The sequence below is a fragment of the Buteo buteo genome, chromosome 3 (genome assembly GCF_964188355.1).
Source record: "Buteo buteo chromosome 3, bButBut1.hap1.1, whole genome shotgun sequence".
Taxonomy (NCBI): domain Eukaryota; kingdom Metazoa; phylum Chordata; class Aves; order Accipitriformes; family Accipitridae; genus Buteo; species Buteo buteo.
In genome coordinates, this window is record NC_134173.1 from 8,478,253 (window position 1) to 8,534,225 (window position 55,973).

General features: G+C 39.6%; 1 protein-coding gene across 4 annotated transcripts; it reads right to left on the bottom strand.

Moving 5' to 3' along the window:
• Positions 1–1,433: 1,433 nt before the first annotated feature.
• ANKS6 (ankyrin repeat and sterile alpha motif domain containing 6) lies at positions 1,434–48,119 on the bottom strand. 4 transcript variants are annotated; one of them, XR_012649732.1, is made up of 19 exons: positions 47,672–48,119; positions 42,833–43,332; positions 38,660–38,704; positions 34,879–35,083; positions 31,695–31,801; positions 30,081–30,229; positions 24,142–24,352; positions 23,490–23,539; positions 22,249–22,452; positions 20,268–20,433; positions 19,419–19,588; positions 15,725–15,914; positions 14,162–14,278; positions 12,181–12,248; positions 10,746–10,862; positions 9,687–9,783; positions 6,511–6,578; positions 3,046–3,091; positions 2,741–2,822 (listed from the first exon to the last, which is right to left on the bottom strand). XR_012649732.1 is itself a non-coding variant. In XM_075022763.1 (18 exons), the coding sequence occupies exons 1-18, from the start codon at positions 48,025–48,027 to the stop codon at positions 2,708–2,710; spliced, it is 2,913 nt and encodes a 970-aa protein (XP_074878864.1). In that variant the 5' UTR covers positions 48,028–48,118; the 3' UTR covers positions 1,437–2,707. The 4 variants fall into 4 exon arrangements, 1 of the variants encoding a protein (XP_074878864.1); XR_012649733.1 differs by having other exon boundaries at positions 1,434–3,091; positions 6,511–7,001; XR_012649731.1 differs by having other exon boundaries at positions 1,437–3,091.
• Positions 48,120–55,973: the final 7,854 nt, after the last annotated feature.

Consider the following 55,973-nt stretch of genomic DNA (forward strand, 5'->3'; position numbering starts at 1 on the left):
ACAACTGAATCAAGCTTCTGGTCTAGGCTGGTCAGATACTGCCTTTTAGGCCCCAGTGACTGAACTGACCAGACCTCCGCTGCCTACAGTAGAGTTTATACAGCTACTCGTGTCAGCACTTACACAGAAAACATAAACATAGGTGTCAGTCTCAAACTTACCTCCTCTCAGAGCCATAAAGCAACTCATTTTGTTTCTCCACTTATGATGGCAGATAATTCAGGCAAAGGAACACACCAACTTTAAGAAATGCAGAAGAAGATACGAAAGGTTCCCAAACTCTAAAACTGTGTCTTTTTGTTCCTGTGTTAATAAAGCTAACTCTTTAGCTAGTGGGACTTGGTGATAGGACAGCTGGAGGAACCCTTTCTGCCTGTTGTGTAAACACAAAGAGCCTACACTCACACTCTGGTTGGTCTCCTTTGACAGCGTTGCATTCTGTTTAAATCCCTGCTGCTCATTCTTCAATGCACTTTGGGTAACATTTCCAAATTTATAACTTTATTTATCCTCAGTCACTCTGTAGCTTAGGAATTGGTAAACAAATTTATCAACTAGAGGAACTAAAGCCTAACTCTTCCCCATCCTAGCCAAGTGTCTTACGGGCCACACTCCATGAATCTTATTTTCTGCAGGGAGACAGATTCAGCCCGAGGAATGAAGCATGCCCCTACCTCGTCATATAGCCTTGAGGCTCCCACAGTCTTCTGGGCAGTTGTACATATGAATTTGAACCCTCCTAGATTGTAGAAAGAGTACATCTCTCAACCTTGCAAAGTGTTTTTCACACTGAGCTATTGCTCAATGTCTTAATGAAAAGGACCTAAAAAAAAAAAAAAAGAACACCCACATCCTCAATTTATTATAGGCGAGTACTTCTCCTTCCAAAGAATAAGGCCTGCAAGCTCTTGGCAGGAATACCTGAAGCCTTGTCACCCTGAGGTTTCCCTATTAGCAGGCTTGAGGTGACTCTGCAGCATGTATTGGATGTTTGGATTGCCACCTGTTGTGTGAAAAGCATAAAACTATGGGGAAATTGTGCTGCCACAGGGTCCAGAGGCACTAGATAGTAGGCGAGATGTTTCAGCTCATTACCAATCATTTATTCCCAGTTACACTGATAGGGGCTCCAAGGTGCCACTGCATGTTTTTGGCCTAGACGCAGTAACTGTTTCCTAGTCTTAATAAGAAGCTGTAATTATTTCTCTGCTGCATTTCAAAGCGTTTTAACCAAAACTGTCTGCATGTTTCTTCAGGAAAGGACAAGGCCATTAGCTTAATACTATATGGTTTGCACACAACATTTCTGTAGATCTGTCCTGCTCTGTCATCTTTAGTGACAGCTCTGAAAAACTGTGAAAGCAGAAATTACGTATTTTCACCCTAAAGCTGAAATTAATCCTGAAGCACAATTCTGCATAAGGAGTGATTTTCTTGGGCATAAGACATGTCATAAACATAAAATCCCATGCTGAATGTTGATAGTGTTATAAGTTTGTTGACATACATGCACTGAAAAAGAAAAATGGAACAAAAATTATTTTGCACATGGCTATACTATTAACACCCAAAACGTTAACAGCATGACCACCAAGGACCTCAGGGTACTAACAGGCTCTGATTGCCCTTATCAGCTCATAACCATCTTTCTTCTGCAATACACCCCTGTAACCTCTTCTCTTCCTCCTAGGGACTTAGCTACCTGTGTTCAAGGTCAGCTCTGATATAGCACAGCTGCATAACCTGGTGCGGCTCAGCTGCCCTGCTGTTTGCCATCAGCAACTTGGAGCAGTACCTCAGATGGCCAAACTCATGAAGCCGTCACAGAACCAGCTCACACAACCAGATGCACAGCAGGGGCATCGTGGCTTTCACTAGTGCTGTTATCTCTATCACTACATCCACTTCTATTGCTATTTTTGCTAAACTCCACTAAAACCAGTACAGCGAGAAGGGTGGAAAAATGTAAAGTCTTTAGTTCTGTACAAAAGTAATTACTTGAGATCACTCCTCTGCATTGGAGCTCCAAGAGCTTCTTGACTTTACCAACATTAGTACTCCTGGATGCACTGAATTTAGCCAGTGGTAAAGTTATGTATTTGTGAGTCTTCAGAAAGATAGATATAGTGTCAGAGGCTTCTGCTGACTTGTATTTTAATTGCTCAACAAAAATTCATATTTACTAAGCAGAAAATTATTTCCACTCATAATTACTATAACTAGTCTTTTCAAAATTATTACACAAATCAAGTTATAAAAATGTGGTTTAAGGATCTGCTAGTGTTACTGTTCAAAACAACCCAGCCAGTATCAGTTAAATGGTTTTATTCTCAAAACAACCAATTGGCAATATAAAATATTTTAACACTATTTCTGTTTAAATATTGGTGACAGATTACGCATTTCCTTAAATAAAGTGCTATTTTTACAAATAAGTATTTCATATTTACTTTTACTGCTGTTCTAACCTCTTAATATTGAATAGATAAAGTGTATTTTGGTTAATGAAGAATGCAGCATTACTTTTCCTTTATATTCCTTCTCATGAAACCATTACATTTTCAATTTGGACTCTTTTTATCTGTATCCAGTCAAGAGAGGCATAGTCAGGTTATGTATTTCTCCATGTAGAAGCTCTCATAATTCATGGTGTTTTTCATGCCTTCTTCTATGCTTTTGTGTTCTTGACTGTGCTCATATAAGCCTCCTATAGGTTCTTCATCCACGGGCAAGAGTAGAATGAAAATATGATTCTTCTTATATGGTCACTCATTCTTCCAGCTCTTCTGACTTTGTTCTTCTCAAATCCAGACCGCTGATGCCTTGAACAATTCAACACTTAGGCTGAACTATAAAAGCAATCTCTTTATTATTTTCTTGATTCTTTGTGGGATTCAAATTTTTAGCACATTATTGGAGAAAGTCCTATACAGGTGTAGTTAGGACTAACTTTTCAAATTTTCATTTGTATACTTGGATTCACTCAGACAGATGCCAAACTTCACCATAAGAAAAAAAAAGAAATCTTTTTTTTCCAGTAGCTACCTTTTAGGAGAAACAGCTTCTTGTGGTTTTATAGAGCAGCCAGGTGCTGTAAAAGAAAAAAAGAAAAAGTGAAAACTGCAATCAGCAAGACTCACAGCTTTAAAGAAGACAGAGTAATTCCACAACTACTAGAAACAGGCCCACATCTCCCAGTATCATTGTTATACCAGACTCTAACAATTTGACCCTGTAACTAATTTTACTCATCTTAAGCCCTCTCCTGTATGGAGAAGGTATGAAAAGTCAAAGTCACATGTGAAAATGTCATCTACTGCCACAAACCTTTCCAGTATCTCTTTTCTCAAAGTGTACCTTTAGTGACTACCTGAATTCTGTATGATTTTTATTTGCAAGTCTATATTGGTTTTGCTCCTATTTTTACTTCTTACTCTACAATCTCTCTAACACCTCTTCTGGATAATTTCCATTTGATATTTTTTAGTCTGAATCCAAAAGTGGAAAATAATAAATACACGAACAACTCCCCACTCTCTTCCACTTTATTCTGTCACATCTTTTAAAATACCTATATATATATATCTGCAGATACATATGTGTAAGTATGTATCAATATGCAACATACTATCATACCTAAAGAGAAACTGGAAGACCAGAATTTCTGCAAAGAATTATATATTGAATGGCATCATACTATTTTTTCATCATAGGCACAGTTACTCTTCATTTAACTTGTATCTGGAGAATACTCAGTTTATCCTTTTGATATCTAAATCCTCCCTTTGTTCAGTGCCCCTGCTAGATGTTGGAGTGTTCTATTTCTTCTCACCTTTTATAAGAGAAGTGTTATGTTTAGGTGGGGGAGAGCAGCTGGATATCTATACCAAGGGATGAGGCTCATCATTTTCTTTCGAGCATTTTAATAAACTTGATATTAGAAGGTAAACGAAGCTAACTGGCAGTTAGCTTTACCTCCAACAAATCTCTGTTAATTTTTTTTTTTCACAATAAGGTTAAGAAATGCCCTAGGAGAAAAAGAAGATTGCATCCTTCAGACCATAAACCTTGGATGCTCTCTTGCTTTTTTCATGTCATTTTTGTAGAAATGGCAAATGCTGTTACAAACCCCAGACCTGGCCAAGGGAACTCCATGAACTGCTTCTATTTTTTATCACAGATCTAAAATGTACACTTCTTTACATATGTATTATCTAGCATATGGGATTTTATTTATTTCTACTCTTCTGAAAGAAAGAATTCCAGTTGGCTTGCTCCTTTTTATTCCCACAGAATTCCACAGAATCCACATCAACTTTTTTCAGCTTTGCGTTTCTGATTTGGCAAGTCTGTGTTGAGATGGAGCTCTCTCCTTCGGTGTCATTTCTTTCAATTAACCTGCACACCAATGTCAGATCTGTTCAACTCCTTAATTATCCACTTGATGACTGCAAGAATCTTGACACCCACCCACCCTCCCTGCAAAGAGCCCAACCTTAAACAATTAGTCCTGGCAATTAGGCATTCAAAAAGTCTGACTTTCTTTTTTACCAGAATCATGTACGCAAAAAGGTCACCTCAAACTACAAGCATAAACATTTCCTGGGGTGATACAATTTCTTAAATCCAGTTTCCTCAGAAATCTGGACTTCATGCTGCCACTTGCTGTTTCATTGGAGTCCAGACAAAGGAGGAGCGTTTTGCTCCTCAGAGCAGTCATCTTGCTTCATGCCTCCATGGACTGGTCATCTGCTCTAAATTTAAATGGTGAAGCAGCAAGCTAATTTTGTGTTTGTTTGACACAGTTCACTGGGGTATAAAGAAGTGGTATCTTCCTAGTAGTTTCTCTTACCAAGGACAGGGTGATTGGCATGCATTCGCAATTTTCCGAGCCATAATTTTTTCCCTTGAAAACTACCAAGGTGTCAAAAACCCCTGTAACATTCACTCCAGGAATGAATTAATTTTGGTAGAATTTTCTGGAGGTCACCAGTTCATTTCCATTAAAAAAAAGAGACAGAGGCAACACTCTCCATGCAAGTACTGTTTGCCTCTTCAGACCAGGGACAAGAACTACGGGTGCCCCCAAACCTAATGGCTTACGGGTCCAGTAACCACTGAATTATTTATACTACAGTTAGGGCAGTCATCTGCCTTATGCAGTTCAGGCAAAGACTGGAATATGGAGCTCCCACAGCCTAACCTAGTATCACTGGTGTGGGGTGGGGAAGAAGTGGTCTCAGTACCCTTCTGACAGAAAACAAATGTATGTCAAAGCCTGTTGTTTTCCACAAAGTGGAATCATCTCACTTGCAGCCCCAGGGATGACAGCAACTGACATACAAAGGAATCTTTCTCCCAACAGTGAGCTTTACTATAATTGAAATAGCTCATCTGACAAAACCCAATAAATACTCAACAACTTTTCTATGAGTTCTTGTAGTATCACAGTGAGTTCAGAAGCAATGACCTCAGCAGGAGGTGCTCAGCCAGAAGCTAGCCGAGGATACAGCAAGCCAGCAATTGATTTTGAACTGCCAAAAAAAATCAAGAAGAAACAGCACTATCTTCCCTCAACAGGCCTGTTGTGTGAAATTAGTAATAACATCAGTCCTCTACTTCTGATGGTCTTGCTTTTACTTTTTCTGCCTCTCGTTGTTTTCCTTCTAGTGCATTCCTTGAAAGTGTAAGTGTAGCTAATCACTGCAGTTCTCTTTTCCATTCTAGAAAGACTCATCTAGATGCTTTTCTATTTCTGTTGCCTGCCATCTCATGCCAGGTTTGACAAGCAGCAACAGCTCCTGACCCAGTGGCAGCAGGAGAGAGACTGAGCCTGGGCAGTGTGGATTAGGGCATCTTGGGGGGAACTGAAGCTAAGTGAGCACTAGAGCTGTGGATGGAGAGGGTGAAGAAGCTGTAGACATTCGGAGGCTTGGTGATGGCAGCCTACAGACCTCCCACAATTACAAGCTACGTTTCCAGAAAGAGAGGATTTAGTTTCTTTTCCCCTGCTTTTTCATTTCTGAGTCTTACAGGTATATTCAGATTATATTTCATTATCACCTTTACACCCCTACAGGCTGGAAACTTCATAAAAGCAGAGCTACACTGGCAGTCACTCCATTTTAGGTACCGAGCTTTTAAAATTACTCAAATCACTCAAAATATTGAGGAAATCACAGTGACAGGTCAATCACAGTCACAGAAAACAGTGATACTGACACATCTGGAAGAGCAGGATGTTTTTATCATCCTGTGAGCTACATCTAGCTTTCTAAAAGGTCAAATCATGAAGTGGCTTTCTTACTAATGGTGTCCAGACAGGCTCCTAGGAAGAGCTGTAGAGAAACCAGTGGTTGTGGACCATGCAAAAAGCATAAAAGTTCCACATATCACTTTTCAAACACATCACAGGAGGCAGCCAGTTACAGATGCCATGACGCCAATCAATGATTAGACTCTAACAAGCTAGGGAAGTAAGTTCACATCAGAAAAACTAAATGTATTCACCATGGAAAAGCTTGGGAAGGTTCCCATTTCAGAAGCCTTCTTTATGTGGGAGTCCAAGGTATCTTAACCTGAATTATTGGTAAAAAAGGTTATGAAAAAAATACACAAAGCAAATAATAACAAATTGCTAAGCCAGATGTTCTAGAAGACCACAAGGATTAAGCAACTGAACTGCTGAGTACAAAGCACAGGTTCTTAGTTAAATTGACACATAAGTGGGAAGTGATAAAAACGATGCTAATTTTTTTTATGGTTCAAGAGGAGATCCAGAGAAACACAGACCAGTGAGATGGCCGGTAGCAACAGGCAGATTAGCATAAACTATAACAAAGACTCTGAAATTTTGTGAAAAACAATCAAAAAGGGATTTGCAAAGCCTTGCCTCACCAACCTACTGGAATTGCTTGAAGGTGCCAACAGTCTTGTAGATAAAAGTAGTCCACTTGATGCCTGGATTTTTACAAGGCATTTCACAAGGTTGAAGTCTGGCTCTTAAGACAATAAGGAACCCACAGGGTGAGAAGAAAATTTCTTGTGTGGATAAATAATCAGTTAGGAAGGCAGAGGACAGAAGGTGGGAGTAAACAGTGATTTTTTCCATAGTAGAGATTCACCACGAGCATTTCATAGGGATCTGCATGAAGGCTCAGGATACTCAATATATGATTTCAAAAGGGCATATAGAGTGAAGTGACAAACTCTCCTAAGTTATCCATGTAAATAAAAAGAAAGGTAAACAGAAGACTGGCAAAAGGACTTTATGAGACATCAGTGCCCAAACAGTAAGAGGGCAGAAAAAATTTGATGAAGATAAACATTAAGTATTATGAAGGCAGGCGTATGAAAAAAGTGATGTATGAGTGGTTATAAAAAATGATAGGCTCTGAGCTTGAACTCAGTAGACAAGCTGGATTATAAGAGGTAGTTCCAATTAATACCAATTTGGTCTTCAGTTATAGCCAAAAAAGCAGAGTACTAGAAATAAGTAGGAAAGGGCAAGAGAACTGAAAATAGAGAACACAACTAAAAACCAAACATCATTCTGTTGTCTAAGTCCATGGTATGCTTACATCTTGAAAATTGTATGCTAGGCTGGTATGTCCAAGTCTGAAAGGATATAGTAGAAAAGGAAAAGAGATCAGAAAAACTATGGTATAGGGAATGATTAAGCAGCTTATAAGTCTTCCGTCTGGGAAAAACAAGACTGAGGAAGAGTATCACAGGTATCTGTAAAATCATCAGTGGCATGGAGGCAGTGAAAAGGGAACAATTGTCCACTCTATCTTCTGATCCAGTAGGATGAAGCAAAAGAAGTCAGGACATGGCAAGTTCACAGCAAATGAAAGCAAGCAGCTCTTCACACCAACGTCACATAAGACCAGATGAAAAAGCTGAACACAACTGTATGGACCTTGGATCTGACTTGGTACAGCTGCTCTTATGCTCTAAAATATTACACATTCCTGGAAAGTACTTCAAGTTCCAGAGACTGCATGGGGTCCCACTGCTACTTTTTACAATAAAAAGCAGCTTACCTGGTGCAGAAACTTCTTTTATCTACATGTTCTCTTCCTCTTCCTTCTCTGTTAGTGCTTCTGTTCCTGTTTCAAAGCCAAATCTATTTCATGGAGCTCTCACACACAAGACCCCAAAAGCTGGATCTGATGGCAGCCTCCTTGCAGCACCTCCTCAACTGGTCAGCAGGAGCAACTGTTGCCTCCATCCTTACAAAAGGATGTTCTCCCTAACTCTGTGCCACCATTACCCTCTTTTGCTGTCTTCAAGACACTTTTAAGCTCAGTGGTTAGGCTCAGCACGTTGCTTGGAGACACATTACATTTGTACGCTTCTTCAGTTCTTGAGTAATTCCAGTTCATTGCACCATGTTATCAAATCCCAAAGAGCAGCTTCTGCTCCCCTAGTAGCACCTACAGAAGAGGCTTTTCAAGCCTGTGATGTTATCAAGAGACATCCAGAAGTTCCCACACATGCTGCCTACTCTGAGAATGGGAAGTAAGCTGCACAATGCATACAGTGACACCTGATAGTGGTTTTCAGCCAAGCAGACTATACAGAATACAGAAAGTAGCCCACACTAACTACCCCAGCAACATCAAGTCTTCCCCAAGGCAGCAGTAGGACTACAGTTAGCACCTGTTTTCACATATCTAATGATATTCAGCTGACTGAGATTGGAACAACTGGGACTTGCTCATTATTAAGGCCTCCTAAAGCATACAATACCTGAAACATTATTTAACATAACCACTAAACAAGTGCAATTATTTTATGAGTGGATGCAAGCAGCAAAACAAACAACTGAAGGAGAGTAAGAGGCACTTTAACATGGTGAATTTCTCAAGGCCATTCAATGGCTTTCATGTTCCTCCTAAAACATGCATCCAGAAATACACATATTAATAGGTTTTGCCCCATTCCTTAACCTTGAGTAACAGATGCATAACTGCCTTTGGCTCAGGTAGCTGTCAGGACAGAGAATTACAACTTTTGTATCTAGGGGTGACTGTAGTAAATATATTCATTTGTTACAGGTCAGCAACACCTTTCTGTACATTTTGATTATAGATAGAACATTTTAAAAGGCAGTTCGTCCAGCAATGGCTAGCAGTTAACACTGGTGGTAGGAAAAGCTGTATTCCAAAAACCCCGACTATAGACAATCGTATAAAAGTATTAGCTATACAAAATAACTAAATGCATACATACTTAAATATATAATTAACATACCTATCTCAGCCCGTATACTAAATTGTAAACCTTGAATATATTTAATCAACTTGATCACACTAAAGAAAATTGTCTCCTATAAAGCGTATGCAAAACTAAATTACATGTCATACAGAAACACACCTCCCACTGCTGTTATATGTATACATACACACTATACACAGTATAACATCCATTTTCTGTGTTTAGTAACACATAACAAAAGTCTTATGCTTATTTCACATAGTATTGAAGTGTGATAAAAATCTTACAGGTATCGCTACCTTTTTACCTTGAAATCTTCTCTACAGTCTCAGCAAAAGACACAGACACGCATCAATCATTAACCCAGAAAGCAGTTAAGTGGCTTGTTTGACACATTCTGTCTTCTATCCAGTATTAATTGAAAGTATCCATACATTTTTCAATTAATTTCAGCTGCTACTTACACTGGGAATGACCTGGAGGTCGTGTGTTGCTAACACTACTCTCAAACGAAGAGTGGAAGTTGTGTATAGTTTCTTGTAAAATCTGTCTCTCTCGTCCCTGTAAAAGCACAATAAAATAAAATAAGGTTTTCTTAAATTTCCATTTAAAAAATGAATTTTATAGTAAGAGTTCACCAAAAAATGTGTAAATACATGTGTCTATGCCCAGAGAGTCACAGTGTACTATTAGGAATAATAACAAATCCTTACCTCCCAGGTACACAGAAAACCTTGTAGTAATCTTTTCCTGAAACTACCAAATAACAATAGAAACATTTTCATTATTTTCTTCATAACTTTACAGCATGGAGCATCATCCATCTCCCCTAATTTTTAGCCTCATCACTTGCTGCTGTTGATCCTAACTTGGGGAAATTATCTTTATGTTTTGTTTATCCAAGTTTCCAGTATCAGAGAGAGAATGGACCTCAAAACTAAAAAAGGAGCTGAGAAGTGTCAGCCGGCCTAATTAAAGAAATGCTCCAGTCCATAATACCTTTGACAAGAACATTGCTTACTGCATATCATCCTTAGCAAATTTGTCTATGTCAATATAAATTTAAAAGGCAATAAAAGTGTAAGGAATGAGAGAAGTGCTATTTACCTATCACAGAGAAATCAAAAACTGCTAGGCAAAACAAAGCAGACCTTTCCTTTTACATTATGTTCTCTAGCTGGACTATAGTGGCCAGATGATTCTTTTTAGCATCACTGAAATCAATATTCAGTAACTGCAATATCACCAATGTTTATGTTACCAGTAGCTTCTGATATAATTTCCAATACTCTGTAAAAGAACTGTACAGTCACTGAACTAGGAAAGAGTTAATGAAAGAGAACAGGGAGTACCACAAAGGAAGGTATTTTTCACTAATTAAATACATTAAATACTTTGTTTGGAAAAAACATTCTTTCGGCTTTTCTAAGTAACATCCTCAACTGAGTTTTGAAATATATGTTGAATTAATAATATAAGCAAACCTTGAATTAATTTACTAAGTACAGTACTTCATAATATACCTTTCCTGCATTCAGTTCAGAAATAGCTGCCAAAATTTGCTGCCTTGATCCATCGGTTTTAATACCCAGCTCTTTCAGATCACCATCAGTAAGTGTAAGGAAGGCTTCCATATCCACCTGCGGAGGGGTGGGGGGGTGAAAGACAAGACAAATTTACCTAGGCAAAGATTCACTATTACAGGTTAAAAGCATTTCGGGTTTGGGTTTTTTTTTTTAATTGTATGGACTTACTGTAAATATTGTACACACACAAAAAAATTTTTAATGAATTACCACCACTGAATGGCACCTACTTTACCACTCTGTTGTCAGGTTTTAAAACTCCTGTTAATAATTCAATTAATTATGATAGTATATTTAAAATATAATGGATTTTTCTTTTTTTTTTTCAGACAAGCTCTATCAATACAAAAATATATACTCTCCACAAAAATTCCTCTACTTGCACTGGTAGCTAGTTGAATAAGCCTAAGATTTCTCTTTTCTTTTCTTCTCCCTCCCCCCCCAAAGTATTTTTGGAATTTAAGAATATTGTGTGTACTTTTCCAGTGCCTCCTGAAGAAAACCTAGGGTTTGTTCATATATCAGTTTTTATTACATCATCACATCTATAAGGCTGTGGTAAAAACAAACATCTAAAAGTTCTCATACTGATATAACCTTCACACACAGAGCATATTCATTTCTACAAAATCCTCCCTTCCCTATCATGTAGGGGAACAATGATAAGCCCAGTGTATTGTGATGGAGCTAAATAATCTGTGTTTGTTGTGCTGAATCCTGAACTCTGCAGCAATGTCAATTTATTTTATGTCCATTCACTACCCTCTGCCTTTGGCCAAACAAATGCACAATTATTGTTCACATCTGATACTGTCTTAAACATTGTAATGAATTATTTTTACTTATTTTCAGCAATGTTTCCTTTCATTGCATCCTTCAGGCAAGTCATTGTCACAGGTCTCATCTACAATGATGCTCAGGTTCCCCAATTTAATTGTCCTGTTGCTTATTTATAGCAGATAAAGAAAAGAAAGCAGCCATCTCGGTGACTCACACTCTGCTGTTCTCCATCTGCAAATGAGGTTCCAGCTGTGATTCCAGGGATGATACAGTATGTCCTATAAGCTGTTCAGTCACATTGGATATACACGTATATAGAAAAAGCAGAGTGTAAAAACAGAGAGGGCAAAAAAAACGTCTGAAGCACCTATCTGTATCAAAATTGTAGGTTCAGTGTAAAAAGCACTGATATTTGCAGTATCCTGGAGAATGCCACAAATACTGCCTGGTCCGTGTTTCAAGGTCCTCTCTGCAACCAGAAATGGTTCTAAAACTTCAAATTCGAGATTCTGGATCACAATTCTGATGCAATGTGTGTTGCGCCCTACTTTTTTAAAAAATTTGTGTTTTACTGTTTTAGAAAAAGACATACCTCTTGTTCCTCAAAAATAGGCTGATATTTCTCAAGTGACAATTTTTTAAGGATGCCAGTCAGCTCATCTGTAATAATAGAAAAGAAAAACAAAAAAACCCCCTTGGATCAGGAAATATTTTAGCAACCTCTGCACTGTTAACAGCTGAAAATGTATATTAAAACATATATTCCACACAGTGATATATGATAACAAAAAACCAACCGCATTTACTCTGCATCAGAAATTAGAACATTGGCTTATTGGGTTCTCACCTATTTCTGTACACTGTAATTCTATCTTACCTTGCTAGGATAAGATCCTTCTGTTGTATTGCCCTTTCTTCCTCATTAAAAGGATCTTAAAAACCAAACCACTAAGTACAACTTAGGCACTTCAATGCCTAAAACACAGGTGCTTGGCCCCAGATGGCTGACCCAGATCATGCAGGTTAGACAGCAAAACTCCTCAAGCAGGCAATGAACTGAATGGCATATTTCCATGTCACGATCCAGGAAGACAAAGTGTAGAGCAAGCAACCACTCAGTTGCTCATTCAAAACACTGCTGCAACAAGGGTATATCTGAACCCCTTCTCCTTAAGTGCCTGACATCCAGGCATCTTGAACACAGACAGCTGAAGTTCAGCTAAGATGAAATCTGGGCAGAATTTAAGTTTCGTAAGCTTACCTTCCAAGACTAAGGGCACTGGATATTGGGTTTCTTCTCAAAGTCTAAGGAAATTAAAAGTTGGAGGACGCAATAGTGACTCTTCCCACACATTTAAAATACGATTAGCCAGTTAAAAAGCGTAAGTTCAGTTTTAGAATAACCCGCCATTACCTCTCAATTACACTACCTCTCTCAACTACAGGTTCTGTTTATTTCTATTGCTTTGCTGTCACAAGTAACTGATTTATTTTTTTTTTCCCCCCAGAAATACCGAAGTGGTCAGTTAAACTAAGGAGTCAAAGTCAAAATGAAGAATATGAATGATTTACAGTACACAAGCAAACTATATTTAATATTCCCCATATAAACTCACTTTCATTGTAAATACATCACCATTCTATTCTCAAATATACTTTGGTTTTATTTCACTTTTTCTTTTGACGATCACTTTTCTTTCATCATCAGTAGAAACATGAAAAAGAACCTCACTCTCTAAGCTTCTCAGAAAACATCAAGGATCTTGAGATGGACACACTTTTCTGTGCACCATTCTGGAAGCCTCCTTCTTTACATAGAAGAGTCCACAGAAAACTCAAGTGAAAAAATCTAGTTGAGTCTTATTTTCTGCTAGGGTTTTGGTTGTTTACCTCAAAGCCAACTAATTCGGTATGCTTAACGTGATTTGTGAAGGTTGGCATGGTTTCAAGCTAAAAGCTTTAGTACCCTAACTGAGGTTAATCCATGGAAAAAGGTAACCAACCGGCTTTAAAAACATAGCACTAGAACGTCTCCATGTAGTTTGATGAAAAATATCATCTTACAGAAAGAAAATAGAAGTTTCATTAGAAGCCCTTAGATATATTATTAACCTTTTTTTCTTTTAGGTTGTTAGTTATTTTTCATGACATGGGTGTCCTTAAATGATAGGTTGTGATATGGGAAGAAACTTTCAAGGTCTTGTGAGCTTAGAGCCTTGCTGTCAGAAACAACTATAGCATCTAACACTTCTCACACACAGAGACAATGCTTTCAGCTGTAGGCCTTTCATGTTGTCTTTTCCTCTTTCCCTCTTCCAGTTCCCCTATTATACTTTAAGTTTGAACAAAACCTGAAACCTCTCAGTTTTACAACTCTTGCATGTTGTAATGCAAAACTAATACATGATTTCTCCTTTGCTTTTTCACCAAGTCCTTCTTTTGCTCTACTCGTTATCTTGTCTCCTTACCTACATCCCTAGAGAAAGCCAAGGTTCCCGGAGCTCTTACTCCTCCTACATTAATCCTATTTAGCACCTCTTTTGTACTACTCTGTAGTAGCAGGGTAAGATTACCTTTCTCCAAGTTTTCAGAGCCTCCTTTTACTCTCACATGGTTTCGTCTTTCATGATTCTCTACATCACTGGTTCTCATAATAGGGACAAGCTGTTGATGGTCCACCACGGGGTTGCCTAAAAAGAAACCATGCACACCTCTGAACCCTGCTGTGTACTATTCCTTCACAGTAACATTCAATGCAAATCAATTTTCTAATTCATTTAAGTTTACTTGAACGAAAAAGAAAAGTTAACGTTGCAGGCCTTCTGTACTTACTCTTCTGATTACTGCTGGGCCTATGAGCATTTGTACTGTTGCTGCTGAATCAAAGCACAGTAAGAGAAGCCCTTGAATTAAAGGGCCACTTAACTATGAAAGCTTACAAGCACGATGAACCCAGAACTACTTAGGCTTCTGACAACCTATCCCTCTGCTACAGAGGAAACTCACTGTATCATGGTACTAGTGGTGCAGTCACAAAGCCCAGCTTCACCAGGTGAGATTACAACAGCTGATAGCTTGGGCAATTCTCCTTGTTATCCAACTTTGAGTTCTCTTCCCTTTATGTATTTCTAAACCGGTAACTCTTATGTTATTCAAGCCATCATTATAAAATGGCATTAACTAAAATGTGAAAGGATTTTCTCCAGCAATCAGTAAAACACGTTACAGCTAAGCCATGATAAGAAGACAGAAAGCGGGTCAAATATCACCTCTCTTTAGTGTCAAATGGAAGTACAGCGTCAATAGACAGCGTTAGCATAAATGAAAACAAAACAAAATTAATATGGACACTTTCAAAAAAACCAAAAATAGTATAAAGTGCCTCTTGCAGAAACCAGATATAAGGTACATCCATCTCTTATTTAAAAGATTCTGAGTTGTTATTTTTTCCACTTTTTTTTTTTGAGATGCTTGCAGAAGAAAACAAAGTAGTTGATATCCTGTTTCCAATGCAGTAACATAACTTTCTAAAATAAAGTGTTGCAATTTAGACCTAAAAATTGAACTTAAAAGGTAATCTTATTGGAAAAGTAGTAACATTATTATCCTTTCTTATGACCTAAAGTTAAAAATGAAGTCAAAATACGGCTATTTTTTCAAATTAAAAAAATAAATGCAATACAGCTCTTAAAAATTAATTGCATGTAGCTATGACTTGCTATGAATCAAAATTGTATTTCTGTAGTGATGTGCTTCACTGTATTCATTGAAAAAAAAAAAATATTTTGAATGTGGAGAAAGTGTATTTTCCACCCTCAGCAAAGGGTGAAAAACAGGATTTAAGCCAGAAAGAAGGGAAGGAAGGAGGCCACGTAAGAGCAACCTACCTACACGCTCTATGCTAGCTTTGAGATGGTACCAATATCCCTCTAAATGGAAGGGATCACAGCTTTTGGGAGAAACAGTCTTTTACTGCAGTAATACCAATCTCGCAGTAAGAAACACCAAAATATTTTTTTTAGAAAGAAAAAAGTTCTCACTTTCATGCAGATATGCACTAATCCAGTACAATTATAGCTTAAAACACTTTGTGCTCATGATAAATCAATCTCCTATAATTACAGTGACCAACTCACCATCTTCTGTAATAGTACCACTGCTGGAACCATTGCTCTTGGCCTGTCTGTGAGAAGAAGAGAGAGAGGACTCTGCATTGTGAACCTTAGGAGACGGGGAAGGTGATGGGGAAGGTGTGAGAGTTGGTGATGTGCTTTTAGACGTAGATGAAGTCCCAGATGGAGGTCTTTTATTCATCTCCAGTTTTTGCTGCAGTTAAGGATACAATCATTTCAGTTAAAAAAAAAAGTGTTTACCTATATATGACGCTTCAGTATTACTCAAATTGCATATCACTTCTGCAGAGCATGTAGTCACAACTAGAAGCTTCTGCTTGATTCACACTGAAATAATTGGAGCAATACTGATTTATCCCAGGTGAGAGTCTGTCTCCTCAAATTCATCAAGAAAAATACATTTATTAAGGCTGTAATTTTGGAATAAGAAAATGATTTCTTATGAAGCAATACTATATACAAGCACTACAATTATTCTTTTTATAAAAGCTGAAAATACTTTGACTCTGAAAACAGGTCTTTTTCATTCAGAGATGTAATTAGATAAATAAAGCCTCAATTACAGCTTTTCAAAGTGTATCAGACGCTAATTTAAAGTAGCACTTCCTGCTGGATTAACCAGAAATATGCAGCAAGCATAGACTAAGTTTCTGGTGCATTTAAAGCCCTTGCTGCACTGGAATGAAAGTTTCCAGTCAACCCTTAAACTTGTTATTACCTAACATTAGTCAAATGGTTTAAATTTATTAATTATTTTGCAAATATTTAACACATTTGGAGGCATAGAAAACAGGAAGATAGACGAATTAAAATGAGAAATAATATATATGTATGTGTATCAGTCTTTTCCAAAACAAGTTAATGTACCTCATCTCCCAAATTCCTCAATCTACGTATCACTTCACACATATCGATGTTTGCATTATATGACCTAAAAAGAAGTCTTAGGTGATTTTCTCCTGGATTCCTGAATTCAGAGTTTAATTTAAAACACCTTTTTTTCAGTCAGGCTGCTACAAGAAAAACATAAGAAAAAAGTCGAGCTGGGTAACAAAGCAAGAAGGAAGAATGACAGCAGTTCCTGCCTCTCTACAATTTTGCTTCTGTGCTATGGCATAAATCAACTTTTCTAGTTAATGAAAAAGATGCAGATTAAAAACATAAAATTTATTTGAGTGGTAACGTTCTTCCTTTACTCTATCCTATGCCAGAATGTACTACCTCCTTAGCCCTGCATTGAATTGACTAGAAGTAACGTAGCACGATACAAATTTGAGAGGTCTCCAAAAAGCATTGTGAACTCATTTCAATTTTTTGTCCCAAATTTCCCTGTATTCTGTTACTGGCCATTTGTGTTTCAGAATGGTCCTCCCTCTCTAGCGCATTGTCTGCATTTATTTAAATTACATCACCCTGTAAATTGTTATTCAGTTTTTCTTTTCCTTTCTTTAAGGCTTGTACAATCCCATCCCTCATAGATAACTTCTGCAAAACTGATCAGTGTAGCATTGTTGCATTTTTCCATCAGCTATTTCCAAGTTTAGACAGCATGATCCTCATGGGAAGGCACAAGCATTTCCACAATGGATATAGACATTAAATTTTCAGCATTTATGTTGTTGAATACAACAAAAAAGTAGGCTGTTTAAGCTTTTGCAGCCAGTGTGGATCCATATGTGACTGTGTACTCACAACAGACACTGATGTCCCAAAAACCACCTCAGACGTATGACCACCTCAGACATATGATGCATGAACACCTACAGAGAGATCCACATGGATTACATGTTTTCTTATTGGCGGATAGACTGAAATTCACCTAAACATCTAAGCAAAGAGCAATGAAAGGGCTATTGCCTTTCCAACATACTGGCATGATTTTTTTTTTTTTTTTTAATCTTTTCAACAGTATGATGAACTGCCTTCCCAGAAGATGATCTGCAGGGCATTGCACCTCTCTACTTCTTTGTCTCCTAATGTCTTTCACTGTGAGTGGGAATAACTTAAATAACTTAGTGGTAGCATTGTTGTAACAACAGGCCCCAAGATCTGCAGCCCAAAGCTTACAGGCACAGGTATTCTCTCCTAAGAGGCTAACTAATATAACTGGAGAAAAATAAGATTTTTGGGGGGCACACAAGCAGCTCATCTGAAATTATTTCCAAGACAAAAACAAGCTGAGAGGAACTGCTGAGACTTCAATTAGAAATATATTGGTCGGACCACCTCTGAAAGAAAAAACATTTGGTAGCTGTTCAGTAGAGAAGACTTTCATGAGGGAACAGGATAATAAAGTGGCTTCATCTACAGGAAAGAAAGAGACAGATCATTTATAACCCCAGGAGCAGTTATGTGGGATAGAAAGGGAGAAAAGATTATCATGTGCCAAAGAATCAGTATGAGTCCATAGCTTTTGGGACTCCAGCAGAGTTATAAATTTTAGCTCCCAATCTCATCTTTGAAAAGCAACCAATAGTCCCTTCAGAATCAGGACTAATTGACAAAGTGACTATTCCTGAAAACTGTTTTGGCATTGGTAGTTGACCACTTTTCTTCTGATTTTTGTCCTCTAGAAATTGCAATTAAATCACTGAACAACTTTGTAACTTCATTTATCATTGATATTTACTGATTAAATACACATATTGCTTCCTGTTGCCATATAAGACATCACAGAACAAGATAGAAAATGTAATAATTTTATACTCTGGCCATTTTTGTTTCTTTGGGCAAAACTTCAAGAATAATCTCATTAAAAGATGCAAAGAAAATAAAACAAAACAAAATGAGCTGTTTGGAGATTACACAAGGAAAAAGTTGAGAAATTTTACTCTTGGTCATGTATTCTAAAGTTTTCAGAATACCAGACATTAGAACTAAAACCCCAAATTATGTGCTTGCTTTCTCTTGTTCTCTGAAGTGTAATGTTTCCCTGTATGAATAAACCCATACATTTCACAATAGTGTATCCCACGTTCTGTTATGATGGTGCTTTCTAACTTATGTCTCTGCAGATTTTGAAGATTTAAAATCTTAATCCTTAAAAAGTTTGTACAAAGCAGTTGTTAGCTTCAAAGTACATGCACAAAAATGGGCAGGTCATGAGGGTAAAGCTATTCCAGGAAATGGACAGGTAAGTCAGTGCAGCTAATACGGCCTGCACTCAGGAGCAAAACCTGACTTTGGTGATGACAGCTTAATGTTCGTACTGTTTAAAACCCTTGTGGAGCAGACTCCATACAGGCATATTGTTGTGGTCAGCAGATCCTGGTACAAATTTTCTCATATTCTGCACTCAGGTTGTACCTTTGAAGGGAAACTAGCTATGGCACTTCAGAGTAAAGCCCAGGCACTGCTAACATAAAACACTGGAATCAATCAGGGCCATAGAAAGAAATGAGAAACCAAAATAACAGTGCAGATCTACCCTAACATCAAGTATTACATTTCCTGTTTTTAAAATAGAATTAAAGTAATAATAAAGCAAAATCATGTTTTACTATTAGGTCTGATCTTTTGTAGACTTATAATTAAAAGGAAGGGTTTTGGAGCTGAAAAGTTTCCACTACTGTAACAGGTGTTCATTCATTTACACTGTGGGATGTCAGGCGGTTATATTTATCAACCCTCCACGACTGAGACATAACCTATTCAAATTAGCCAATTTGGAATTACAAAAATTTATATTTCTCTGTACCTTTACAACATGTCCATTGCCAACAATTTGAGCACATTGCAAATCAGACAGAGTGGATGAAGGAGTTGACTGGACTGGACTATGTTGTTGGCTGGGCTTCTGTTCAGGTAAGCCTGCTGCTTTTCTTCTTTGGGCTGCTATCTGAGACAAAACATTATCTGCACTGCCACCTAAGAAAAAAAATAAAATAGAGTCAAGGAACCCATCATTTTAAAATATTTGTTAATTCTCAATTCACCTCTCTCCACCACTCACTTTCTTTTAAAAACTGACTGGATGAAGTAAGAGAGAATTGTAAAGTTCAGACCTGTGCAGCAGCTTTCAGGAAGGGAACAAAAATCAACTGCAGGAGAAGAGAGAAGCCAGCCTTCTCTATATACACACAGAGCTGACTTTCATAATCTTGGATATAGGTTTCATAAGGTGCTTCACCATATTGTCTTTACAGTTGCCAGATACAACACTTGCAGCTTTGTTTTTAATTGAAACTGAATTTTTATTTTAAACATAAAGCAAGTAACAAGGGTAAGAGCCAGCTCTACGAAATATATGTTGCAACAAACAAGCATCCACCTGATCCACTGTGGGTGGACTCAAATAAAATCAACATGTTTCTTCTGAGACAGGGGTTAACCTATGAGATTTCTGTAACAGATAAGGAAATAAAAATGTCACATGTGGGTGTCCGAAGTCCAATTCCTGTTCCAATAAAATTTATGAAAGTTTTGCTTCTACAGCAGAAGCCCTCAGAAAAGGTTTAGTATCTTCTACCATCATCACAAACACTAATTTTTTTAGCTGAACCAGATATAAATTACTTTCTGATTAAAAATAAAAGCAGCATGGTACCTGATCTATTATGCAGTTCTCCTCCATGCCTGCTAATTCCTGCAATGTTATTGGACCCACCAGAAGAATGGGGGGAATGGTTGAAGCTGTTGGAATTTGAAGGAGATGCAGGTCTTCTTGCAAATGTTGGTAATTTGACTGGTCTAGTACCTTTGCTAACAGATGTCTGGAAAACAAAAAGAAAAATAATATTAATTTTTCTTGTTTGAGCAAAACAAAGATAAGCTTCCACTACTGTTTTATTTATTATAAGTTCTGAAACTTCCACTGAACAAAAGGGATATCAGAAAAAAAAAAAAAATCTTCTTTACATATAGAAATATATTGAATATATATTTATATAAATATATATACATTGAATATATATATTCAACAAAAGAAGTAACACAATAAAGGCATTAATTCTCCTTAAACTTTGTCCAACACAAAATGAGCATATACGATGCACCTAAGGTATGATATACATGATATTATGAGCAGAGGTGGGAGGGAGCAGAAATTATCATGTGAAATTTCCATGCAGAATCCTGGTTTTGTGTCTCCCATCTTACAAAACAGCTACCATCTACTTCTCATCCATCACATCCCTGTTTCTTACTAAGATGCAACAAGTGACAAGAACTTTCTCTCCTCCAGTTGCATTTTCATATCCCCTTCAATCTAAACATCTACCTGCACCATTTTATTGACTTGTTAACTGAGGCATTAATGATCTAGCTATATGCTAGCCAAATCCTCAGCCACATCCACATGCTCCTTTAATTCTTTTGCTTTCACACCACTGGCCACTGCCAACAATCTGACATATGGCTCTTGCAGCTCAGCTTTTTCATGTTTCTTATCCTGTTGCTCAAATCACTTCTTCCAAATCTGACTTACTAGGTTTCTCTCCTTCTCCCTATTACCTTAGCAAAGCCCTTCTTTGCCCACAGAAGGATCAATGGCTAGTCCTCCCCTACTTCCCCTTCGCCTCACTTTACATACGTGTGCCAATTATCCACTTATGTTATTACAATCAACTTTTTTAGAATGAGGAACATTTACCTTCCTGTGATCTACCACTTCTCTTTTAATACTCCACCTTATTCCACCTAAATCACCTCTACTGGTATTAAACTAACTTTCACTTAAAAAAGGAAGGCAGAAAAACATTCACCCTAAAATGTCTTCATTGTCCCATTTCTAGAACTGACATGAAATACAGTTCTGGACTAGTAAAATAAACTCTTCTCTACACTTGGCTATTAGAGTCTAAAGCCAGGCGAGTAAGGACTTCTCCTTTTTCTCCTACTAACTACAAAAGCAAAGGTTGTCAGGGTTGTTTTGCTTCCTGTCTCAAGATAAATGAGCTATTTTCCTTTTGGTTTGTGTTTTCACGAAAAACATTGTGGAATCAGGCAAGCTTCTTCTATAAAAAACAGAATTTATTCAGGCTTTTTGCCTTTTTACAGTACTTGCACTTTAAGGCCGTATGCCTTCAAGCCCACTTGATCACTAATTGCTACAATTTTATCCATTACTAACCTTTCAGAATGTTATGTCTGTATATTTATGTCTCACTGATATTTCTTCCCTCCCTACCCAGTTCCTAAAAATTAAGAAACTTTCATTCTTTTCTTCTTCCCCCAGTCTTCTTCCAAAACAGAGCAATTTCGACCACACTTCAATTACCGTACCTACTTTGGCAACTAAGATACATAGGTGGAACCAGCAGCCACTTTAGCAGTTGGCAGCAAATTCCTTAGGGCTTGATTTTATTCTGGTTAACAGCAAACAAATCATTTCATTTCATACAAAACTTTTGTTGCATTTATATTCCTTCCACAGGGATGTCTATTCTTCCTAAACAGCAGAGCTTAAAAGGACAAGCCGTTACTGAGACAGTGGGTTTAAAGTAATTTCTAATCAGAAACACAGTGTGGCTCACCAGTCACCATGGCTAGGACATAACAGTATATTCGTACACATTTTGTTTGCTTACTATATCAGAGTTCCCACTGCTGTTAAAATCGTGCTTGATTGCTCTCTGTGGCCAGGCAGTTCTCATCTGTTCAGCTTTGCCATCTTTGCCGAGTCGTGTTCGGTCAGAATTCCAAAGCTCAAAACTTGAGGGTGGTAAGAAAGGCGGTATCACTGCTTTCAGTTTATCGCTGGGCAGCCTGGTAAACGGAGCACTACTTCTCAACTGAGAGAGAGAGAAACAAAGAAAGGGAAAAAGAGCCTCTTCTTAAGAAAGAATACTGAAAGCTGATGATGTAGTGTCAAAATTTTAAGTTAAATAAAAAGATGGAGACAAACGCATTTTTAAACAAAATAAAATGGAAGTGAGACACAAAAGTAGTATTTGTAAAGATGTACGACACAACAACAGAGAGAATCCAATGGACATTCTGGCACCCATCAGTATGCTCATTCATTTAATACAATGAATATAGTTCATTAAGTGGCAGAAACCACCTCTTCCTTCATTGGGCTGAATCTTGCTTCAAACTGATTTTAACAGCAATGTTAACAATTAAATTTCCAAATCAAATAATTTCCAAAAAAATAACAAGATAGTCCTCTCTGTATTCCTGGACAGGACACTTGGAAACAGTGAATAACTGCCTGTTCCTGCTGTATGTGTTCTCCAGAAAGAGAAAACCAACACAACTGATTTGGCTCCCTGGAGTTCTCTCAATCAGTCACATCAAAAGCTACTCAGTCTCCTTAAAAAAGAACATGAAGGATAACCAGCCAAATTTAATGACATCTCCAGGGAGTAAGCTGTAGGGGAATTTAAAGCTACAGCATAACAAAAGAAGAAATAGAATAATACAAATAAACATCCTAAACTGAATATTTCATGGTTGCCTTTACTAGTAACTTCTCACTTTCACATTGTACCATGTTCCATCCATATTTTCCTTACAGCATACCGTTTGTCGGCAACTAATCAGCTGTTCTGTCTATTTTACTAATTTATTGCTGATCATACAAAGGTGTGGGTAACTCTTGAAAAAAGTCAGTACTTGTCAACAGCTTCCATACCATACTAGTTGTAGTACATCCTAGTGTAAGAACTACTGATGTATCACAGCCTGTCAGTTCCTGTCTAGTGACTATCAACATGATAGCCCTCTTTCTAATGGTGACTTGGATAGGAGGTAAAAAAAAAAAAAAAAACAGGAGCTGCATGAGCTTCTGAATTGGACTGAACACACCTAGAACACTGTGACATACCATGGTTGTCAATAATTCATCATCCTTTCCTCCTTTTGCAGTGTTCACACCTGAAAAATACATAAATGTTTTGTTATTTACATGGTTCTACTTTTGTTCTCAAGGATAGCTTATTGTTTTCAAACATTCAACAGCTTTATGCTCAGTAAGCACACAGAACCAAAATTTCCAGTGACACTGCCATGTACCTGAATTAAAATTAAGCCAATAGTCTTATTTCACTTCCCAAACTGTGGGGGTTTTGCATGGAGAGCAGTACAACTTCAGTAGATGTGCTTTATTATTTGGGCTTTTCCAATCTTCTCATAGTTATTTCTTTGTTTAAATAAATTGGTTTTCATTACATAAATTAGTTTACCAAAGATATTAACAACTTTTGAGTGACCTGTCTCTACTGTCCAATTTAATGGTGCTTGCTACAGAACAGTAACATGGTTATATTAACATTTTCCTGCTTAAATTATGCTGCACTCAGCATTCAGCATGATCAACAGTCAGGAGTACAGACATCTCTCTTCCTATATACTACAAATACATTAAGTGTCTTCTCAGTTATATTAAGCTAAATAAAAACTAAATCAATAAATTAGAAATAGTATCATCTTGACTATCCCACAAGAGCTCGCTTCCCACAAGGTAACTCTGGCTTTACCACTAGCTTTGTTATTTGTGATCCAAGCTGTAGCAACATCAAGGTTTCCAGGGGTGTCTGTATCACTCTGTGAAACTGCTTTTATGGTGGAACTTAATGATGGTTCAGGCTCATCGGGAAAAGGCACAAACTGATTGGAAGGAAATCCATGGCGCAATGTCTGAGTCAGCTTCAGCTTGCGGAATCGATTGGACATTCTGCTCCACCAGGACTAGATTGATAAGAAGACACAACAATTTAGTTCCAACTAGAAGAAAAAAAGAGGGAAAAAAATGTGCAATTAAGTAAGCCTTACAGCAGTGATAAATATGTCAAGGAGTTTTTGATATAAACTACAAAAGCAATGTCAAAGTGGCTTGCAATTATCAACAGAATCCTTCACCATAATTTGTATGTATAAGGTTAATCTCCTTCCTTATTTTTCATCTGGCAAATGCCTTACAATATTTTTCCACACTATCGGGAAAGGCAAGGTAGATAAAAGGATTAGGGCAATTTCAACAGGAAATTTTTACAGCTACATCGCAAATATTTAATCCTCCCTTTAACTTCCAATTTCACCATCCATTCTTACACTCTTTGGCATCAACGAACTGGCACGTATATTTTCTGCTTTTTAGAGGTGTGCATAGAAGTTTATCTGACCTGCATGAAAGCTTCTCCTTAAGACTTTCAAAATCAATGGCAAACTGGAAGAGTTCTGATAGTATTCCTGTCGAACTAAAGATGCACAACCCATACAGTGCTGCTATACAGATAACTTAAACCCTGCCAGACTGGAAAGACTATAAACTGAAGAAGAGCAAAGCAAGCAAATATCAGATGTGGAAACACCACAAACCTTAGGACTACTGCACCTAACAATCTCTATCCACAGAGGTACGACATATGTGGAAACTGTTACATGAAAGAACCACCTTTGCTCAAAATACAATTTATCCAAATATTTACAGACTTACACATTTTTACAGGCAGACAGTGGAAGATGCTTCAAGTATTTCACAGGACATTTCTCTAGACTATACAAGACCTAGGCTATATTAAGATGACCTATACAATCTGTATTAAAGATTATGTGGCTTGTAGGTAAATGAGATTACAAATATCTTCTGATTATTTCTTAGCAAAGCTGCTTCTTCCCTTTCTGGAACAGTTTAAAAAAAAAAGTCAATTAAAAGTGATGATACTTCATCAAGGCAGCGTTATATGATATCCGATCCAGATAACACACTTTCCTAGTTTATTCTTAGCCATTCCTTCTCATCATACATATTCCCCTCTCTCCTTGGCATTTAACGTTTTTCAACTACTTACTGATATATGTCTTCCCAACTGTCATACAGTAGAAGTAAGTAATATAAACTGTAAACTTATTCCCCGTAAATCAATCCTTCTAGCAGATAATCATTAAAGAGATTTTAAATCTGCACAAAGCATTAGTAATGGATAGAGTTCTCAGACCTTTGTATCTCTTTGGAGCCATAACTAATAAAGATTTACATTACTTTCAGCTACAAAGACCTGATGGAAAAAGGCAAGAGAGACAAATAGTTCCAAGAAAGCAATAAAAACCACACAGTTCAGCATTTATTCACCCTTCAAAAGGAACTGAAAGGGCAAAAAAATCCATCTAGTTTTAACACAGAATATCATGAGCTTACAAAAGAGACTGCTTGCACAATGTGGTTTGTTTTTGATCCCTGAAGCTAGCTTGCTTCTGTAACAAAGATCACTTCTAAGTTCCTATCATCTTTGTCACTCTTCTTCACGGTGCTTCTGCTTTGTTAACATATGTTCACACCACAAACTAACCTGAAATGGCGTAAGTACAGCCACTATGTTACCATATAAAAAACTACCGCTCTCCTGCAAGAAAGGAATGATAGGGGAGAGGTTCATCTTGTCCTCTCGTGTTTAGAGTACAGTGGTCTGCGCTCTGGAATTTCCAGTCCGCTGCTGCAGAAGGTTGTGGCCTCTCCATATACCCTACCACATCAAACACGTACAGAAGCTGGAATAAAGGGCTTTAGACTGAAGCAGCCAAGTAACAAAAATGTGTTTGTGGTTAAAAATTTGTGGTCAAAAGGCTGAAATCTAGTAGCAGTGGGAGAAGGCAATACTATAAAAGAAAAATGGTGTTGTCACTAGAGAAATAACTTAGACATTCGTAACAATATTAGGAACGAAAGAATAAGGGGAAGAACTGGAAATCTCTGCCCTCAAACAACTTTAATCTAAAAAAGAAACTGAGTGTGATAATTCACGCTGCTCTAATACTGACATTGGGAGTATAACCTGCTGAAGAAGCACAGGCAGGAAGAAAAGAGAGGAAATAAGATTTTTGTGTATTGAAAAGGCACAACTTTGTTTTCAAGTCCACAAAATGGTGCAAAACAAAAGACTTAACAGTTCCTGCATGAAAGGGGGTAAAGAATGAGATCATGGTTATCCACTACATAATCAGTACGTAAAGGAACAAGGGCCTGTATTACACATAAACTACAAATAAAAGAAACACACAACAAAAGTCTACTAGTTAATGACAAAAAAGATCAAACAGAAGACACTGAAAAGGGTTGGGTTTCTTTTGAACTTCAAAAGCAGCCTACTTGTGATCAGATATTTTAGTATGAATACTATTACCAGGAGGAACGTAGGAATATAAGTGCATTTGCTTAACAGAGTAAGGATATTTAAATAAGCTTACAGGAATTAAAACCAGACAAGACTGATTAAAATTACCCTAGAGTAATTACAGACAACACGACCTTTGAACAAATATTGATTATCTTCAAGATAAGTTAAGAGGATGGAAGAAGTTACAGAAATCAGGCAAAATGCAAATACATAAGCACTCTTACCCCAAAGAGCAAAATCTGAAAATTTACTGATAGAAAAGCTTAACTTGAAAGGACACCGCTGAAAAAGCTTTGTACGTCATCACAGCTCATAAGAGACAGCTGGCAGGGGTTTGTTGGGAATGAATCCTACCACATCAATCTCTCTGACAGAATAACTGGTCAAGTGGGCAGAAGGGAGGAAAAGCTGTAACATAGCTTGACTGCAAGAAAGCTTTTATTGCTATTCCATGTAACGTTCATCGAATGACTGAGGAAAGTATGGTTCAAGTAAAATTAATACAAGGTAAGCACCATAGCCAAAAAAACTATTAAGAAACAAATTACCAACAATTTGATCTCAAATTGGGAGGACATATTTCGTGGAGTGAAACAGGAGTTTGGAAACGTTCATTAACAACAGCAACAATGAAATGTAACGTATTTTGCAGAGTCTATGGAAGACATCTATCTGGACAGTTTTGTGAGCACCTTAGATATTCTAAATTTAAACACTGACAAATTGACATTATTCAGTAGGGGTCAAGCTGACATGTAAGAAGAAGAAATCAAGTGTACAAATACAGAAAAGGAAGTAAGTAGCAAAGCAGCTGTCTGTACTAAAATAAAAAAGAAAATCAGAGTCATTAACATATCACAAGCTAAGTACAGATGCACAGTGTCTTACTGCTGAAAAAAAAAAAGGTACATTTCACTGGTAACAGCATGAAGCACACAACTGTGCAAGAGTTTTTGTACGCCACTATGTGATACTGAGACCCTAGCTGGAATCTCATTACTTGTTTTGGATCCCTCACCTTGATATAGACAAATTAGAAATAGTAAGTTTAGGAAACATAACGTGCAAACAAGTAAATTTGAATGAACTATTTTTATTTAGTCTAGAATAAAAAAACCTGACAAAAATATGAGAGTTCTTTCAGTATTTATGTAGGTCTTATAAAAATGAAGGTGGCCTCTGAATGAGAATCAATGAACTTAATACACAGCAAAAGAGATATAGATTAGATCAGTGGAGAAGAATTCTGACCGCAAGAAGAGTCAAGCAGTGGAACTGGGTGCTGACAGAGACCATGGGACCAAGGGATCCCTTCACCACAATAAAAGAAGAGAGAACAGAAACTTCAGTCAAGGATGTTCTTGGCATGTTCATTCTGTCTCCTTACATAGAGGTAGATGAGTCTCTTGAATTCCCTCTCATTTTTACATTTCCATGATTGTGTAGACCCCACATTCCATCATTTGCAGTGATATAGACAGAAAATTTATGTACTGGCTGAGTCACCATAAATATCTTTTGTTTACAGTCCTGGCTCAGCACAGAGCAGTTGTCCACGTGGAAGCACTGTTGCTACAAAACCCAGGAGAGGTCCCTCACTTCAGCACTCTCTTCCCATGATGGTGAACATTTGTAAGGAGAGTAAGATATGTAACATACTTGTGGTCAGACAGAATGGTTAATAAACCATTAAGCAGTGATGGAAGAGGGGGTTATATTGGTTTTCAGGTTATATATGTATATTATCAGAGAACTATACAGAATACAATTTCTGCTGAAAAAGTGCTTAACACTTAACTTGTAAACACTGTAATATATTGTAGTTTTGAGACCAAATACTTAAACATTCCACACATCAAAATATTAAATTTGTGTCAGTACTCATGAGTACATCTTTATTATTAACAAATCTTGTAATATTTTTTCATTTCACTTCATAATCTTTTACGACCCTAATCCAAACTTTTGTGTCATAATACTGCAAGAATTGCAATCGGACCTGTTGTTGATCTGTATTCCACAACACCAAAAGCTGTTCTGACAAGCTCCCATTTAAGTAACTGCATTCTTAAATAGGTCTATCTAAATTGATACTGAAGTTGTATCATATCGAATAATAGAATAAACATATGAAAATAGCCACTTGTTGCTTCTTAGTTAAAACAGATTTGAGCTGAAGTAGAACTTTAAATGGTTCATGTCAACCATTCATGTCAACAATAGCCTGGAAATTACCATGTGTGTTTCCAAGACCCTGATAGAATTTATCCTAAAAATGTGAGATCACGGACTCAAGGAAATTCTGAGGTATACCACAATCAAAAATTATTCACCTAAATAAAAACCAACAGCAACAACAACAACAAAACAAACTAATACTTTTTCCTGCTCTTTTGCAAACAGACAATCCAAGTTGCAATATCTTTGTTTAAGTGGCATTCACTTGTTCTGACTCTATGTTGTTTCCTATTGGACTACTGCCAATTTCAAGTTAAAAATACAGCATGCCAGAGGACATGTAAGCCTCAACAGCACACTCTTCATATTAAAATCTCTGCTATGATCTTCTTAATTTTCAAAGTCAAAAGCCTGTTTCCATTTATGGTTGAAACGAAGCCTACCATCTGTCCTAGAGGCAGACAAGATGTGTAGCCTCTAAGTGTCTTGGGCTGTCCCACACAGAGTCCCAGGAGTATTTTCAAGTACATTACCAGAGCTTTAGTTTCCTTCCTACATCATCCTTCCTTCTTCTAGGGTCTACTAAATACCATAAAAGTAAAATACAAGAACTACTGCTGCAATTCCTCCATAGAACATACATACAAATAGGCAGTTTCTCAGTATGTTAGGAGATACTAGCCAAATCCCCATAACATATCCACTGCAATTTAAAAAAAAAAAAGTTAGCAATGAGTATAAAGAATCTAGTAAAACTGGAGTACATTTGCATTTTAAAGGCAGACTTATAATTAAGATCATAATGGAGTCAGTTCCAAACTTATGAACATGATAGCTTCCACTACTTAATTATGAGATCTGTTTCTAGGCACTGAAATGCTTTGATGCAAACTCTTCCTTAAAAGTCTTCCCTTTGCCTTGCCATCTGACAAAAAGAAAGCTAAACACATGCTGCATTTCATAAAACAAGGAAGTGCTATGAACGAGGAATTCAGAACACCCCTACCCTGCAAAAAAACCCAGTTACTTATTAGATCCAACGTACTTCTTAGCAATGACTTTCTCTGCTTCATAAATTATAGGAAACAATGCACTGGTTATTTATTAAGAGTGAATGTATTTACCTTTAGACCTCCTTTGTCATCTGGCAACATTGGGACATTTAAGGATTGCCTACTTCTGGAACAGGGCAAAGATGATCTGTTGTTCAGTTTATTCTTGTCTTTGTCTACTTGCATGCATGCCGATGCCAGTAACCGTACAAGCTCTGTGTCTAAAAGAAAACAAATTAAGATAATGTTTAGTCTGTTTTGCTTTCCCAAATTATGACTGATAAACTGACACTTTCCCTATAAATCCCACGTAAGTAGTAATTGCTCTACCTCTCAAAGACAAAGCAGATGAATCCCCAAAACGCTCTTTCTTGACCCAAGTTTCCCACACCTTCTCCCCACACAATGAGCTGTAGTCTTACCATCACCTCTCTAAAGGTATTTATCAATATAAATAAGCATGCTATTCAGTTGGAATCAGTCATGTCTGACCAAGTGAACTGCCTCCTCTTGCACTTTTAGAAGTTAAGAACCATATTGTGATGCTCCCTTTTCTCACCTGACACAGAAGAGAGTAGAGAAAAATGAATATTCCTTCTTCAAGCGTAGGTTGCAGAAAAGAAGCTTGAAATTAAATCCCAAAGAGAAAGGAGATGTTCAGCCTGGATACTGAAGGGACTGAAAAGACATGGTAAGAAAAAAGCTGGACAACAAAAATTAAGAAAAAAAGCAAGGAAGAGGAAGAAAAAAGAACAAGCATGAAATGAGGACAGGAAAGCAAAAAATACTCTGTAAATCTGTATTTTACACAGAAATCAGGGAAGACTTTCAGAAGGGCACACAGAACTGACCTACACATATATAGAGAGAAAGACAGGCAAGAAGACAAACTACTCTGTCCTACAAGAAGTTAGTTACAAAATAATTCACTGTATGTGTTTTCTGAAATTTCATACTATTAGAGATCTACTTTTGACAAAGGAAAGGTATCTGCTAGTGACCAAAACCACCATAATGAGTAAATACAGAGAAAATAAAACATTAATTCCATCAGCAGTAGTGTTTTTTGGCTTCAGATAAAGCAATCCAGCTACCAGGCAAGCTTAGCAGTGACAAATTATATAGGCTAAACAAACTACAACAAAAACTAAATGTGTTTCATTGAAGTCTCCTCAAAACACGCTGCCTATTTCTAAAGTACTCCCATAAAAACAACCTGAAGTGTGACTTATTTTCAGCCTTTACAGACCTAGTGGGAGGTTCAGCCAGGAGTTCACTAGTTTTGTTCTGACTGCACTTTCTTTGCCCTGCCCCTTTACTGCTCTTCACTGAGTGGAAACTTCTAGCTCTAGTTCACAGCTCTGTGCTAGTGACACTACAGAGTACCTGGGCCACCACAGTCAAATGCCACTGAAGTGGCTCTGGTGGTGCCACGAACACCATATTTTGGAGCATCTTCAAAAACACAGGAAGAGGAATGCACAGAATATTTTATCCCATAAATGTATACACTTATCTAACCAATTAACTCAAAACTCACCAATTTCAGGCAGTATCCTTTCTTGGTCCAGTCCAGCCCAGACTTCAGAGGATACTTCCTAGCAACTTTAATGTATTTTCTAGATTGGAAGGGATGTTTATCCATTTATGTTGTACATTCCCTCACTGTTCTTTGGAATAACATACCTGGATCATTCAGCAGCATTATTAGGTCAAAAGCTGTATATCCATTTTTTGCACGGAGATTGACATCAGCTCCTTGATTTAACAAATACTTTACAACATCTTTGTTTCTTTAAGGGAAGAAAAAAAAAGGCATTGTTCATGTTAAAAAAACAAAACAAACCAAAACCCAAAAAACTCCCCTCAAAACCTAATACTCTATTTTCATCCTTTTATACCATTGCTCCTCAATTAGAGATCAGACTTTTTCCTTCTGTATAGCTAACCAAGGCTAAAATTTGTTCACAAACTATTCAGAAGCTCCCATAATTCCTTTGTCAGTCACTGTTTACTTGCTATGATTTACACTAATCAACATGCAGAAAGTCAGCCTAAAAAAAAATAATTGAAACAGTCAGTTTCTTAAGCTGACCCTTTGGAACTGACTCTAGAATTTGTTGCCAAACACCTTCCCAATGAAAGGCCATTAATGCCTAGGACAAAAAAGCAGATGGAAAGACAAAGGTCAGTCCAGTAGTCATCATATGCCATCAGTAATACTTCAACACAACTTCATATTCAGAACAGGTAAGAAATTGCATACAGAAAAACCAAAGTGACTGAAGATAATTTATGAACTCCAAACAGTACTTCACTTAATTAGAGAGATATATTATATAATTGAGAAAGCACATTACCACTTCCTTCAAATGTTTAACATGCAAACCCAATCAGCATTAAATGATAACCAACACAAACACCTTCCAGCAAAAGCTCATAAAAGCTAGTTGCATAAAAGCAACTATCCCATTCCCTTTAGTCCCTCTCATATACCTGAATAAATAAGCAGGACTTGCCTTGTGGGTTAAAAACAATACCATAATTCAGCCTACAAAATAAGTGAACAGACAACAAAGCAAGGGAAATCTCCTTTTGAGCAGGGACTGACCTTGTATAAAGCCAAACTCTGACATGCATAAGCAACACAGAGGAAAAATGTTCTTAAGCAGCAATAGGTGACTGCAAACTCTAATACTGAAGCTGACAAACAGATCTCAACCTCTCCACTTCAGAGCATTAACTTCTTAACATATAGATGAAGCTTTCATTTCTGAACTCACTCCAGATCAAATAAATCTAAAATGGGAGGAGGAATGTTCCTCCACTCTTCTAACAAAAATTCTGCTTATCCTCACTACAGCTCCTTTGCATGCTTCCCATTACTTTTCTTCTCTTCCTCAAAACTGTGTCATCCCTCATACCTCATCCTGCTTTCCAGTCCTGCACCTTGAGGGCACACAGAGACACAATCCTGCTCCTGGCTCACACAGACCTTGCCCACTCTCTCCTTCAAACCAGAGACCTTCCACACCACTGTTGCTCCTGAGAGAGAGTAAGCTGAGGCTCTGTGGAGGCTAAAGATTTCTAGTTGTTCTGAAAATTCGCAACTGGCCCATGCCGACTAAGGAGAAAGGCTAGGACGCAAAGTACAGAATTACAAGCTTAAACATTTATTCACGCACGAGGTGTCCCAGCCAAATTGGGGCACCCCAAATGTGGTTTTACACAGGGTTCTGGTACACTTTGAGCATTTAGATACAACATGATTTGACTAATCACCACCACCCACACTACCGATTTACTAAACATAGTAAAACTTTGCAAAGCAACTATATTTCTGCAGTATTCTTGCTGCTCATCTATTGATCCAGATGTCCCTGGAGTCGGTCATGCTATTGTTACTTATCTATGATGCCAGACAACACTGGGAAGGCCTCAAAGATGTCTTAGAGGGTCTACGATGCTGGCATTATCCTTGTTGACTAGGGGTATCTTTCATCCTTCATGGACAGCTCTAAGTCTCCAAGAAGCCAAGTCCTTATTTCCAGGGCTGGGACATCCTTCTGGTCCTTCCACTGAGCCACTGTCCTTTAGTTTGTTATACTTAAGCATGAACAATACCAAAGTCTCCAGTAAAATTTCACTACTTTAAACATTAAGTGTACTGACAAAGTTAATACAATTTCATGCTATAAAGACTGACTGATATAATAGGGAAGGGAATTTTCCTAACAGTCCTCCAGGAAAGGGAAAGGGCAGTATCTGAACACACGCAACACTCAGCTGTGCTCTGTGCCTCCACAGACAAGAGGAGTGCCTGAGTACCAGCATGGGGACATGCCAGCAGCCCTGCACATCACTTTCTGCTGGCTGGAGTAGAGATTCCAGCTGTGTGTTGGGGTGGCTGCTGCTAGCAGAACGGCTGCACCAGAAAAACTAATCTACAGGCAAATGCCCATCGCTACTATCAGTACTGCGTTGGTGAGGAAGCAGAGAATCTCATCTTATGTAGGTCCCAGGAACTACTTCAGGATATTTCACAAAGCAATGACAACTTGACCTCCTATTCTCCCCCTCTGTTGCACTTTCACAGTCCAGTGAGATTTGCTGACTAAAAATAAAAGCTGGTGCAGAATACCTGCATTTGTACAATTAATGTGAGCACTACCAGGCAGTGAGGTGAATCTTCACCTTGCTGAGGGCCTCGTCTACAACAATGGAGAAAAGTTCACCTTCCTAAACTGAATATCCTGTATTCAGACAATGCCAAGTATATGACAGATCACATGTGAAGTATCAGGCCAATTTCTGGGGTTTGACTCTTAAGTGGCTACCTGCATTCATAAAGTAGCTTTAGAGAAAATGACAATCCGTTCTCCAGTGGGCGCATTTCAGAAAGCTCCATGAAAACTAAAGGCTAAATAGAGGAACATAAGTATGGTTTTAAGACTGGAAAAGATGGTGCATAGAAGGGTGGTTGCCTTGAAGTTTCACAACTTGACTTAGGCCTACAACCCTGGCAGGGAGCGATACTATCTTACAAAACACTAAAAAACATCAAAGGATGGAAGTTGAAATCTGCACCAAAGCTCCTAATGCCTGCCTGGAGCACTATGTTCACAGCACTTACTGAGCAAGATTCAAGTTCCCAAACGTGCCACTCATTCTGAAATCCAAATGGCATTCAGGTCTGCTCTGAAAAGCAGAGGACAGTGCAAGAGTCATGGAAACTGAGGTCACAAGTCTCTCAGTTTCTTCTAGGATGCCTCTGCTTCCAGAGTCAGTATCAAAAAGATTTTTTTTATATTGGCACGTAAGAAGAATGAAACTTCTTTACTGCTAGACCCAAATACAGCACACGTCTTACCCGTGGTATGTGGCCTGCATTAGTGCTGTCCAGCCATGAACATTATCCTGTTTGTCAGTATCGGCATTTTTCTCAACAAGGAGCTGAACAAGGGGCAGCTGACCAGTTACAGCTGCAATCATTAATGGAGACGCACCATCAACGTTGGTAATATTGACCTGGCTTGGGTCTTCATCAATGATCTCTTTAACCAGCTGAAAGTTTCCTGCAAAACAGTGATAAAACATAATCTACGTGAGCAAAAGAGAACTGCTTAGCCACTGAATTAGTATGTATTTTGATTTGCTGACATTGGTCTACATTTAGTGGCATTAAACCAGAAAAATATAGTAGAGCAACTGCAACACTAAAGCTAAGTATTTGTACTCATCATTGGTCTTTTAGTTAATCAGTACGTTTTCCCAGGCTACATGAATTGTGGCATAGGCACAAGGCACTGTTTTCCCTCATTTTCCCCTACCTGTACACTTACAGCACAATCCCATTACAAGAATAATTTTCTGAAATTAACAACTAAGCTATAAAGGCTATATAAACTGCAGTGCATTCCACATACGAAGACACAAGTAGGGAATATTTCTATTAAATTGTCATAAGATGATGTCATGCAAGGAAAACCGATGATGCTGAGACACCATGATTTGTCCTTCAGCAGGGTGAATGAAGATCCCTGTTCCATTTCCATAGGCTGAAATCCCAGAAAGCAACAACTTTATAATCAAAGAGAGTGGATAAAAAGGCACTCTGAAAGGTGGTAGAGGCCATCCCTTGCCTTAAGCAGGTAGAACAATGCCATATGTCATACTGACACATAACTCCTCTTACAAAGGTGGTTCACTGATTCCAAACCCCTCTATTGATAAAATTCCACAACCTCTCAAGGAATTAATCTATTCCAGTGCTCAACTTTCTTATAGTCAGAAAGATTTTTTTTAATTCTGCCTCCAATATTTAAACTAAATCTCCAATGCAAAAATTCCCTACTCCTTGCTCAAGAGTAAGGTGTTATTCCTGTCATCTTTCTAGTTCTTTAAAAGTGAACCTAATGTTCAAGCTTCCACATAAAGAGGCTGGTAGTAACTGAGTTCTTGTCTAGATTACAAAAAGCAGTATAAAATATGCTACTGAACGTATTTTAACCAGGTAGTGCGTTTTTTTCTAAATCTTAATAAAAGTAGGAGCAAGCACTTTTTAAAAACATATGAGGTAGTCAGGATTATCTTAAGCAGAGAGCTTAAGCTCACCCACCTCCCTTACTTTTTTTAATGACATATGGCAGGCAAAAGCAGGGAAGAAGTTAAGAGGAAAAAAAGATCTGTGACTGAATATGTACCACCATAGGAACAGAGGCAAGAAGCAGCAAATCATCAACTGCCATGCAAATGGAAAAATTCCACCTTTAAAAAAACCTTCAGATGGTAAACTGCTTCATGACATGGGCTGCCTTCAACTCAATCACAGGCATGAACATTTACCTTGGAAAGCCAGTCAGAATCCCAGACAAACCCTGCAGGCACTTAAATGCATGCACTGAAACTAACACCCACCCATGCCACTCAGCTAATTTCTTGGAACGGGAAAGACACAAAAGCACAGAACTACTTTTTTTATGTCCCAGTTTAGGAGAAGACAGCAGGTAACTTTTTGAACACAGACCCGCATCACAGACTTTGTTAAACAGAAACCCTGGAACCTACAGTGACTCCAGAATTGACTTTGAACTCTAGCCTGGACACTTCTTAACTTAGTGAGCTTTTTTTTTTTTTTTTTAACAGTGCTGCCATCCATAGCCAAGTATTTCAGAAAAAAACCAAAAGGAGTATGCTGACCAGTATTGATTTGGCTCCCCGCCCTAAGACTCCTTCCAGCCCAGCACTAACGTTTTTCAACCTCAAACTAAAAGTCACAGGGGTACAATAAAGGCAGCTGAACTCTCTAAAATCTAACAGACCTGAGGCTTTTCCAAGAAGAGGTTTTGGTAGCTTACATGTGAAGAGTTGACATTTAAGAGAAAGATTAAATGGCTACCTGTCACCTCTTTCTTCTCCACTATTATGTCTGCCCATTTCCAGTTCTGGTAGCCTGAAAAGCCATAAACTTCCTGAGAGAGTGACTTACAATGGTTAATTGAAAAGCAACTGTTAAACTGTTGTACCAAACCCAGGATGAGATCTGAAAGCTAAGGCCAGGCTTCACCATTTAAAAAACACTTCTAACTTTTCAATATGAATGCAGCAACAATAAAACTTGGAAAATAACTGTTGATTTAAAGATGCATTGCTGAAATCCATTTGGACAGATATTCAGAAAAAATGGCATTTTCCTTCACAAAAATCACTCACAAATAATAATAATAATAATAATAATAAAAAAAGATCTAAAAATCCGTAAGAAATCCTGAAAGTTGCTAACTCAGAGCTCTCTTCAGGTTGCAGCTCCCTGTCAAAAAAAAGCAAGAAGGTGAACCATACCAAAGGCTTCATGATTATGTTACAGTCAGGAGCGGGTACATGGACAAAAAAGCTGGAATGAGAGGTAGGTATGCTCAACTCTAAAGCTTACTTGTTCTGTATGCACATATCACAATCAGGAGGGGTAAAGCCGGCTTTCAGTATGCTATGATCAGATTTTCTATACCACAGATGTAAAAAGCACAGCACCATTAAGGATTATTAGGTCCACTGCACACGCAAGGCTGTATTACCAGTGTTTCTTCATTGTCTGGAGCATCTTGGTCCCAAGTAAGGGCAGGCTGACTGGAGAAGAGACCCTTCTTAGGTCTCATGGGACACCTCTCATGACTTCACTGCACATAAGATTTAATCTCACATGGGAATGACATCTTCCAATACTTGAAGAAAAATATTAAACAGATCTATTAGTAACTTTTCGGGTTTTTTTCTGACTGTCTATAAACCTAGGACTGCTGGCAATAGGCTAAATGTGCTATCAAATAGCTGAAAACATTTAAATGGCAAAATACCATCTATAAGAGCAGGAATGAGGTAAGGTTCAAATACTGAATCTCTCTAACCTGTCAAAGAGATTGCAAACAGCACAGAGTATTCTGACCTGCGACGTTATCGGGAACCTCAGCCGAAAGTTAACAGTCTTTTTTCCCATGCCAAAGCCATCAGATAGCAAGCCTCAGGCCAAACCCTTCATCTCAGCACTTTTTCCTATGCTGGAAGATCCAGGAAAATAGGTAAGCAGAAAGTAGCTTGCCATCCACCAGGCGTGCAACCTATCAGAGCCTGGATCAAATTTAAATCAACAGGATAGCACTGGCTCTTTCCACAGAACTGTTTTATCAGTTGTGTGCTCATGAAAGTCACTCTTGCTCATGAGAGAACAGGCAACATGTGAGACACACATTCTTTTCTTGAAGCAACTTTAACGAGCAATTACAATGCCCGTATGGAGTAGAGGCCAGCATGTTTTTTACACCAATTAGCACTTTCGTTTTCATACTTCAAGTTTATGAGAAAGGAAAAAATTCACATTAAAGGTAGCACGGTCTTGGAATAACTGGAACTATCTCACACCATTTTGGCATGAAAGCCACAACCAGGAGTTCATAAAGATTTTCTCATATTGGAAAGTGAAGAAAAACAAATATAAACTACAGAAATAAATGTATTTTTAAGATGAAAAGAAAAATAAGGAAAAAACCAAAGTCGCATGTAAAAACAGAACATGTCTTGGTTTCCCAAGTTAGCAAACAAAGACGGTCTGAAGTTACAAGAGCCAGACATGGTGGAAGAATCCTGTCAGCACTTACCCAATTTCAAAGCATGAAAGACATCAGGTTGCCTCTTTTCTGTATCTGGAAGAAATATAAATATTTCTGTTAGCAATCACTAAAAAAGCAAGAATTTCTAGTAAAATTTTTATAGCAAAAACTATTAAAAAATTTACGTAAAGGTACTATAAAACATGTGTTTAGACATACATTTAATAAGAAGAAAGCAAGCACTCATAACCTTTTTACTCCCTTTGGGAAGAATGACTCACCTGTATGGTTCTCTGTGCAAAGCTAAAGCTACAAACTATACTAAAGCACCAGTACAGGCTTTTGCCTTTCAATTTCCATTCTCCATCAGGAAATTGTATTTGGAAACTTCTGTGTTTCCTGCCTGGAAGACTAAAATATCAATTAAAGAACCACAGCATGGTTCTGTGGTCTGGTGTAATCCTCTGTACAACAGCAAACACTCAAATAGTACAGGATTATTTTGAAAGGTGACTCAAAAGGAGTTTTACAAGCTATCCCATTTTTATTTCCTCTTGAGTATTGCCAGGTTAATTTGTGAAGGTCACAAAAATAATAGCGATGATTTAACTACACAGCTTGCTATTTGTGCATTAATAGATACTCTTCAGCTCCTAGATCACCATCACCATAATAAGAACTGTAATTATTACAAATTTTAATATTTTGAGTGAAGGGTCATTCCTTCAACATGCCTTCAAAGAGCTTTGACACTGCTGACACTAGGTATCATGAGGAAAAAATAGTGACATATTTTGCACCTTCCACTGAAGTCAGAAAAATTTATCCCCCTCCATCTTCCAAAGCATTACTGACACTACAGAATCAATGGGGTAAAAAGATTTTAAGGAAAACAATGAGTCATTGAGAGATTTCCTGAGCCCAATTCTACCATTTTTATGGTAATACGGAAAAGGTTAATGTTCATAGCTTGACTCCAAAGGAAGTAATTCGAAAATGCTGAACAAAAGCAATTGCTGGGAAGCTCAAAAATACATGATAAACTCTTATTTTAAGACCAGGAAAGAGAGTGGTGGGTCCTACATTTTCTCCTGGTTCAGAAACAGCTTTTATAGAAAGAACTGTGTATGAGCTCACCATTGGAAAACAAATTTCAAAAGACTAGTTTAGGAAAGGACCAGACTCCGTACTTGGCATGCAAAAAGCCTGGAAGAGAGGCAACCTCAGGGACAGGAGACCACAAAGAGATGCCAGAAGTAAGGACTGCCATCTGGGTAAGCTGAAGCAAGGACAGGGACAGAACACAGGCAACATGCAGGCCATTTCAGGTAGTTCTGAATTTGCTACTGAAAACAGCCTTGAAAAGTGAGTTGCTTTCTTTTCAGAGGCAATTCGCCCTATGTATGGCAATAGATCAGAAGACAAGTTCCTTTTCTGCTGCCTTCTGTATGAAAGGATGTTGTTTCTTCCCAGGATATACAAGACTCAGTGCGAGGAGGAGACTGAAGCTGTGGTTAAAAACCAATGTAGAAATCTGTGTGGAAGCTTAACATTTTTACCCCCCTCTCTGCCCCAATTAGTTACTACCCTTCTGCTGATGGGAACTCCCCCTCAGCAGAGGTGACAGAAACACTTGTGCTTTAAAGCAAGTCCACTCTCCCAGCTTAAACAGACTTCTTCAATACTTTAAGTCATATGACTACAGAAGACTTTCAAGACTTACGAGGCCAACTCTGCCTGGACGTACGTTCTGTATGTGCAAATGTACAGGCTAAGTATAAAGCGCTGCACTAGTGAATCCCACAGATGTCTGAGTCTCTGTGTACTGTAACCAACTGATGTCTACTCCTAGGAGACTGGTCATGAGCAAATGTCTACAATCAGCCAGTTCTGTCTGGTAGCACGGCTGTATGAAAGCCCTAGCTCCAACTTAACCTATGAGTCAACATCTGACTAAGTTAACACCTTCTCTGAAGCAGAAACAAATGTCAGATTTTTGTCCTTGCTTCTTAAAGTACAAGGGAAGCTTGACCTGCAGAAATGACACTAAATGTAAATAAAAATTAACAATTTGGGGGACTGCAGACACATCCACATGGCAGTGTAATACAGACGTAATTAGGTAAGATTTAAATAAGCCTATCTGGGTATCACAAGTGGCACAGAGCTTAAAGTGGACTATCCTACCCTACAGGCTTTCTGCCACTATGGCTGGTAGCACCTAGAAAAAGTTATTTCTAGGGCTAGCCACATCCTTAGCTTTCATAGCAAGTACTCCAAAGCTGAAAAATCCAGATGCAACTCTTCCAAACCCTCTTGCTGAGCACCACCCAGCACTGGTCTGCATCATAAAGCACAAACACCTTGACAAGTGTCCCCAAACAACCACATATAGAGTAAGGTCTCAATCTCTAAAATGACTTATTGACATTCAAAAGTCCAACACAATGTCCAAACCAAACTGTCTGATTTCAGGAACAGATTTAATGCATTTCTGTTAGCATAAACAAACTTCTGGAGAAGGAAAGAGCAGCAAATCCACAGTACTTTAACAAAACTAACATAAGACATTCACATTTTTTTATAGAACCAGCTAGAAAGAAAAGCTAACTTGGAAAGATATCGGGGAGAGATATCCACAGTAAGTAAAAAATTTTTAAAAACTAAATTCATTAACAAACTGACAGATGACAACAAGCAGGTTTTAACCTTTATCTTCAATAAAAGCAAAAATCCTAGGAAATCACATATAAAAAAACCTGCCAAGAGAATACAAATTTGCTTAGTAATTAAAAAAACAACTCGGAAAATTACTGGTAAAGACACATAACATACCTTTTTGTCCTTTCAGTTGAGTATATGGTACTGGCTACACTGGTTAATACTGAAGGAAAAACGTTTTAGTCTAAGTTTGCTCACAGCTTCCCAAGCCTTCAGATCCCCAAGTAATAAGACACTAGCTCTCTCTACAAAATCCTGGATTTCGTATATCCTTCCACGCCCATGGCTAAAGCTACATGACCACCGCACATTCTTTAATTACACGGTCACAAAATGTTTCTTTACCAGTTCTTGTCTCATTCAGCACACATGACAAATGCAGTAGTGGGCAAAATGAAAAACCGTAAAAGCAGCATTTCTTAACTTAATTTTAATTGAGATTTGCATTCAAATAATGTTATTTTAATCTAGTTTTGTACACACACAAGCAGTGTGTGTGCACACAAGCAGGCATATTCATGTCTGAAGGGAGGAGGTTGCTTATGAGGTCCTGAAGTTAATTCAGTATTCCCTTCTCCTTCAAGAAACAGAAAAGTAGGGGACATGCCAACTTGTTATTCATCCACATTAATAATTGGTTTTCTTAGAATATACAGCCCACTTCCAAAGGACACTGAGGAGGTTTCATATATTCAGACAGTGGTAGAAGAAACCGTTACGTTAACCTCATCTGGTTTTCTGCACGTCACAGGCCTTGTATGTGACACCCAGTGAAGACAATTTGATGATGAGTTTTAGAAAGGCATTTAACCTTGATTGCAACTGTTATGAGATTGCACACCTCTACTAAGTCTCTCCAAGTCTAAGCTTCACTGCAAAACATAGTGTCTTATTTCCCATTCAAATTCTTCCAACTTTAAACTCACAGGTTTTTTTCTTTGGCTGCCATATAAAAAGGGCCTCCAGTATTGGACTTCCTGCCCTTAATGTGGACACTTTATTAATCACACCTCTTAACCACCTCCTCATGCAAATAGACAGATTGAACTTCTTCACTCTCTCCTTACAAGGCAGGTTTTCCAGATTTTAACTCTTTTAGGTTTTCTTTGAGTCTGCAATATCCGTTCTTTGATATCCTATTCTGCTTTTTATGTTCCTTCTTCAGTGCCATTTCAAGTAGGCCTTTGTGATTTTCTTCCTAAATGAGCACCTGGATCGTGTTTTAAAAGCAAAAAATATTTAAAATATTAAAACATTTCAAAATGTTTCACATGATTGTTATTGCAGGACAGGAATCTCATCATGCTAACGCAGAGGTAATCTGCTGAAGTTGGGTATTCCTGCCTCACCCGAGGTAGGTCTTACCTACTCCAACATTTTCAAAAGAGTCTAGGTACAAATCATAAAGAACATCATGCACATACAAAATAACCCCTTCAATTTGTACATATGCATCAAAACTTCAAGAACGCAAAACAAAAAAAAAATAACACTCCATACCTGCCTGGGGTCTGATTGTTGTGAGAGATTCCAGGTAGTCCTTCATGTCTTTGTGTTTGAAGCCAACAGAGATTTCAAAAGGTGTTTTATGTAGCACATTCAGGTGATCGGGATTGGCACCTTTCTCCATGAGCTGCTGTGCCAAGCTCACCTTTCCACTAACAGCTGCCAGCATTAAAGGACTCCAGCCCATAGTCTTCACAGTGTAATTACAATCAGCTCCCCAGTCTAATAACAGATGTACCACTGCCTCATGTCCATGCTGAGCAGCTGCCATTAGTGGAGTGATATCGGGAAGGTCGTCTCTGCTGCTGTTGAGCATACTTGTGCTAAAATGGTCATAATTGTCTACAAAAGCTCCAGATTCCAGCAACAATTTCACCATGCTGACGTGGCCGCCTCTGGAGGCCATTGTGAGGACACTGGCTCCTAATTTATTCTGTGCATTGAGATCAGCACCATTCTCCAGCAAGATGTGAGCCACACTTAGATGTCCAAACCTTGAGAAAAAGAGATAAGGAAGAGAATTTACACCTTGGATGGCAGAAGCTTCTCAAAGAAAACCGACATACTCTGATGTGGTGGGTTGACCCTGGCTGGATGCCAGGTGCCCACCAAAGCCATTCTATCACTCCCCCCCCTCCATAGCTGGACAGGGGAGAGAAAATATAACAAAGGGATCATGGGTCGAGATAAGGACAGGAGAGATCACTCACCAATTACCATCATGGGCAAAACAGACTCAGCTTGGGGAAAATTAACTCAATTTATTACCAATCAACAAGAGTAGGGTCATGAGAAATAAAACCAAATCTCAAAACACCTTCTCTCCACCCCTCCCTTCTTCCCAGGCACAATTTCACTCCTGGATTCTCTACCAACCCCCCCCCAGCGGCACAGGGGGACAGGGAATGGGGTTTACGATCAGTTCATCACATGTTATCTCTGCCACTTCATCCTCCTCAGGGGGAGGACTCCTCACTCGTCCCCTGCTCCACCACGGGGTCCCTCCCACGGCAGACAGTCCTCCACGAACTTCTCCAACCTGGGTCCTTCCCACAGGCTGCAGCTCTTCAAACTGCTCCAGCATGGGTCCCTTCCACGGCATGCAGTCCTTCAGGAGCACACTGCTCCAGCGTGGGTCCCCCACGGGGTCACAAGTCCTGCCAGAAAACCTGCTCCAGAGTGGGCTCCTCTCTCCACAGATCCCCACAGGTCCTGCCAGGAGACTGCTCCAGCGCAGGCTTCCCATGGGGTCGCCCACCTGCTCCAGCATGGGGTCCTCCCCGGGGCTGCAGGTGGATATCTACTCCACCATGGACCTCCCTGGGCTGCAGGGAGACAACCTGCCTCACCATGGTCTTCCCCACAGGCTGCAGGGGAATCTCTGCTCCAGCACCTGGAGCATCTCCTCCCTCTCCTTCTTCACTGACCTTGGTGTCTGCAGGGTTGTTTCTCTCACATGTTCTCGCTCCTCTCTCCGGCTGCCATTTCTGTGTGTCCCAGCAACTTTTTTCCCTTCTTAAAAATGTTATCACAGAGGCATTACCACTATCGCTGATTGGCTCAGCCTTGGCCGGCAGCAGGTCCATCTTAGAGCCGGCTGGCATTGGCTCTCTCGAACACAGGGGAAGCTTCTAGCAGCTTCTCACAGAAGTCACCTGTAAATCCCCCCCCCCCCCCCCCCAAACCTTGCCACACAAAGCCAAGACATCTGAACACAGAACACTTTGTTACTAAATTGGCCTATTGACTAATACACTGTGTGGGATCATGCACACATCACTGAATGTGACAGTGATCACCTTACTGGAGGGCAGCAATCAACAGCTGAGGACTGTAAACTAAACCATTCCACATGTAGCAGTGACGACGCTCATAAACCAGGCACCTCTTTAAGAGGATGTTCTGGTCAAAGCAGCAACATTAGCCTCATTTTCAGCTGCATGACATCAACATGTACCTTCCATAAACCAGAGAGTCACTTTCATCCTCTTATTTCCAGGTCTGTATCACATTCAAGAATGAAATCCAGTTTGTTTGCAGAGATCTTAATTAAGTAACCTCATTACTATTGAGCAAGTAGAGTAAAAACTGCAAAGAGTCAATGCTTAACACCCCCCCCCCCAAAAAAAAAAACCAAACCACCCAAAACCTTTTTATGAACTGGACAGCCAATCTTCTGTATTTGCATCATCTCTGGCTTTCCAGTTGTGAATGATCAATCAACCCCGAACCCCCACAACGGAAGAAGGTTCAGGGAAGACAGGCATGTGCCCATGAAGCTCAGAGAAGAACACAGCCAGTGGCCACAGCTGTTTTAAAGTATGCTAAACTTCTCTCAACACAAAGGGGACCAGAGGGTGGCCTTTGTTTTAGAGAAATGGCTCTATCAGCAGAGCAGGACAACTGGCTGCATGAATGGTCTTCCCTAAAACAATCAATAGAAAGTACTATCCTCCTGAGACAGCCAGACCATCATGGGGGAAGCTCAGCCCAAAACAAAGTACCAAAACTGAGCAATCAATGAGAAACAAATTTTGAAGAGAGCAAGGGGCTTGAGCTGGCTCCCAGCCACATATTCCTCCCAGGCAACTGGGGACGCCCAGCATCCTGACAGCGAGCATGCAGGGACTGGTAATGGGCATGCTGCTTGTCTTGTGGTTCAATTGTGCATTGCAGCTGCTACGTTAGGCTTGTGTTATGATTTCAGGAGATTGCTGTATCACTAGGCTAAATTAGAATCCTGTGTAACATCAAATATCTTCCAGCAAGGAAACTTGGTATTAAAGCATTAAACCCCCCTTGGGTGGAACATCGAAAAGAACTTTGTCAGACTACTGAACTCTGACACCAGTTTCACCAGTAACCCAGCTTTGATACCACTTGACTATCAGAGGCTCTGGTAGTTTGTCAGTAAGCAAAGGACAATCACGCAAGCCGTACACCCAACCAGCTAGCTAACCGTGAGAAAATGGAAACCCTTTACCGTTCCTCAGCTGAGTAATCCCACATTTTAATAAACACAGTACATTGACAAGACGTGTACTCTGTGCTCTTGTTGCAGATATCATGCATTACTACATGCTTGTGCAGCGTTTAACACAATCAAACTTTGATCCTGAAAGCAGCCTTTGTACACTGCAGCAAAGCAAGTGTTAGTTGAGGAAATCCCAAAGAATGCTACTAACCACCAACAGCAGATACGAGACCAAAACTCCCTATGTTCCCTTCAGAAAGTACATAATTGCAGAAGGAAGCCTCCAGGGCCTGTCTAGTCCCTAGGTCTATCCTGGTAGCCTTCACAGTGTCACTTCAGTAGGGACCGCAAACCCTATACACATGATTAATTTTACGCATATATGCTATCCCCTGTCCAATTTCAACAGGACTAACCACAGCCAAAAAATGAAACATGTACATAGTTCAAACCTACGTTTGTACAAACACTGCTTCCTTTTTGGTTATCCATTAAAAAGAAAAAAAGGAAAATCATCTTCCACTTTATGCTTTCTCCACAGGTTTCAAAGATATCTACAGTGCTTTTCAAATGGCAACAAGTCATTTCTTTAAAACAGTGAGAGGGTTATAGTGATTTGAGTTTACTGTTTTTAGAGAATGAGCGTACGGTTTTCATTAAGGGGAAAAAAAAAATAAAATGTTTCTGCAACTTTTCTCCTTTTTTTTTTAACCTTCATAAAATAAAAAAAATTGTTGAACCTTGTCTTCCTTGTTCTTGCTGGGAAACCAGCTGTGTGACTCATTCTTTGGGAACTTTCTATGGGCTTTAACTGAAAAGAGAAATGTTGACTTTGAAACAGACTCGACTCTTCCAAGCATTTTTAATCTGTTATGAAACGAAAAATAAAAAACCAAAACATTTCTCAATTAAGCACTCCATGACTATGGGAAAGCACTAGCCTCCAACCTCGCAAAACGCATCTGTAAACCCACGGGGTACCTGTATACATCAAGATAAACACCAGCATTAGCAATACGGGGACCTCCCACAACCCAGCAGCGGGTTACATGAAGCACGGAATCAAACCAGAAAACAATCCAGTTTTGTCATTAAAACCCTCAGCAATGATTTTCCACATCCTCCAGTGAGCCACTTAGGAAAAAAAAAAAGGAAAAGGCAAGTGAAATTAAATATTTCTGTTTGCCTCGGTATGTTTTATGTCAGAGGTGAGTTTTCCAACAGGTAGGTAGACACAGACACCCCCCCAAAAAAGTGACAGAACACGAAACAGGGGTGTGCACGTATCTTATTTCCACAGAAGGAAAGAGGAGAGCAGCGTTTTCGCACTCAGGTTACCTCCCGGATTCTGCACCGGCTTCACCCAAGAAACAGCATGCACGGCTTCAATCACCTCATCCTTAACACGGATAAGGGAAAACCTAACTCCCCGGTGTAATATTTATGCAAATCTAAAAGCCCCTCCTCACCCACCACCGGGGACGCTAGCAGGTGACCGCCGGCATCCCGCTCCCCGGGATAACCGGGGGCGAGCGGCCGCGGCCTACAACATGGCGCCTCCCCGCTCGCGCTCTCTCCCTCACACACACTCGCTGACCCGCCCGGAACACCCCCGGCGCTCCCGGGCGCCCTCCCCCGGCCCGGGGAGCGGGATTTTGAGGGCGAAGGGGCCGAGCGCCGGCGGCAGCCCCGGGGCGGGGAAGGGAGGGCCGCCGAGGCTGCGCCTCGGCGGCCCTCCCTTCCCCGCCCCGGGGCTGCCGCCGGCGCCCGGCCGCTGACTAGGCCGGTGCCCCGCGGCGAAGCGGGATGGCGGCCGGAGACTCCCCTCTCTCTCTCTCTCTCCCCGATCCCTCCCCTACCTGGCCGCCTGCATGAGGGGGCTCCATCCGTAGTGGTTCGTGCTCTGTACCGAAGCTCCCTTCCGCAGCAGGAACCGCACCAGCTGCTCGTGTCCCCCCGCCGCGGCGAACTGCAGCCCCGTGTTGCCGGCCTCGTCGGTGCAATCCACGGCTACGGCGGCGGCGGCGGCAGCCGGCGGGGCGGACGCTTCCCCGCGGGGCTCCGCCGCCTCCTCGGTACCGCAGGAGGAGGGAACCGCCGGGTCGGCCGTGGTGCCGCCGGGTAGCCCCAAAAGGCGGCGGGCCGTTTCGCAGTCGCCCTGCTCGCAGGCGCGGAGAAAAAGCTGGACCTGGGGGGGTACCCCGCACTCCCCCATGGGCAGAGCCGGCGAGGACCCGAGCGGCTCGGCCGCCCGCCCGCCACCGCCGGGAAGGCGGCGGGGAGGAGGGGACTCGGCTTGGCGGGAGGAGGCCGGCCGAGGGCGGCCGCAGCGCTCCGGCCGTTCTCTCGCATCGGCGGGGAGGGGCAGCCGGGCTGGGCCGCGCTCCTTCGGAGCCGGCAAGGGGCTTCCCGACCCGGGGCTTCGGAGCCGGGTCCCCGCCGAGCCGCTCCGTCCTGCCCTAGGCCCAGGCATTGCCCGGGTCACCGCGGCTCCTGCGGCTTTCCCCAGGTGTTTTCTGTCATCCGCTCGCACCTGGGCCGCGGCCGTTTTGCACAACCCGTTCCCACTACCTTACAAAGAAAGGTCTCCTCCGCCTTATGGGTGTTTCGGCCTGCGGTCATCGCAGCAAGCCTTCGCTGGGGGGCTTGTTCGCTCTCACCCGACAGAACAACCCCTTTCTCCTGCTTCCTAACACTTCTTCTACAGCCAGGCACGGTCCCTCTCTGTCAGCCCCGCTCCGCTTACGGGATGCTTCAGCCTTTACTTGCACCTTCCTACTTCGTTTTCCCTTCAGCTCAAACCAGTCTCTTCCTTCACTGAAATACAGGATTCACAGTCGAGCCATTCCCCAAAGAAACAAATTTCCCACCCTCTGATAGCACCAATCCGTCAGGCTTGCGGTTTAAAGAGTTTGAGCATAAAATTGTGATTTCTTGTGGCGTTTCTAAGTATCTTCTCACTAGCTTGAGCCACCCACGTAACCTGACATTTTTTCCAGGTTATATTGATTTAGAAAGTGAGGGGGGGGAAAAAAGACACCGATGAAATAACTCTTGAACTGCAGTTGACCAGTCAATTAAGGATATTGTGTTGTGTCTCTGTAAGTTTGAGCAGGTCGTTCTTTATTAAAATTGGTGATTTCAATGTCAGAACATGGCACTTATTACAGCAGTAGAGGGCTTGGGAATGAGAGGACTAGGAGGTTATGGGGAGTGTAGTGAAACCACCAAATGCCCTAAAATGAAGCCACCCCCAATTTTAGGCAGTGGCTTCCATATCCTCCAAGTTATATGGCTTCCTACCTTTGATCCACTTGCAAATCCAGATTGCCAGACCATCATGGCAAAGGGCCAAACAAGTTACACTTGGAGAAAGACTCCAGCAAACGAGTACTAGCTGTGTTTATGGCCACTTGAACCAGGGCTCTGGTAAACTACCCTTCACAGCGAAGAAAAAAAAAAATTACTTGCACCTTTGCAAATTTATCATTACAGAAGGAATAGGACAAACTACTAGACAGGGTAAATATTCAGCAATGCTTCCTCCACTATAGATACCATGTGTTAACTCATGTAAAATATGTAAATATTTAACATATACACTTACGATAAATAATTTCCTTAAGCATAAAGGTGCTTATAGTGGCCATCATCAGAGGCAAAATACATGGCTAGGTAGACTTTTGGTCTAGCCAGTACAACCATTCTTAAGTTACAACAGGATGAGGAGCTTGCCACTATCAATAAAGCTGGACTGGACTGTGCAAGATTTCAGAGCTTGGAAGATGGGAATGGCAAAAGTGATTAATGCAATATATTATTCATGATTAAAGAAAACTGGGTCATACTTACCACATCAAAGTGCATGCACGGATCTAGTCAGATTAGTGACAGGATCACTCCAGTTTATCTTTGAGATAAGCTACTGAAAATGCTGATTGTACAAATTTATGTCATGTAGCTGATGATTACGGTATCAAATTCTACTAAAGGTTTGAAACTCCAGACAAAGATATTATGAATGTAATTAGGAACGTAACAGCAAAAGATGCAACTCTTATTTTAAGACACTCCTAAGTAAGCAAGAGGAAATATTTGCTGGGGTTTAAAAAATGAGAGAGGAAATTATTTGTGCTAAATTCCGCTGCTGTCATCTGATGGTCATTGCTATCTTCAGTCAGCATCCTAGGCATTTATACAGATACAATCACTCAGTGATTTCTGCCACTGATTGAGAATCAAAATATCATGAGGCAAGGGAAAAATAATCAGATCTCTTCTGAAACGAATAAAGTGCTATAGAATATTCTCACGGTGATGCAGTACCAAGCTCCCTGGAAAATACAGGACTTGATTTCTTCACCAAGGAAAGAACAACCTAAGCCTTTCAAACTGTTCATTAGGGTAAGATGATGGAGAAAGCTTAGGCTGGAAGGTAATATAAGAGAAAACAAAATCAAGATTCTCAAGTGCAGATTGTGAGTTAGTCGTTCAGAAGGTTTGTCCAAGCTGCATCTGGTTTGTCCAGTCAGTGAAAAATGCCTTGCTTTCGATGAGAAATTCCTTCACGTCACCAATGTGCTAATTTGTATAGGTCAGTGTTGGATTGCTCTGAGGTTAAAATAACTTAAAATGACAGAGAAAAACCTGATGAATGAAAAAAATGACTTTAGACTAAAGGAGACGAGAAAAGTGCAAGGAACACAACAGGCTCACCAAAAAAAAAGAACAGGTAAGGCAAGAGTAAACGTGAGGTCAACATTTGTGAAACTTTTCTAACTGAAGTCTCCACTGCAAATGATACCAAAACACCAGCAGGGAGATAAATGGGCCAATGTAAGCTTTAGAAAAGCTACTCATAACACAAGGCAACATAAAGGAGATAGACTTAGAGCCATCATTCTGCAAGAGACAGAACTCATCATTTGCAAAACAAAGGCTAGGAAACCATTAGGGTATGTAATGTACCTGTGGAGCAAGTAAAATAAGTACAATATGGCAAATGTGCAGTGATGTAGACCTACAAATGGGCCAGGTAACACGACAAAAAATTCTGTTGCTTCTACAGTAGTAACAAGATGTAACACATTTGGACATATCCTTATACCATGACACACGAGCACACTTCTACCTCATAGAATTCAGAATCACATAATATGGAAGACTAAAATTACCATCATAATCAAAGGCATCTCAGGAAGGGAAAAACGCAAGTAGTCAAGCAATCTGTTCCAAAAAAAAAATCCAGGAAACTAGAGATGGCTTACTCAGTCATAATCTTCATTATGAAGGTCTGGGGATGATGGCATCTCTAATCCCCAAATATGATGGCATTATTTTCATGGCAATTCAAGGAGTAGAAGGCTTATTTTCTACTGTAAAAGCTTAGTGATGTGAATCACAAGGAAGTTGTACTTCTGAGAAAAAGAAAACTGAAAATTTTAGCATGTGTTTTGTGTGAAGACTCGTATCTCTGCCTTAATGAAAAGGCAGACACATACATTAGAAATACCATCATAGAAAAGCAGATGCTTTTCCAGTATCATTAGACTCGATGTATGTTAACTTTGGTCCTTTCAGGCACAGAAACAGAAATAACGTTGAAAAAATTACTAAAAAAAAATGGTGGTAAGGGCCTACAGTGTAGGATGACTAAGATTAATTCCACCACGTAATATCCCCTTGAGTTCTTGGTTGAGAATTTTAATCATGGTGTATATAGCAGGTGTCCACTTTGTCTACTATAACCGGCTGCTATAACTTTGTGAGGAATTTACTTCATTTATATGTTTCAGAATATGCCATAATTTTGACCAAACTTTCAAAAATTATTTGCAACTCAGTATTTTAACTCGCTGTGTCTTCACAAGAATGTATGAAAAAATCAGTCAGCTTTCCAATGTAACAGACCTTCAGTAACACGTCACATCATACCATATTCCATGTACTGAACCGCAGTTTTGTTCCGATAGTTTTTGACAGTTAAGCTTGCTAGCCATGGCTTCCTTTACGTACAATATCTCTCCTATGCCCTGCAGTTCATGCTTGCTACTTAGCTAAGGAGAACATTTATATATCAACAGTACATACCTATAGCAAGCAAATATACCGATTGATGCCTTTGGCATGCATATACTTCCCACCTTTAAGCAAACCTGGCTTGCATATGACCTTTTGAACAAGGTATTTTGTACGTGTATGTATGTGTTTACGTATATATATGTAGACATACGTACGTACATAAGCATATACATGTACTACAGAGATATGCAAACTGGTACAGGTTAGGTCTTCTCCAAGTAATCCACTGAATGCTGCCCGTTTTTATTGGCATGTCAGTATGAGAATTACAGAGCGTTTATCAGTCTGAGAGAAGATCCCTGAAACAGCTGACAGTTTCTATCTCACTCATCAAGTCTGTGGTTTTAATCTATTTTTATTTTTAGGCCTCTCTATCCACTGTTCTTCCTCTCATCTAAATTCCTGATAGGCTCTTCCTCCGCGCTATGCGCCCAGCTTCGCTCTTGACCCAAAGCCTGCCCTGTAAAACAGGGTCCCTGCTGAAGCACCGAGGACCTCAACACCCACCCTCTGGCACAGACCTGCAGCTGGGAAAGCAGGGTGCAGCCCGTTTCGTGTTTTGCTTGTGCTACGCAGCTGTCTCAAATAAAGACGCTTTCAACACAAATATATTAATAAAAAAATCCTTAGCACTGGTAGGACAATGGGCTGAAGAATAATACTTAAAAAATACAGGTGCACTTGTGCTGCCAAAGGAGAGGAAGAGCAGCCAAGGTGGGAGTTTGGGGGGCTGTTTCTTCACAGGGCAATGCTGTTTTATGCCTAGTTAAAGCAATGGCAAAAAATGACCCGTAGGTCTAAAGCTACCTCCAGTGGGTATGTTTTACAACTTGGCTGAATCTTCTTTTCCTTGAACAAATTTTCTATCTATCTGCAACGTTTTTGTACAGCATGTTCCTCTGATAATCCTTTTACATTTTTTTTTTAGAATACGTAAGTGTTGGCTGTTACTAAAATGAGGAACATTATTCTGGAACACATTATTTGGTACTTTCTTTTCCCCTGAAAGTACGAATTTAGGAAGCTATTTGAACTTTGGGTTTATTAAAAATGCAGTTTCTATCAGCTAATACTTCTCCACATCCAATTTCCATTTTAGAATTTTGTTTCATTTTGACTGAAAATACAGATCGAACAAAAAAAAAAAAGAAAACATTGGATGAGGTAAATTTTAAAGCTTTTGCAAAATTTAATACCTCTACTTTTTTCTGTAGGTTTTATATGACTTGTCCAGTTACTCTACTTATTTCTGACTGAAACTCTTGAAGCAACTGAGTTTATAGCTCACTAAACATTCTTACTGATCTTTAAAAAAATCTCCAAACCAATTGTTTTAACTTCCATTGTTATTAAACCTGAACACCCCCCCCCCCAACAAACCCAGAATTGCTTAGAACTTTTCCATGAAAACACTGCTACAAGCTTTATGCATAGCAGGAAAGTAATTTGCCTTATTAACCGTATTTTTTTTTCCTCTGGGGCTTATTTTTACATTCAGAGCAAAAGTCTTTATACTTTAAGTATTTCAGCTCTGAATTTTCAGTCTTCCCATCTTGATTTAACCCCACAAACTTTTAAAAAGGTTTAAGAAAAAGTGCCTTTGAATTCACATTCTTTACATCTTGTCCAAACTTATTTGTGAATGCAACTGATTTATTCTTAATGATTTTTTGCATTAACACCATTATTGTACTTCCCCTTGCTGAATTTCCTCAGATTTCTGTGCTTGGACATCATCTCTGGGGAACTACCATTTACTAGTATTACTTTCAACCCTCACTGCGATGATGCCTTCCCAGCTACTTTGCTCTAAGGGCTTTATTACTACCGGGAGCTGCCTCCCTTACTTTCCCACCAGCTGTAACCTTTCTTGTTTCTGTGGAAGCAAGCTGATGCTTTCCTACCTTTTCTTCAAGCCCTTTCTTCCTTCCTTTTTAAAATCTGACTGAGAGGTAGCTATGCCGGTTATCTTCTTCAACAGTCTTGTCTGATCTTACCCTGTCTACCACTGATTGCAGCATGCCTCCTGCAGTCCTGTCACATTCTGTTCTCAGTTTCCCATCTTTTAATCTCAAAACTTGTTTTAGTCATGCGATCATAATTCTTGTGTTTCTTCCGTTTTACTCTAATACTTAAAATACTGAAATAAAATACTTATTCTTCTAACACTTAAGAACCCCTGCAGCAGAACTCTTCTGTTTTCTTCCTCACTGATCTTAACTAACACTCAGTCCCATATTTTGCTCTTTACTTCTTCCCAATCTCCCCCAGTTATTTTTGGGGGGAGTCCAGGAGGACGTCCTTCTCCTTTTATTCATTCCAGGAAGTTCTTGTTGGGCTCCTCATGTTTAATATTTCTGTTACCCTATTTGAAGTAATTTGCAACCTTACACAAAGGGAAAAACCCAAGATTGTTTGTTCCAGACAACCAGATCTAAACCAGCAGCATGTTCCAGAAATGTTGGCTGTATCTTTAGGGTTTACCCTTCCACCAGCCAGAACCTAGGGAACTGCTGCTACAAACTCAATATCAACAACACCAGTTGGGCTTCCTTTATTCGGGAAGGATGGCGAGCGAGAAGACAACGCAATCACTGGGTGTGCAATTACTAGTGCCACCTAACTCTTCAGACCCAAAGCTTGGGCTGACAGGATAGCAAATTGGCACTGTTTCCTTTATATACAATGTATATTCTCATGTCCAGCATATTGGTATTTAGTAGTCGTCTACAATGCATATTTACACATGCATACTTCACTACTATTATGCTTCAGTTATTCCAGCCAGTATGTGTGCTTTGAAACTAGATTTTTTTATGCATATATGATTATCAGTGGTAGAAAACTGTATAGCTGAATAAGAAATAATGAAATTATACCTATACACATGCCTACGCTCATCAGCAAATCCACCTAAACTACTTGATTTATGCTAGTTTGCCAGCGTCAGGATGACTCATTATTATTCATCACCCTTCTGTCCAGAGCAAGACCTCCGCAGCAGTTGACAGCCCCTGTGTTTGTTGTCACATACAATATTTATTGCCGTGTAAAATCTGAATCAGCTTGTAGCTGTATGCTGTGACCCTGTCTAGTAGTGACGAGGTTTCTCCCCTTCCTTAGTGTCAGAAGAGTTTTCCTCCACCCCTCAGCAGCGTGGGTAAGCACTGCCCAATACTCCTTACCAGGCTGAAGTCCCTCTCTGGTGATGACTGGGGTCCTCTGCTGGGTTCACCTTGACAGGCCTCGAGACAGTGCAGTGTAATGGTCTCTTTCCAAAATGGATAGAGCAAACGACACCTCAAAGCCAGAGTTTCAGCTCCCTGATGAAGGTGAGAGATATACTGTATCAGTTATGTTACACTTAGGTTAAGCTTTTTCAAACGCAAAATCACGAACTCTCACATAATCTCAGGGCCTCAGGATCGCAAGTTTAGACAGATGGGGCTGCATCCTGTTAGGAGGTGAAGTGAAAAAGCAGTGTGGATGTGTTTTTGAATATGAAGCAAATTAGAAAGTTTTGACTAAATGCCACAGTTGCTTTTTTCCCATCATTCAGTCAAGCCATGAAATGGACTGCCCGTTATCTGGGAAGTAAATTGGGGTTTTTCACTTGTCTTCTGGATTTCTATCTATGTGGCCACATCAGTTGGCTTTTTTTATTTCAACCGAGAACTCCGCTTTCTTCAGTGAAAGAGTTTGCCGTGGCTTCTTGGCCCATGTTCTCTTTCCTTCTAAAGCACTTGCTGTTCTAGAGGCAGCAGAAGGGATGAAGCCTGGTTTCCTATGGACTTGTTTCCTCCAGCCCCAAAGCTCTTCCTAGCCCCTTCGTGACAAATGACCTCCCTCGCCGTCCTCCTGGAGCCCTGTCTACCTCTGTCAGGAGACAGCAAGCCTTGGGACATTCCCCACGGCCTCCAGTGGCCAAACCAGCTTACTGTGGCCCTCCGCCAGCCGAACTTTCCCTCGCTGGGAGCGTCCGTGAAGGTCCGCCACGCAGCCACCAGCGCCCGTGAAGGTCCGCCACGCAGCCACCAGCGTCCGTGAAGGCCCCTCAAGCTTCAAGGGTGACCAGATAAC

What these genes read in the sequence shown, in the direction of transcription:
- ANKS6 (XM_075022763.1), bottom strand. Translation starts at nt 48,027, where the DNA reads ATGGGGGAGTGCGGGGTACCCCCCCAGGTCCAGCTTTTTCTCCGCGCC. An exon ending in GCAGTGGGAACTCTGATATA is followed by an intron (nt 20,434 to 22,248) that starts GTAAGCAAACAA and finishes TTTGTTTTCCAG; the next exon opens with ACATCTGTTAGCAAAGGTAC. An exon ending in GAAGCTGTTTCTCCTAAAAG is followed by an intron (nt 2,823 to 3,045) that starts GTAGCTACTGGA and finishes GAATTGTTCAAG; the next exon opens with GCATCAGCGGTCTGGATTTG.